The 72,089-nt window shown below is 42.1% G+C and overlaps 1 protein-coding gene and 1 non-coding gene across 7 annotated transcripts; both read right to left on the bottom strand.

The window, feature by feature from the left end:
- Nucleotides 1-10,174: 10,174 nt before the first annotated feature.
- On the bottom strand, nucleotides 10,175-10,330 carry LOC133363516 (U1 spliceosomal RNA). The gene has a single exon (XR_009757690.1). It is a non-coding gene; the product is annotated as a U1 spliceosomal RNA (small nuclear RNA).
- Nucleotides 10,331-15,845: 5,515 nt separating this feature from the next.
- Nucleotides 15,846-64,160, bottom strand: POC1B (POC1 centriolar protein B). 6 transcript variants are annotated; one of them, XM_061639596.1, is made up of 12 exons: nucleotides 64,038-64,160; nucleotides 60,645-60,729; nucleotides 59,256-59,427; nucleotides 56,763-56,942; nucleotides 55,377-55,484; nucleotides 45,852-45,967; nucleotides 42,061-42,194; nucleotides 39,218-39,286; nucleotides 38,776-38,928; nucleotides 33,858-33,941; nucleotides 18,493-18,738; nucleotides 15,846-16,141 (listed from the first exon to the last, which is right to left on the bottom strand). In XM_061639596.1, exons 3-12 carry the CDS (start codon nucleotides 59,399-59,401, stop codon nucleotides 16,043-16,045), a joined length of 1,335 nt encoding a protein of 444 aa, XP_061495580.1. In that variant the 5' UTR covers nucleotides 59,402-59,427; nucleotides 60,645-60,729; nucleotides 64,038-64,160; the 3' UTR covers nucleotides 15,846-16,042. The 6 variants fall into 6 exon arrangements, with proteins under 6 accessions (XP_061495580.1, XP_061495581.1, XP_061495576.1 ...); XM_061639597.1 differs by lacking the exon at nucleotides 64,038-64,160 and adding an exon at nucleotides 63,864-64,030 and having other exon boundaries at nucleotides 60,645-60,756; XM_061639592.1 differs by lacking the exon at nucleotides 64,038-64,160 and adding an exon at nucleotides 63,864-64,030.
- Nucleotides 64,161-72,089: the final 7,929 nt, after the last annotated feature.

Raw genomic sequence — 72,089 nt, 5'->3', positions numbered from 1 at the left:
TCTGCCTGTTGGACAGAAGTCGTGGGTGTGCTCTCGGTGCAATGAGCTCCTGGCTCTCCAGGAACGACTTCATTTCCTTGAGGCCAAGGTGGCAGACCTGGAAAAGCTGAGAGAGGCAGAGAGGTGTGTGGAGGAGGCCTTCAGGGACGTTATAGCTGTGTCCCACTCCAACGATAATAGCTCTCCTGCTATCATGGAGAACGATGGTCTCGGGGAAGGAGAGCATCCAGCTGAGGAAGAGGGAAATGATCCCTTAGAAGGGACCCATTCCTTGGGGGATGAGCAGCTATCCTCTCGTGCCGAGGATATATCTCCAGGGGCTGGAGGGATCCTTGTAGTGGGTGATTCGATCATTAGGAACATAGACAGTGGGGTGTGTGATGGGCGTGTAGACTGCAAGGTGTTTTGCCTGCCTGGTGCGAAGGTTGCGGATATCGCCCGTCGTTTAGATAGTTTGGTAGACAGTGCTGGGAAGGAGTCAGTGGTCGTGGTGCACGTTGGCACCAACGACACGGGGAAATGCAGCTGTGAGGTCCTGGAAGCAAAATTTAGGTTGCTAGGTAGGATGCTGAAAGCCAGGACCTCCAAGGTGGCTTGCTCTGAAATGCTACCGGTTCCACGCGCAGGACCAGCCAGACAGGCCCAGCTTCGCAGTCTCAATGCGTGGATGAGACGATGGTGTCGGGTGGAAGGGTTTGGATTTGTTAGGCACTGGGGAACATTTTGGGACAAGCCGGGCCTGTACAAAAGGGACGGGCTCCACTTGAACCAGAATGGAACCAGACTGCTGGCACTTAAAATTAAAAAGGTAGCAGAGCAGCTTTTAAACTGACTGGGGGGGAAACCCGACAGGAGCTGAGAAAGGTCCGGTTCAGAATAAACCTCCCCCCTGGGATAAAAACCAAAGAAATGATGAAATTTTAAAAGGGGTAGGCCTAGAAGTAGGCATTGTGAGAGCAGGGGCACAGGATATAAATTCAGAAGAGCAAAATTACCACAGGCCTAACCACAAGTGCCAAAGACACTTGAAGAGAGACACTGCTTACAAGTGCCTGTACGCTAATGCCAGGAGCCTCCGAACCAAGATGGGAGAACTGGAGTGCTTGGTCTTAGAGAAGAGCATTGATATAGTGAGCATAACGGAGACCTGGTGGAATGGAGAAAACCAGTGGGATACGGTTATCCCTGGATATAAACTATATCGGAAGGACAGGGAAGGACATATTGGTGGCGGAGTCGTTCTATACGTGAAAGAAGGCATTGAATCCAGCAAGCTCGAAACCCCCAAAGAGGCAGACTCCTCCAAAGAATCGTTGTGGGTGGTGATACCGTGCCCCAGGAGGGACTTAATACTGGGAACGATCTATCGTCCCCCTGATCAAAATGCTCAGGGAGACCTTGAGATGAGATATGAAATTGAGGAAGCATCCAAACTAGGAAATGTGGTAGTAATGGGTGACTTCAACTACCCGGACATAGACTGGCTGCATATGTGTTCCAGTCATGACAAAGAAGCAAAGTTTCTAGATATTCTAAATGACTATTCCCTAGATCAGTTGGTCATGGAACCGACCAGAGGGACGGCAACCCTGGACTTAATCCTCAGTGGGGACCGGGACCTGGTGCGAGATGTAAGTGTTGTTGAACCGATTGGGAGCAGTGACCACAGTGCTATTAAATTAAACATACATGTAACTGGCCAATTGCCAAGAAAATCCAACACGGTCACATTTGACTTCAAAAGAGGAAACTTCACAAAAATGAGGGGATTGGTAAAAAGAAAGCTGAAAAACAAAGTCCAGAGGGTCACATCACTCAAAAATGCTTGGAAGTTGTTTAAAAACACTATATTAGAAGCTCAACTGGAGTGCATACCGCAGATCAGAAAAGGTACCGCCAGGGCCAAGAAGATGCCAGCATGGTTAACGAGCAAAGTCAAGGAAGCTCTCAGAGGCAAAAAGTCTTCCTTCAGAAAATGGAAGTCTTGTCCGAATGAAGAAAATAAAAAAGAACACAAACTCTGGCAAAAGAAATGCAAGAAGACAATAAGGGATGCTAAAAAAGAATTAGAGGAGCACATTGCTAAGAACATAAAAACCAACAACAAAAAATTCTATAAATACATTCAAAGCAGGAGACCATCTAGGGAGACAATTGGACCCTTGGATGATAAGGGAGTCAAAGGTGTACTAAAGAACGATAAGGAGATTACAGAGAAGCTAAATGAATTCTTTGCATCTGTCTTCACAGTGGAAGATATAGGGCAGATCCCTGAACCTGAACTAACATTTGCAGGAAGGGATTCTGAGGAACTAAGACAAATAGTGGTAACGAGAGAGGAAGTTCTAAGCTTAATGGACAATATAAAAACTGACAAATCACCGGGCCCGGATGGCATCCACCCGAGAGTTCTCAAAGAACTCAAAGGTGAAATTGCTGATCTGCTAACTAAAATATGTAAAAAATTTTGTCCCTCGGGTCCTCCTCCGTGCCTGAGGACTGGAAAGTGGCAAATGTAACACCAATATTCAAAAAGGGATCCAGAGGGGATCCCGGAAATTACAGGCCACTTAGCTTAACTTCTGTCCCTGGAAAACTGGTAGAAAGTATTAAAGCTAGATTAACCAAGCACATAGAAGAACAAGCCTTGCTGAAGCAGAGCCAGCATGGCTTCTGCAAGGGAAAGTCCTGTCTCAGTAACCTATTAGAATTCTTTGAGAGTGTCAACCAGCATATAGATAGAGGTGATCCAGTGGACATAGTGTACTTAGACTTTCAAAAAGCGTTTGACAAGGTACCTCACCAAAGGCTTCTGAGGAAGCTTAGCAGTCATGGAATAAGAGGAGAGGTCCTCTTGTGGATAAGGAATTGGTTAAGAAGCAGAAAGCAGAGAGTAGGAATAAATGGACAGTTCTCCCAATGGAGGCCTGTAGAAAGTGGAGTCCCTCAAGGATCGGTATTGGGACCTGTACTTTTCAACTTGTTCATTAATGACCTAGAATTAGGAGTGAGCAGTGAAGTGGCCAAGTTTGCTGATGACACTAAATTGTTCAGGGTTGTTAAAACAAAAAGGGATTGCGAAGAGCTCCAAAAAGACCTCTCCAAACTGAGTGAATGGGCGGAAAAATGGCAAATGCAATTCAATATAAACAAGTGTAAAATTATGCATATTGGAGCAAAAAATCTTAATTTCACATATACGCTCATGGGGTCTGAACTGGCGGTGACCGACCAGGAGAGAGACCTCGGGGTTGTAGTGGACAGCACGATGAAAATGTCAACCCAGTGTGCGGCAGCTGTGAAAAAGGCAAATTCCATGCTAGCGATAATTAGGAAAGGTATTGAAAATAAAACAGCCGATATCATCATGCTGTTGTATAAATCTATGGTGCGGCCGCATTTGGAATACTGTGTACAGTTCTGGTCGCCTCATCTCAAAAAGGATATTATAGAGTTGGAAAAGGTTCAGAAGAGGGCAACCAGAATGATCAAGGGGATGGAGCGACTCCTTTACGAGGAAAGGTTGCAGCATTTGGGGCTTTTTAGTTTAGAGAAAAGGCGGGTCAGAGGAGACACAATAGAAGTGTATAAAATTATGCATGGCATTGAGAAAGTGGATAGAGAAAAGTTCTTCTCCCTCTCTCATAATACTAGAACTCGTGGACATTCAAAGAAGCTGAACGTTGGAAGATTCAGGACAGACAAAAGGAAGTACTTCTTTACTCAGCGCATAGTTATGGAATTTGCTCCCACAAGATGCAGTAATGGCCACCAGCTTGGATGGCTTTAAAAGAAGATTAGACAAATTCATGGAGGACAGGGCTATCAATGGCTACTAGCCATGATGGCTGTGCTCTGCCACCCTAGTCAGAGGCAGCATGCTTTTGAAAACCAGTTGCCGGAAGCCTCAGGAGGGGAGAGTGTTCTTGCACTCGGGTCCTGCTTGCGGGCTTCCCCCAGGCACCTGGTTGGCCACTGTGAGAACAGGATGCTGGACTAGATGGGCCACTGGCCTGATCCAGCAGGCTCTTCTTATGTTCTTATACTTTGGACACATCATGAGAAGACATGATTCACTAGAAAAGGACTAGATTCACTAGAAAAGACAATAATGCTGGGAAAAACAGGAGTAGAAAAAGAGGAAGGACAAACAAGAGATGCATTGATTCTATAAAGGAAGCCACAGAACTTACATGATCTGAACAGGGTGGTTCATGACAGATGCTCTTGGAGTTCACTGATTCATAGGGTCGCCATAAGTTGTGATCGACTTGAAGACACATAACAAAAAATACATATTAATGCAAGTAATAATAGTATTAATGATTCTAGTGCTTCTGTGGTAGTTTTAAAAGTTTGTTTTGTTTTTATGCTTTTTGGAATTTTCTCTTCAAAATTCTTTTCTTGCCTCATTAAATTACATTTGTTCTGCCAGAGTTGGTGCTTTTTTAAAGTTTTCTTCATTTGGACAAGTCATCCACTTTTCAAAAGAAGCCATCCTTTTTGCAAACACCACTGCTTAACCATGCTGATATCCTCTTCAGCTTGTCCATACTCTTTCTTATCTATTGTCTACATTTGTAGCTGAATCTCTATTACAGTGGTTTTCCTCCTTTCACCTACTTTTTAAACAAAGCGCCTCATTTTTTAGGTTTTTCTCAGTTCCCTCATCTGAAATTAGATGTGACTGTGTTGGACTTTTTAGGCAATTTTTCACTCATGTATATATTGAAACTGTTATTGCTATGATTAGTGTTCCCAATCAGTTTCATAACTTGGCCACGTTAAAAAAAATAACAAATAACTTTGCCGCAGGATTTGAGCATTCACATTTTGCATTGTGCCTTGATGTATGTATTAGCTTTTCAAACTTCCTTTCAGGCATGTATAGTGTTAAATTTTGCCAAACTTCTGGCTAGCTATTCTCAGGTAATCACCAAGCTTGCCCAATGCCACCACTTTCCCATTTTTGTCTGTCAGGTTTTCTTCTCCTGTCACTGCGTTTGTATGGACATAGGCCCAGTCTTTTAAGGACACCTGGTGGAAACATCATCTGTTTAATTCTACAGTTTTTTCAACTGCGCTCTGACTCAAGAAGGATTGTATCTTCACAGTAGGAAAGTGATAGAGTTCTACCTCCATTGTCAGAGGCAGTTGCTGGGAATCGTAAGTGGGGAGAGTACTCTTGCACTCAAGTCATGCTTGCAAGCTTCCCATAGGCATCTGGTTGGCCACTGTGTGAACATGATGCTGAACTAGATGGGCCTTTGATTTGATCTAGCAGGGCTCCTCTTATTTGCTTACAGCGTTCTCTGGAGATAGAATTTGGAAAAAAAGAAAGCACAAGACACAAAAAAGTAGGACTTCACTTCTCAAGACCCCTTCTACGTTTTAACAAGCATTCAGATTACAAACATTTGGGAGACATATCTTTCAGGGGAAGAAAGCAGATGTCTCTGAATTAACAAATGGCTTGTTAAACTGATGTTCCCCAGGGTCAGATTTACCTCTCATTCTGTGCCTTGTAGTCACTGTGTCTGGGGCAACAGACACTTAACAATAGTTAATGTTTGAAAGGTACAATATGTTCTGTGTAACTAGGCTGCTCATTTCCTCTTCCTAATAGCTTGATTGCTGTTGCAGGACCCTGAAGATTTTTATTTACCTCATTAGACCACAAGAAACAATGTCATTAGTATTTAAGCTCTGACACGTTTTTTAAAGTAGAGACAAAAAAACCCTAAGCCTTAGTAACCCATTAACTATTCTTTTTTTAAAGGTCAATGTATGTGACTGGAGTGTGAAACAAAGTATGTTGGAAGCATTTCATCCTTGATCACAACTAGATACTGAAACAGAACCTGCAACAAAATGTTTCAGGGTGGAGTGCTCCTGTTCAGGGTCCTAGCCAAGCAGCCTTCCAGGATACTCCTTTCTGTTCCCCTTCCCTGTAATTTCCCCATTTCCTCCCTCCAAAGTCATATTCTGTATTCCATGCCCACTCAATGTACTCATTCTTCATTGGATTGTTTTGGGGGTTCACTCCCTTTAGTTTCCCCCCCCTTAAAGTTTCTGCAAACAATTGGGGTCTCCCGAGTATGCTGCTATCTCCTTCTTCCATATAGAAGGTACCATTTTGGCTGCAAAAGGAGCAGCCCTCAGAGAGCTGAAAACGTTATTAGTATATAAGAAGTCAATTGGCCTTACATGTTTATTCTTGCTTATGGTCTGCTGCCCCATCTTCAATAGGATGAGCATCAAAAACATTGTAGGCCTCTGAATGCCAGTTGCTGGGAATCACTAGGGAAGAGTGCTGTTGTGCTCAGATCCTGCTTTTGGGCTTCTCATATGCATCCAGTTGGCCACTGTGAGAACAGGCTGCTGGACTACAGGGGCCTTTGGCCTGATCCAACAGGGCTCTTTGTGTGTTCTTACTGCTTTCTAATTTACAGAGGGGCAGCTATGTGTGGTACAGCAAATTCAACAAAAAAGACTTGTGGCTAAGATGGCCAGATTCAAAAGAGGACAGCGATCCTACACTTTTCACAGTTAAGTAGAAGGAATTTCAGCAGGTGAAGGTCGTCATGCTACACCTGCTGAAATTCCCTCTTCTACACTAGTATTAAATGTGCAGGAGCCCCCACCTCCCCCCCCATCCACCTTACTTATGATAGGGTAAACACTAACAAATTTATGATGGCATTATGGGTTGGACTCAGGTCACAAAACAAATACATGCATGATCATATGTGGACTCAATTCCACAACAGATTAAACAAAAAACAAATACAAGACGTTTGATCAAATTTTAGGTAAAATCTAGGGCTGTAACCAGTGGTGGCTCCATGTCAGTGGGGCAGTGAAATCTGCTCTGGGTTTTAGACCAAACTTTCAAGGATCTGTCCAAGGTGCTTCAGTTCAGACTAAAACCCAGAGCAGATTCCACTGCTCGGCTGACATGGAGTCACTAGCTGCCACTGGCGCTAACCTTAAGAAAGTGGGTGGGTGCACTCCGAAAAGAAACATTCCCCTCTGGTGAATGAGAAGGGGGAATGGGTAGGAGGTCTGGAAAAGATCTCTTCCAAAACCATGAAGAGCTGCTGCCAGTCAGAGTAGGCAATACTGGGTTTGATGGGTCAATGGTCTGTATAAGGCAACTTCATATGTTCATAACAGCAATTCAACAATACTATAACTAATACAACAGTTACAAAACAATGTACTGATGATGATAACAGCCTATTATATGAAATAATCAAATTTTATTATTGTCATGAAGGATTTAATGATTTTGAAAGTAATTATTCTTTCAAAGGGCTTTGTGCCAATAACAGCTTATTTGCACAGTATACTTGGCAAAGGCTCAAAATAAAATTACAGGAGTTACAGTAACTCAGCTTCTAATTCCATGCTCTTTTTGTTTTAAGTTAACATAAGAACATAAGAAAAGCCTGCTGGATCAAATCAAAGTCCTGTCGAATCCGGCACTCTGTTCTCACAGCACACAAACAGAAACTTAGCATATCTGCACTCTCCCCACCTGTGATTCCCAGCAACTGGTATTCAGAGGCATACTGCCTCCAACAGTTGACACAGAACAGAGCCATCATGGCTTGTGGCCATTGATAGCTTTATCCTCCATGAATTTGTCTAATCCTCTTTTAAAGCCATCCAACTTTGTTACCATCACTACCTCTTGTTCCTTAGCTTAACTGTGCGCTGTCTGAAGAAGTGCTTGCTTTTGTCTGTGGTTCTTGCAAAATTCAGCTCAGTTACTGCCACTTACCCTACCTGGAAATGGGCTTGGTGAAACACCGGACTTGCTTCCACATAAGACCGCTTCTTATACAATCTACACTGGAAAACGTATTGCATATGTGGTAAGTGAGCCATGATGCTGACACATGACAGGAAGGCAAAAAGGGTATTTTTCTCTCATCCTTCCAAGAATGCCAATCTCAGTAGGCCAGTTATGCCGGAGGCTCTCAGGGAAGCTGCTATCACAGTTCTTGGGATTCTCTTTATCCCCAGATGGAAGTGATTTCTGAGAATCCAAGACAGTGGCAAGCAAAGCAAGCCCTAGCCAGCTGGGGAGGACTAGCCTCAGAGGGAGGCAATGGAAAAACCCCTCTGAATACCACTTACCATGAAAACCCTATTCATAGGGTCGCCGTAAGTCGGGACCGACTTGAAGGCAGTCCATTTCTATTTTTTCCAAGACAAATACTTATGAGGGGAGACAGAGAAAACATTGAGCCTACCCAGCCCTTCCCAGAACCCAGAAACCAGCTTGCTTTTCTTTGTCAAACACCACTTAGCATACTTCCAGATCACCACTTTATTTAATACTGTCCATGATCTATTTACAGGTGATTACTTTGGACACATAATGAGAAGACATGATTCACTAGAAAAGACAACAATGCTGGGAAAAACAGAAGGGAGTAGAAAAAGAGGAAGGCCAAACAAGAGATGGATTGATCCCATAAAGGAAGCCACAGACCTGAACTTTCAAGATCTGAACAGGGTGGTTCATGACAGATGCTCTTGGAGGTCACTGATTCATAGGGTCGCCATAAGTCGTAATTGACTTGAAGGCACATGACAACTATTTAATTAGCATTCATTCTGATTTGTTTGTGGAGAGTTTAGATGATGTTGCATCAAAGCAAGTGCTATCCCACATATTCCAGTGCATTTTTCCATCACTTTCCTTATTGCACACAGTCCATTATTTAGGGGAAATAGGTTTGTTGTGCAAGATTTCCCAATCAATTATCATTGTGTGACAATGGGCAATCTTAAAGTTACAGGTGAGCATAAGGCAGGCCTGCATTTCAAGTCACAAGTCTACTTATCATGCTATACCCTAATAGTGACTTCCTCATGTACAAAGTTGTATGAATCATCATTTAATCTCATTGACATTTATGGGGTAGGGTGGAATTGAAATTCTAGTAATTTATTTATTTATTTATTTATTTTATTCGATTTATTAGTCGCCCATCTGGCTGGAAACCAGTGATTGTGGATTCAGCTACTCAAAATTTAGAGAAGACTCCCATTTGTATCCTGAAAGATTCTTACTAATTAAAATATATTCTGCTAATTAATACCACCATAAAAGCATCATAATTGCACTAAACTTAATAGGCCTGTACTGGTTACATTTGATGACTGAGCCCATTCTGATGTACCTTAAAAACAATTCTCTTGTTAAAAGCACTGCCTAAGGCAAGAAAACTGCTCATGGGAGAGCACTAGAAAATATTCTGTTGCCATATGTTTACTAATATGAAGCTTAACAAACATTTATTTTAGTTACATTAGAGAATCCCATCTCAAATAATTGCCTGTGCACATCCATGGAGACAACCTAAATGGTTGGTTAAAGCAGGAGGGCACAACAGATACAGCAGGTTATGAAAGGATTATTTCTTGTTAACCAAACCCAACAGCAGCACAGTTGGGGGAAATGGCCTCTAAATAGCTTTTAATAATTGTACAATAGCAAAAAGAGGTTTGTTGTTTTCTTCTACTTCTATATGCCGAAAATAGCTGAAGCCAGACCAGAGTTCCAGACCCCAAGTATGGGAGTGAGTTAGGTAGAGACATATAGAACTAATTGCGACCCATCAAGAACAATACAGTCCACCTGCCATATATTGTGGTCTGCTATGTACTTGATTCCTCCCCTTCCCCCACACATTACTGCAATGACAGGCAGCAAAACCAAGGGATTTGTTTAGTCCCTGGATGGACCTAATTTAGAGCAAATGTGCAAGTGAGCCTGATGTGTAGAATCTCAGACATACCAAATGTCTGCTAGATATTAAGGTAATATACAGGGACCATGCCAGACTTCAGTGCCCCCTCAATATGGTAAGGCCAATCCCCCCCCCAAACACACACTCTACCCGCCCCCCATGCAACCACACTTTTTTTCTTCTGCTACTGCCCCATAGATCTAGATGGTGGTAGGGGACCACTGTGGATGGAAGCTAAAACAGCCATCCAGGAGCCTGTTAAGGAGGGTGATCAATGGCAGCAGAACTGGGTTGGGCCAGTTAGGTGGCCTTTCTGAGTCACTGAGACCTTCAGCCAGCGCTTGACCTGGCCAACTGCTGACACCTGACAAGTTGTTCCACCTGAGCAGAATCATACCTCTGTTTTGATTATCCCATGGTTACCCATGGTAATAGAATTATGCAGTTGAGTTTCCCATATTTGGGGAAATCGCAGGGGTCAGCACATCCAGAGTGCAATGGATGAGCTTCACCCTGGGAAAACTACCTTTATGATAATGGTATCTCCTCTGCCAGGTAATCATGCCTCTGTTTTGATTATCCCATGGTAATAGAATCTCCAGTTTCTTGTTTGTACAGTATATAGGTGCATCACAGTAAGATGCCTGCAGACTTTAAGTTAGGAAGCTGAAAGCAATACTCCTTCCCCTCTCCATGGCTTGCTTACTTCTATTTGAAGTCAATAAATCCCTTTAAGGTTGGGGGGGGGAGTCAGGCTATTCTTTGCAATCTCATCTCTAACGGCCTCCTCCCACCTCCATCCACAGCAAGCCTGACAGTTGTAGAATTTTGTAAATGAAACATGCAATGGATCATTCACCTGTACAAAAAGTTGCTCTGTTAGCAATGGGGCATTTATACCCTTCCTTAAATAATTATTTGAAAGAGACCATGGATTAATACCCCTCTGGGATATATTATAATGCACTGTAGCTTGGTTTATATTGGTTAACCCATGGGTGATGGAGTTTAATGTCTGGTATGAAAAATATATATAAAGAATCCCACTTTATGGCAAGAGACTGATGATGACTTTTCAATCCTTCTAGCTCTACAGTTCTGCTTACAACAATCACAGCATAACCAAATCTGCCCCTGAAAAAATGGCAAGAGCCGTTTCTCCTGTTTTGCACTCCCGTGAGCAAATGGTTTTTGACAACCAAATGCAGAATGTGTAGTTCACTGAGCAGATTGTTTGCAAGGATGAAAACAGGCACTGCAGGCAGATGTTCTAAATACTCTCCAACTTTCATTCATACCTACTTCTAAAAACAGACTCTCATTTCCTTCCATCATGTCTCAATGTATAAAGGGATAAAAACACAAAAACAAATTCGAACTACAGTCATTCTAACGTAAGATGGCAAAACAGATACTCTGCCGGTCCAGCAAAAAACAGAGGCCTAGTTCACTTGCTGTCCTAAAATACCTCATTCTATAGGTGTAATGGGGATGTGTGAATGCCCATGAGCTCCAAGCTCACCTACAGTGCAACATAACCATGCGTTTGAGTGATTCATGCAGTTTTTAACCTTAAGAGGGAACAAAAAAGGGAAAATTGGTGTGGCTGTATGTGTAATTTGCACAGATGTAGATGTAGTAGTGCATTAATGATTTTCCACATGGCTACAGACAGTATTGAACTAAGCCTTAGTACAGAGATTGCCATTTTTTAAATAAATGGCATTTGTCATTGCACTCCAGTGAGAAAATGGTTTTTTACAAGAAGATGCAGAATGTGCAGTACATTGAGCAAATTGTTTGCAAGGAGGAAAATAGCCATTTTGTGACTGGCGCCCCCTGGTCCAAAAAGGTTGGTGACTGCTGCCATAGTATTACAGAGATGGGATGGAAACAAATCTAATTTTGTACAATGGCAGAATTAACTTGACCTCAATACCATCTCTTCATAAACATTCCCAATGAAGGACACTACCAGAAACAAACACCCACTCTCAAACCCAACCATGCTTGTTATAATAGGGTCAAATTGTTATATTCCAAATGCATGAATCAAAAGCATGAGCCATGAAGGGTGTGGCCTGGGAAAAGGACATAGACTTGGAAGAGTCTTGAGGGCCAAATAGAGAGGCCCGGAGCAGAGCTGGTGCCAGAGGGTGGCCAGGTTGGGCCCTGGCTGTGGGCCTCTGCAGCCTAGAGGGGCCTCTGAAGGGTCCCTATTTAGGGTGGGAGGGTGACATTCCCGTTCTGTGATCCGCGGCAGAGTTGGGTCCTGAAATCCAACCCTGCCAAGAATCATGAAGAGGGAGCTCCCAGGCACCCCTCCAATACAGATAGCGCAGGCTTCAATAAGCCCACCCACTGCATCTACCTTTCCTGTCAATGTGAATGCCATGTGCTCTGTGTGCTCATACCTGCCCTCACCCAAGATGGTGGTGGGGCTTCCCTAAGGGGCTGATACCCCCACTACCATCTTGGGTGATGGCTGGCCTGCATGCTGTGCACACATCTTTCATATAACACAAGAGGTAAGTGGGGCAATTGGACAGGCATATTAGCCTCACACTGCATGTATGGGGGGGGAGTGTTGGGCTACAGCGCCGTGGGACCGGGGCAGGCTGGTGCCCAAGGGCCCAGTCATGCCAGAGCCAGCCCTGGTCCGGAGGGCCACATTTTACCCCTTGGCCTGATATTCTCTATTCCTCATTGAAGAGTATTTAATTATGAAAAGTGAAAGTATTTCAACAGTACGAAGACCCTCAGTCTGCCCATTGCACACAATTGCAAATCCAAGCACACTCTAAATTGTCAGTTTACTCCATGGACATAACTAAACTAACATTTGGCAATTAGAAATTACTTTTTAAATCTGCATCTCTCTCTCTCTCTGTGTGTCTTTTTATAATGCTGTCCTACCCAAGCCTGAGGATCTGCCCAGTCACAATATATGCCCCCAAATATCTTTAAAATTCAAAACAAAACATCTAGCCTGACAGATGCTTTCATCAAGAAAGAAATGCTACCTGCTGCAGTCTGTCCTGTTTCCTGCCTGGAAGGGGCCGGCAGCTTTAATGTTTTGTTGACAGAGATGTGAGAGGAGGGAACAGAACATGAAGCAGCAGGCCTGATGCATGTGGGCTCTACAGGAGTTTACCTACTTTTAAAAATATCCCCACCTTACAGATGCTTTAACACCTTTTGAACTTCATGGAACTTTTTCCTGACACAATTGCTCCCAGAAATAATCATCTGGTACAAACATGCTCCACTGTGCTTTCGAAATGATTCATCTTGCCACAGACCTTGATATTCAGTACAGGTGAAGCAACAAATGCAGTAAAGCTTTTAAGCTGGAAAAGCTTCAGTAGATATGATACAGCATCAAGGTGGTTTCTGAGCCTTTCCCCTTTATCTCTCTCTCAAAAAAGGGGGATTTACTCAGGGGAGTTGGGAAACAACCTTTGCTGGAGGTACCTTTCCTTTGCAAGATAAAACACTAACGCCATAAAAAGATGACTCAGCTCTTTCTCCTCTCCCGGCATTTGTTTCCGCTTTCTTAAAGCTGCATTATGTAGTTTGTTGGATTCATTTTTTTTATCTTATTAGAAAATTCTCAACGGCACTCTTTACTGAAGTTAATTCAAGGAAACTGTCTGCAAACTAAAATGGGTGTCATAAGAGGTTGAAAAAGAGAGCTGAACTACAAATTACACTCAGATACATGTGAGAAAATGGCAATGGTGGCTGCATCTAGGCAAAGCAGCCCTGCAAGAGGCAACCACAGCAGAAGAGGGGAAAGAGAAGAGGTGCTTAATGCCACAGTGATCCCTGCATTGGCAGCTTTACAACTGGATTAGTACAATGCACTTTACATGGGGCTGCCTTTGGGCTTGGTTCTACAGCTGCTGCTGGCACAGAACAGAACTGCACTGGCTGCCAGGAATGGTTAGTGGGGAGATGTGCCACCCCAGACCTGGTGGGTTTGGGTGCACCAGTGGGAGAATTGGATTGACTCCACCAGTGTGCTCCTGCTGTCTCGACCTCACCACTGCCCTGACCCATTCCAGTATGTAGCAGTGCTGCTGCCAGAGGCCAGGTCCACAGTGCTGCCCTTTTCTGCTGGCTGCCAGTTAGCTACTGAGCCGCTTGTGCTGACATAGAAATCTCTACATGGCATAGGACTCAGGTATTTGCTGGACCATCTACTCCCCTGTGCAGTAGCCTGGTCTTTGAGATCAAACGGGGACCACCTTCTCAACAGTGCCAAATGTGTTGATGATGCAATACGTGGTGATATACGAGAGGGCACTCTCTATAGCGGGACCCCAACAGGAAGGAATGTCCTCTCACATATTCAGGTGTCTCTAACTCTGATGGGCTTCAGACATCTTGCAACTACTGGTCCCTCACTGCCTCCTCCTCTGTGGCAGATTGCCTTGTGTGGCTGCAGCAATGATGGAGATGGCCTCATCTTCCAGACTCTCGCAAGAGTTCCGGATGGGGAAGGATGGCTGTGTGCTTAAAAGTGCTAGCCATCCTTTTCTCTGTGGGATCTTTCCCACCATCCTCCCTCAGTTAGAGTCTTACTGTGGACTTCACCAGTTATTGGTTGACAGGGCCAGAAAGGAATTTTACTCCCAACCACAAATCAGTTCTTGGTCTTTTCACCTTTCCTTCAGTAATAGGAACATATATTCATTGTTACTTTTTTGTGTGTCTCATGTATGGTGGAAAATGACATTGGGCAGGATCAGCTATTTCAGGAAAGAACCCCATACAGTCTTGGGGGTGGAGCAATAGCCCATTGTCTTGAAGGGTCTGGCCTGATGTCACTCATCTCAGGTTGCCAGCCAGTTCCCAGATGCTTGGCTTGCACTACAATGGGGACTTTCACTTTGACGACTCCCAAGGGGCTGGGCGTGGTTTCAAACAGTAAGCAGGTTACTTGAAGATGGATCCCTGCTCTGTGCCATGCCAATCCCATTCATTTGTCTGTAATCAATAAAGTTGTGGCTGAGTTCAACTTATCCACTGGACTGGTTGGTCTCATTTTTTGCTGTACTTTGGGGGCCTCACCCTTTCTCATACCACACAAAGACATTTAGGCATTGGGTTAAGTTACTGGAAGATATTTTTGTTACTCTTGTGGTGCTGCAATGCAACTGATATATTGTTGTGGTGATTTGATCTTTCAGATTTTATTATATAACATATATTTTTATGTTTTATCCTGCTTTATGATTGACTTTAATGAAGAGTGGTTTCTAAATTCCCTAAACAAACCCTTCAGTGCTACTGCTTTTCCATTATCACTTCCCTCTGCCAAGCTGCTCCACCCCTCTAGAGTTGTAGGTGCAAAACTCTGAAATAAAACCTTTATGGCTGCTGCTTCTACAGGTGATGGTGGAGTTACAGAAGAAAACTGGTGTAGGTGGTGATGAGCTAAGCAACACTCCACACTGAAAATTATTCCTACTGAGGTCACTCATCCTACAAGGAGCAGCAACTGGCATTTTATTATACACATGTAATGGTTTGGTTCCAACTTCATTGTATTCAGGTGGAAGGCCAACATACTCTTTTGCTTTCCACAATTTCTTCTCTTGCCTTTTCTGACGGAAAACCCGAAGCCCATAGGAACACAAGAATTTGCACAGATGTGATATGGAGAATCGGGTGGTCTATGTAAAGGACTTCCGATTTCTAAAGCAAAAAAAGGAAGTTTGTAGCCCTTAAGGCTAGAGATAAATCAGTTGATGAGAAGGATTTGAGTTTCTAGTAGTCAGGGAGCATGATTTCATAGATCTATGCTCTGGGCAAACTCTGCTCAATCTTTTCCATTGACCCTCTACACTAATTATCTTTGAATTCAAGATGATTTATCTGCTTCCTCTTGAATACTTCAGTCATCTCATGTGGAAATTTGGGGAAGTAAGAAATCACACCATGGTCCATGAGCAAGGAATGGAGTAGCTGCTGTGCAAAAACCAAACTATGCAAGCACACTTGAGAATCTCAGAACTTTGGACTGTGTTCTCAAATGCTTAAGGATGGGTAAATATCAGAAAGTAGGCTGTATAAAAAACCCCAAACCAAATATATATATATTTAAGAAATGCACAAAAATATTACATGTTCAAAATATTATCAATGATCTTTAGAAAAATCTCTTACAAACAAGAGGCACATTTTGTTTGGTTCATGCCCAGGTTGTCACTTATGGCCTTCTGGAGAATGTATGAAAATGTGTTCACCAGCACTGGTATTGTTTGTTTTCAATGTCTGACAGAAAGTAACATTTTCTCTTGGTTCTCTAAGCACTCTTTTAGTTTATCTTCAGTCAAAGTCAGGCGTTGCTCCAAGATTGAGACAGTCTGTTAGGAGGACAGGACAGGACAACAAATGCTTATTATTGATTGTAACATCTTGTTTGCAAAGTAATTGCTCTTAACACAGAGAGATGCTAAGTCTTTGAAGACTTTTTTTGCTCTTTGGATATTTAGTTGTGCTTTTGACATACAATATTCATACATCTAACACATTGTGTCCTCAAAATAAAAAATAAAATAAAAATAGTATTGGAGAAGAACTCTAAAGTCTGGTACTCCAATCCTAATTATTTTCTCTGGCAGAGTATCCCTGCATGGTAGCATGAATTGTGACACGTATTCACATGCAGGCTGGAGCACTTGCTGCTATGGGGAATAAATCCTCCAGGATCTACCTTCTTTTAAGATCACACTGGTAATGAAAGCGTTGAAAGTTCCCCTTTAAAAATGGATGTCCAAAGATCCGTGTATGATTATCTGCACATGTGCTAGGGGTTTTCCAAATCTCTCCCCCCTCTTCCCCCAAACAGCTGCAGGAAAGGCATGTGATGTGGAGAGTGCAGCTGGGGAGGGACAGGTGACACTTGAAAGTGCTTTCTGCTCATGCATGGGGGTCTTTAGATCTCAGCACATAAGTACTCTTAGCTGTGAAACGACTTCAAAAGTGTTTCGGGTGGACATCACAAATGTCTGAAATATGGGGTTGTATCAGAATCCAACATTTCAACAATATCTGCTTGAAATATTCTCCGCTGTAGTGTGGAGCAATGTAAATTGACAAAAATTCTCAGACGTTTTGAGCAAGGTTTGTGGATCTGAATACACTGTGTAAGACATTCTGTGTTTCACAGATACAGTTAGAAATGGGGTAATGCTCTGATATACCTTAATAACAATGATAACAACAAACAAGATAAAAAGATGGACTTTTTCTGGGTGCTCCAAGTACATAGGAAGCTGCCTTATACTGAGTCAGACCAGTGGTCTGTCTAGCTCAGTATTGCCTACACTGACTGGCAGCGGCTCTCCAGGATTTCAGTTGGAGTCTCTCCCAGCCCTACCTGGAAAACCCAGGGTTTGAACCTGGGACCTTCTGCGTGCAAGGCAGTTGCTCTACCACTGAGCTACAGCCCTTCCCCAGTGCTTCATGTGTAAAGCTGTTTACTTTAAATCAGCAGATCAATCAACTAAGGCTTTGTTAATCAGTAGCAAATTGGGAAGAGAAGTTTTTTTTAAAAGACTATTTTAGCTCAGATATGTTTATAATGCTGGCTGTTTTTATTAAATTCTAAGTTCTTACACTTCCTTTGATATTCCAAAAAGACATTTCTACTGACATATGACATGCTCTGTTTAATATTGACTGATTAAAAGCCCTACTTCACAGACATTATCTTGGCAATTATTACAACTTTGTAGATAGCATTATTATCCATTTATTACAGATGAAGGGTGAGAAAAAGTGAGAAGCTTGCCTCAGGTCAATGAGTTCATGAACGGATTGAATTTTGTGAAGGCCACCCTAAGAAAGTTTTTGAAGGATGGAATATAAATCCTTACAATAATAAAATGGATTTTGAATGTGGGTTTTTTAAAGTGTTAAGAACATAGGAAGAGCCCTGCTGGACAGACCAAAGGCCCAACTAGTCCAACATTCTGTTCCCACATTGGCCAGCCAGATCCTATGTGAAGCCCACAAATAGTACATGCAGACAATAGCCCTCTCCTGCTCATGTTCCCCAGCAAATGATATTCAGAAGCATACTGCCTCCAATACTGGATATAGCCATCATTACTAGTAGTTACTGTAGCCTCATTCTCCATGGATTTGTCTTAATCCCCTTTTAAAGCTGTCATTACGATATTCTGTGCGAGGGGAATTCCATAGGTGAACTATGTGTTGTGTGAAGTACTATTTCCTTCTGTCTGTTCGGAATCTCCCAACATTCAGCTTCATAGGATGACCCTGAGTTCTAATATTATGAGAGGGAGAAAAATTTACCCAGGCTGGTAGATAAACCCAGTGTTTGGGCACCCCCTTCCCACACAGATAGCTTCCTTGTACACCCACTCAACCTTCTGCTCCATTTGTTAGAAATTAATATACAAAGAAATGAAAACTGTTTAAATAAAGGGTCAGGATTATTTAAGCATTCACCCGGTAGCCATAGATGACAAAGAATAGCATGGAGGAGAGTCCATGGAATTCCATACAAGCCAATGAGTGAGTGAGTAGGCTGACAGAGGCAAGAAGCATTTTCTTCCACACCTAGCATATTAAACAATGTGCTGCTGAAAGAGGGTCAGGACTCTCTGGTCCTTTCTTGCTAGGCCCAGCAGGTTAGTCTCCCCCCCCCCAGGCAATGCAGTAGATATGGTGTTGAGAATTCACTCACAAGAGTCAGAACATCTAGTTGCTCCACAATGTGCTCCAAGGCATTAGTCAGAACTGGTGAAACGCTGACAGGCTCATCCATGGTGTGCACAATATATTTACTTTCATCTTCCATTTTTTTTCTTGACGTTCTTGGCGAGGATAAAACAGAATGCTGCTGCAAGTCTTTATTGTTCATACCATCTTGCTGCATGTTCATTCCTTCTTGGTATTTGGAAGGATGGACTAAAGGTGGGCTTGACTTTGTCTTCATTTAAATAAAAAAAACAAAGATTGTGTTTATGGTAAGCTTAAAAATCTTGAACTTTGTTAGCTGTGAATATCTATTTTTCCCTTTTGAGAAGCTATACCTGTTCTCACAAACAACAGAGAAGGTTTATTCTGATCCTCCACCTTTTTTCACACACATTTCCCCAAAAGATCTTACTCCTTTAATAATTTATATAAATTTTTCTTTCATTTTTCACTTTGCAGTCTCCCAGTAGTATCCAATAGTATTTTACTTGTAGCCTTTTGCTGTCACAAACAGGTTTAAGAAATGAATCTCCCAGGTGGCCACTAATATGAAGACTTGGCATGTGACTGAATTAGCACATTGGGATACAAACAACTAGTTTTGCATGCCCTTGAACATTAGTCCCCAAGACCATAAAGCAAGCTACTTACGAATCTGAGGGGCCCACTAGGCATGTCCAAGCTGTTGGGTGCATGTAAAGTTGCTCTTCAAGTCCCAGCCATAGCTAGTGTTACAGCCCCTAGGCAGATTTCTGTTACATGGAAGCAGTTTGGGCAGATTCAGCTTGATTATGGCAACTTTTGAACTGGTCTGACTCAACACAACCAATTAGGTTGAGGTTTATTGCCACTTTCAATGCAAATAAAAAAAATAGGAATACTATTAAACAAGCAGGCAGGAGGGGGTAGGGATAGGTATTCAGGACAGAGGTTGAAACATGCAGGAAAATGAAGCAAGTCTTCAAATTCCATTGGCCAGGAATGATACAGCAGCCCTGCAAGAATGGTATTATAACTAGTGCCTCTGCAGCTTGACAGATAAAACAAGCAAGCCTAGTCAAAGTGACCAGATGTTGCTCTTTTTATGTAGTCTATAAATTCTAGGAAGTTCATCCATGCAGATCTGCCAGACATGTAATGACATCAAAAACTTTCAGAATTCAATAATAAAAGCACCTCTTTAATCTATTTAACTCTAAAGTTTACCACTCGTATGAATTTTGCCTCCAAATAAACTAACATTACTGTGTTCTGGAGAAAGTTCATGCTGTGTTATCCAACTCAAAAACCCTCTGCTTTAATCTTTGGCCAGGCTTAACACACACAGCTTCTTGTGGAATACTAGGAATGATCTCATGACAAACAAGGATTTGAAGCTAGGTTTTCTAATGAATCATGACGCTGATGAGGCATGCACTTTAAAAATATGACAGTTGGTTCCTAGTTTTTCTTCTTATGTTGAACTTTTTTGTATCACTCTGTTGCATGGAAAGCAGAAAAAACAAAATGCAACCTCTTATTTAATAATAAACTGCACATGTAATAGGAGTTAATTAAGAGCTAGATTTTTGCAGAAACAAATATTTAAGTAGAACATATTGGATAACAAATATTAATACATTTGATTGTATTGTTTGTGCGGAAACTTTAGAGTTGACTGAAAAAGAGGGATCAACAGGTTTTGTAGTTTACTCAATAGTCAAATCTTTTATTAAATCATATAACTGGATGACAAGAATTATACAGTAGGGCCCCGCTTCTCGGCATTCCGCTAATACAGCGCTAGCAGGGCGATCAGCTGGAGCGTGCTGCAGCTGATTTTCTCCTATTCTGGTGCGATCAGACTCCCCTGCTCAAGCTGATCGCGCCGGAGGAGGGGAAATCAGCTGTAGCACGCTACAGCTGATGGTCTCCTCCTTGGGGGCGGTCAGACTCCCACACTCCAGCTGATCGTGCCGGAGGAGGGGAAGATCAGCTGTAGCGTGCTACAGCTGATCTCCTCTTATGGCGTGATCAGACTCCAGATGAGCTGATTGCGCCCGAGGAAGGGAAGATCTGATCTTCTCCTCCTCTGACGCGATCAGCGGGTTAGGTTCCAGACCCCCCACGCTACAGCTGATCCGCTTTCCATCGGTTTTTGCTTTCCGGCGGGGGTCTGGAACCTAACCTGCCGTATGAGTGGGGCCCTAATGTATTTAATTTATTTAAGCAATATAAAGATAAATGGTCAATTTGTAGCCATTTGTTATTACTTCTATTTATATTACTTATTTACATTGTTGAAGAGTCAAAAGCAAACATATTATTGTTTATCATAGTGCCGGATATGTACCTGGGACTTCACAAAGAATGAAAGGACAGGTTCACCTCCAAGGGGCACGTATACCCTGAACTTATCAGCTTAAACTCTCCAAAGGTGGTTGTGGAAGATAGCAATTGCTGTCTACATTTTATTTATTTCATCACAGAAAAATTATCAAAATTATGGGAATCTGCACAGCAGCAACACTTTGTGAGCTCCACCCTACACAGCTTAGGTTGCACAGATGCTCAGTTGGCATTTGACTTTTGAGCAATGTTATTATGGGGATGGGACACTTATGTTTCTATGTTGTACTTCAGGGTTTTCAAACAGAGTTCCTATTCACTTGATTGTTACAGAGTTCAGAAACACACCTTAATATAAAGAATATATAAAAAATTAATAAAATAAAACTGATAACTGCAACTTAGGAAATGATGAAAAAACTGATTTCAAGATTAAGCATCTTAACATGCTCAGTTTCTTGTACAACAACCTGATCCTACAGTTTAGCAAAAGACTGGGCCTAAGGATCTCTCTGCTAGCACTGAACGTCCCAAATGGAGGTTGGCTATTATCAAAGGTGCTATGGACTTCAAAGAAGCACTAATACAGGGCAAAAAGGGACAAATGAGCTAAGCGGAAGGCACGTCAAACAAATCCTCATCGTGACCATCTTCCATCTGCAAACCTATGTCCTCACTGTGGGAGCCTGTGTGGATCCAGAACTGGCCTCCACAGTTACTTACGGACCCACTGTTAAAGACCTTATCTTGGAAGACAATCTTACTTGGCCACAAGTGATCGCCAATAATAATAATGAATGAATGACATCGATTGTGGAGTGCAGGGCAACAGAGGAATCAAGAGTCCTTGACATCACAACAGATATACACAGGAACATTTGTACTGGTTTGGAAAGAGGAGAGAACAGGACCAGCTTTTACATCTTGCATTGCTTTCTATACACCTTAATAATCCACAGGAGCTGCAAGGCTGGCACAAAGGCACCCTGGCTATATCTATAAAACAGGGAAGAGATACATAATCCAGGGAAGCTTTCCAGGGAGACAGATGTGCTTCAGATACAGTGGAAGTCACTTCATATGGTCTTGCGGCTTAAACCCTAGGAATGGGCTGTAAATCTGTGGCAATGCAAGGACCCCCATACCATAAGCAGCTAGACGAAGAGGATCACTAGTTCCCTTAATAAAACTGATATTTTCATAGCTCACTTTGTTATTCTTCCTAATCTAACCTAAAACTGTTCAAGCTCTTAAGAGGGCACTAGGTCATTTCAGAACAAGAAAAAATAATAAAAAATCCTACTGCCTAGATTTTATTTTAACATATGCAATGGAAATAAACCCAGCTCCCCAGTTGCTGCCTTTGCAGCTGTGCTTGGGCAAGCCAGTTTTATTTATTTATTTATTTGCTATGGATGACGGTTGTGTTAAATTTAGCACAACTTCAATGGCATTACATAGCAGCTGCTTCTCAGCCGTACTAGGAACAGTAAGTGGGTCTATGGTCTTTTAAAGAGATTAAGGTTCTAAGTACAAAATACAGAAAGCCCCATAAGTATTGTGCTTGGAATTCTAAATGGACTTTAAGAGAACTTCCTGTATGTTCATTAAGCTATAGTTATTGTTGCTTTGCATTTTTAACACAGAAAAAAAAAGATCCCACCTAATACAGATGTGCACAAGGGATGCTGATGTGTAAGCAGAAAAAGATTCATCCTACTACAGATATATACAGGGAATGCTGATACTCATAATGAGTTCTGTGACCTTGATTAACCTGTCCCATCCTCTTCAATGTCAGGATATGCTCCAGATATGAGACAGTAGGGCATTTCTTACTTCAGTGAAGAAATATGCTTTTGTTAGAGCAACATGGTGGAACTATTAATTGCAGCTGAACTATATCATTACTCTTAAGTAAATTACATTTCTGTGTAAACACGGATTTAAAAACCTGCTGTTTTTTTTATTAGGCCAGTATTTTCCATGACCTTTTCATATGCTATATTTAATTTACATTTAAGCATGCCAGCCGAATATGGTTCAATTTTCAACTATCAGCAAAACAAGTCTGGTTTAAAAAAAAGTACACCACCAGAGATTAAAATCATCAGGCTCTGGGCTCCCAAAGGTGAGAAATTCCCTGACAGGAAGTCAATTCTAAATATAAATGCTTCAGGAAGGAGAATATACAAGTGCTTTCATAAACTACAAATATTCTTATGGAGACCACAGGTGCCAAAAATAACAATATAAGCTCTACAGAGAGAGGTAAAGAAATGTCATAAAGGCTGGTTTTCAGTGTCTCTGTAAACAGCTGTTGCAGGAAGCTCTTAAAATGAGAAGGGCAAATAACTTGAAACAGCTGAAACATTCCCACTATTTGCAATCAAAATAAAACTGAGCCACCTTTAAGTTGCAGCAAGTTTCTTCAGACCATAAGTGCACACATCACAGGGAATACTTCATTGCTAGACCTTATAGTAAAGCCTCTTGACAACGATGCAGTTATCCATCTCTTTGTTGGTGTTGAGTTCTAGCAAATTCTCCAAAAACAGCTTTCTAACCTTCCCAGCCCACTAACTTCCTGGCTTCCCTACCTTGTATTTGAAGCACAGGAGGAGGAAGCAGCTGATTTTCCTAACCCCCACCCACCTTTCGCCTCCAGACTATCCTTCACACACATGAATATACCATCTTTGTAGCTTAGATTTTCAACCTGAAATGGTGCAGAACTGATATATACAACCTACTCCAAGCGAAAGAATTCACTGGTGCTGCTTGAAAATTTCTTTTCCTTGCAGAAGGGATTAATTGTGGTCTTCTTTTGCTTGATTTCCAAAATACGCTGAATACTAAGGAGCTATCCCACACTCTCTTAACAGCAAACTATATTCTTCATAGCAGTGTTTTCAAGGCAATGGCTGGGATTCCAAGAGCAAATGACACAACTGTTTCCACACAGTCCAAGGGAGATTTTGGTCTTGTTTCCTCTAAACAGCAGCTTCCTATCCATTGCCTATCCTGACCAAGACTTCATCTATTTGACAGAAGCAGCCATCTTATGAGTAGACTGATGTTCCCAGGGATAGAGCAGCACAGAAATGTGCCAAGCTGTCTGGGATCAGGAAGATAACGAAGATGCTTCCCATAACAGATACTGATCACAAGCCTATCCAAACTTTAAACATGTGAAAACTTCATTGGGAGTAAGATTAGTTCACTACTGCTGCTTCTGGGGCAGAACAAATGGCTCAAAGGGCAGTGATCTCCCCTCCTCCAGTGAAACGGATAAATATAAATAGTTAAGCTAGAAGAGCTTTGTATTCAACTCAATATTTGAAGATGCAGTGAGAGTCAAAAATACCTTCAGAAGGGCTCATGACGGGCTTTGCCCAGTGAGAAAGACTCCTGGAAGACTCAACCAGCTGTATTGGTATTAAACTTTGTAAACTCTCTCAGATATCAGCTTTATAACCGTACAAACTGTGCCTGCAGTTGGGTAATTTTACTATTTTCCTTCATCTCATCCACTAACAACTTGTCAAAACACTTTTGAAATGGAGGAGACTTTCAAAGGTAGATTGTGATACGGCAGGGGCCATCTTCTGTTCAAAGGTGGTGGCAGGGGAGTAAATCAAGAACACTGACTAAACCCAAGCGGTTGGGCATGCCTAAAGTAGGAATGGAGGAGAATATTGTTCAGTCTGCATTTTGAAGACATTGATTAAATATTCATTTCCTGGACTAATACATGGATCAGTACACAATTATCCTTTGGACTTTGCAGTTGCAGAGATACAACAGATACCTGCCAAGGAAGTGTTAGATCAGTTTTCACTCAGGCACTCCCAGGCACTGATGTTTAGTATTGAATTTAGTGAACTCTCAATATTGTGCTTTATGTTTTATTGTGCTGGAAAACTGCCTTGCCAGGGTCTCTCCAAAGACAGAAAGATTGGCCTGCATCAATCAGTACACTAAACTTTGGTTTTAAGTAAACTTTAGGCATAGTTTACATATGGTTTAGTAACAGAGCAATGTCAAAATGCTATTAAAAGATGCCAATTTAACTTTCTTTGCACAACTGCTGTAATTAAAAGTACAACAAAAGCAATAAAATGACAAACTACAGAGTGCTATATCAAGAACAATATGCTACTTAGTTGGAGGAGGGGGGCATCAACCCTGCAGCTGCTACTGCATAATCAGCCTTTCCCAACTAGTGGGCCACCAGGTGTTGTTGGACCACAACTCCCATCAGCCTCAGCCAGCATTGCCAATGGTCAGGAAAGATGGGAATTGTGGTCCAACAACATCTGGTGGCCCACTAGTTGGGAAAGGCTGGCATATGTCATTCGACCAAAAAAAAAGAAAGAAATTCCTGTAATAGTGAATTCAGTGATTACCTGACAGAAATAAGAGGCTGGTGCATGCTCTGATTTGCAGAAGTACATTTTTTTAAAATAAAAAAGGAGGCACTCCCCTCCCCCAAGCTAGCCCAATAAGGACTAAGTAAGCTCAGTGATCCCCAGAAGCCAAGAAATGTTGAGTGCCAATTGAAGGAAAAAAATGGAAAGAGTGGAGGGAAAAAGAGCATTAAATTGTTTGCTTGATCTCTATCAACAGTTTACAGTAACCTGAAGAAAAGCGCCCTGAACAGTACACTCCCATATTTTGTTGTAAGTCCAGCCTGAAATAACAATATTTTGCATTTATATACATTTTGAATGTTCAAGTTATTTCACATCTATCATATTGGTAAATCTTAAAATAACTCTGTATGGTATGTTAGTATTATTACTCCCTTATTGCAAAGGGATAGGGGCAAGATGGATATAGGCAAGCCAGTAAGGTAGAGTCTGCATTTTAAAAATGCAGTGACTCATTATTTTGGAAAGGGCCATAGCTTAGTGGTAGAGTACATACTTTGCACACAGAAGAGCCCAGGCTTAATACCTCACATTGCCAGGTAGGACTGGCTCCTGCCTGAACCCTAGAGACCTGCTGCCAATCAGTGTAGAAGAGATGATACTAAGCAAGATGGGCCAATGATCTAATTCACTATAAGGCAGCTTCACATGTTCCTTTGGAAGTACACTCATATTGTTGTCATATGTGGGACTGAGCGCAGGAGGAATAAGCTGCTAGTTTAAAGGAAACAGGCTGTGCACAGCACTGACCATCACAGGGCCTGTGACATCACAGCTAAAATGCCAACCTTTCCCTTGTTCCAAGTTTAAAAAACAAAACTAACAGAAAATGTGTCTGTTTAAAGGCATAAATGGGCAAATAGTAGCCAATTTGTCAGAGGCATGGGGAAGGACAAAACTGTTGAGGAAATCAGCATCTGTCGCAGAGGCAAGTATGCATGCCATTTGGACAGTGAAGGAATAGGGAAGCTGGACTCACCCTTCAGGGGCAAAATAACTTGCTAGCTTCTGCTTATATAGGTCTGTATGCCCCTGGGGACTTTGAGGCAGAGGCAAGATTTGAATCAAGCACCTCCTGATCCACAGGCTTACCTCGGTTTCTAACCCATTATGCAATAAAAAGTACAGTTTGTCTGAACTCTAGTATTCAATATTAATTATGGCCCTAGTTTAGGATCATGAACTTTATGAGCCTTAACTTTATCATGACCCCAAATACTATAACTCCCATCCGTATCCATCACGTAACACTAAGAACCTTTTGGCATAATTGCCTTTTGTTCAAATAATTACATTTCTCTCATTTACTGTATGCAAGACTGCATGTCTTCCCTTGAGGCTGCATTTATAGCATAATGAACACAATCCAGCAGAACAGTTCAAAACCTCGTATTAATCTCAATGATTCAAGCACATGATTAAGCAATAATAAAAATGAATGAGACTTAGGATGCAATCCTGTGAACATTTTCCTGTGAGTAAACCTCATTAAAAACAGCGGGTAAACATGGAGAGAGTTGTTCTGTTAAAGAACTTAGCTTTAGCTAAGGGGCAAGGGGACAAAATAAAGTCTCTCATCTTGCGGGTCCAGACGGAACATGATGATTTTACATATATCAGGGGATGAGTGTTTGTGTGACATAATTAGTAAAGAGTGAAGAACGTTCACAATGAACATAACGTTAACGTAAGAACAGCCTGCCAGATGAGGCTTGTGGCCCGTCTGGTTCAGCATCCTGTTCTCACAGTGGCCAACCAGATAACCCTTGGGAAGCCCACAAGTAGGACCTGAGTACAACAGCACTCTCCCTTCCTGTAGTTTCCAGCAATTGGTATTCAGATGCATACTACCTCTGACCATGGAGGCACAGTATAGCCATCATGGCTAGTATCCATTGATAACTTTGTCCTCCAGGAATTTGTTTAATCCTCCTTTAAAGCCATCCAACTTGGTGGCCATTATTACCTCTTGTGGGAGCAAATTCTATAGTCTAACTATACACCATGTTAAGAAGTATTTTCTTTGTTTGTCCTGAATCTTACAACATTCAGCTTCATTTGAAGACCTCGAGTTCTCGAGTTATAGGACATGGAGAAAAAAAAATTCTGTCTGCTTTCTCCATGCCATGCATAATTTTATACACTTCTATCGTGTCTCCTCTTACTCACCTTTTCTCTAAATGGTTATGTGCCTTCAAGTCGATCACGACTTAGGGCGACCCTATGAATCAGTGACCTCCGAGAGCATCTGTCGTGAACCACCCTGCCCAGACCTTGTAAGTTCAGGTCTGTGGCTTCCTTTATGGAATCAACGCATTCCTTGTTTGGTCTTCCTCTTTATCTACTCCCTTCTGTTTTCCCCAGCATTATGGTCTATTCTAGTGAATCATGTCTTCTCATTACGTGTCCAAAGTATGCTAACCTCAGTTTCATCATTTTAGCTTCTAGTGATAGTTCTGGTTTAATTTGTTCTAATACCCAATTATTTGTCTTTTTTGCAGTCCATGGTATGCGCAAAGCTCTCCTCTAACACCACATTTCAAATGAGTTGATTTTCTCTTATCCACTTTTTTCACTGTCCATCTTTCACACCCATACATAGAGATCCGGAATACCATGGTCTGAATGATCCTGACTTTAGTGTTCAGTGATACATGTTTGCATTTGAGGACCTTTTCTAGTTCTCTCATAGCTGCCCTCCCCAGTCCTAGCCTCCTTCTTATTTCTTGACTAATGTCTCCATTTTGGTTAATGACTATGCAGAGGTATTGAACCTTGACAAGTTCAATGTCCTCATTGTCAGCTTTAAAGTTACATAAATCTTCTGTTGTCATTACTTTAGTCTTCTTGACGATCAGCTATAGTCCTGCTTTTGTGCTTTCCTCTTTAACTTTTAGCAGCATTCGTTTCAAATCATTACTGGTTTCTGCTAGTAGTATGGTATCTCTAAACTAAAAAGCCCCAAATGCTTGGTCCATTCCCTTGATCATTGTTGTTGCCCTTTTCTGGCCTTTTCCAACTCTACAATATCCTTTTTGAGATGAGGCAAGCAGAAATGTACACAGTCTTCCAAGTGTAGTTGCACTATAGATTTGTATAACAGCATTATGATGTCAGCAGTTTTATTTTCAATTCCTTTCCTAGTGATCCCTATAATGGAATTCATCTTTTGCACAGCTGCTGTACAGTGGGTCGAAATCTTCATCAAGCTATTCACTATCTCATTCCTGGTCAGTCACTGGAACTTCAGACCCCATGACTGTATATGTAAAATTAAGATCTTTTGCTCCAACATGTGTCACTTTTCACTTAACATTGAACTGCATTTGCCATTTTATAATACCCATTTACTTAGTTTGGAGAGTCCTTTTGAAGCTCTTCGCAATCCGTTTTTGAACAATTTTAGTATTTTCAGCAAACCTGGCTGTTCACCCTTAATTCTAGATTGTTTATGGACAAGTGAAAAAGCACAGATCCCGATTCTTGGGGGACTCTACGTTCTTCCGCCCATCAGGAGAAGTGACAATTTGTTCCTATTCTCTGCTTCCTGTTATGCAACCAGTTCTTAAACCACTCCCCATTATAATTCTGAATTTTTTACTTGGCTCAGCTTTATACTATTTATTTATTTTCATTATTTGAAGGCTGTGCAGTCTCATATCCTGCAGGTAACTTCAAATGTATTTAGGATTTTAAAAAGAGGGATGGACAGACACAGGGTTATCTTGTGACTGCAAGGTTACTTACCTCATGACCACTCTGCTATATTATGTGTGGATAGGGTACTATTCTATGGTCACTGAAAAAGGAAAATTGGACTATTATGTGGAGGCTCAGACATGCTTTGACTGATCCAACAAAATGACTCTTACAGATTCCTAACACAGTTAGTTATAAAAAAAGTCAAGGGCAATGCTCCAGCTTCAGGTCACAATATATCAAGCGCTACTTCCCTGTTACCTCCATTCATATTAATAGGGCATGTCTGAAGATGGTTGACTGAAGCCATCAGCATTCTGTTTCAGCTATCTGTGCTATAGGCAGAGCTTGGAAAAGTTACTTTTTTTTTTTTAACTACAACTCCCATCGGCCCCAGCCAGCATGGCCACTGGATTGGACTGATGGGAGTTGTAGTTCAAAAAAGTAACTTTTCCAAGCTCTGGCTATAGGCATTAAGTACTAAAAAGAAAAATCATTTACATTACAAAAATCCACTAAACAGTAAAATTGTTTTTAAATAGTTCAGTGATTTGCAACAATATTTTCCATTTTGTAAATCAGACACAGTTTGCTATCCAACCATACCTGATGGAATATGAACAAGTTCAGCCAAAGATATGTGCACCTACCACATTCAAGTTTAAAGCAGAGCAGTTACAGATTTACAGAACTGCTGATTGTCAGCTTCATTAGTGCCGTTACGCTTACAGGCTGGCCAAGGCATTTAGATCAGTAGTAAATCATCTTGTAGGTCAGCAGGAAGCTTATTATGAGTAGACAGTCCAAGTGACAGAAGCACTTTCTGAGAATGCTAGAGTAGTCACTTCCTGTGTGAAAGGCTTGCCCGTTTCTGCATTCCTCAGGGTATAGCTCTTAGAGAATGTTGCTTTTTCACGGGAAGAGGAAGGAACCAGTTGTTAGTGGCTGTGTAGGCTGATGGCTGTGAGGAGTTTTATGTATGCTTCAGAATCAGCTGTGAGAATGAGAGTCACAGTTTAGATTTCCAGAAATATATACGGGAAATGGAAAGGGATCGAGGAGACATTGGTGATGGAGACATGAGGTCACAGTTCATAAGTTCCAGTCCCACAGATATGCTGAGGTGTTAATGCAATGATAAAGTAACTCCTCTCTCATGCAAAGCACTTGGCAAAGACTATTAATAAATACAGTGGCACATATTATAACTTCATTTCAGAGCACAGTTTCTAGATCTCTGTTTGCATACAGAGACTGCAAAACTAGTTAAGCGATGCTAGGATAAGCTGTTGCTATAATATGTGTTGAACTATTCTTTGCCTTTTCAAAGTGACAGATATGGTCAAGAAAATACAGTTGCAGTACACAGCTAGGAGTATCACCCAGAAAAGTAGAGCAGATTTTTACTTGTAATTAATTTAACCAAAATGGCCATCAATAGCTCTTCTCCCTACTTCTTTGGTAGTAGACTCACGGGGCTTAATTAAAAATCTTAACATACAGTATTTATCAGTGAATGATTGCATGTCTACAAAGATCACATAATAAGAATTCTGAAAACAATATACCCACAGTTTGAAATGTCATAGAGTATAGTTGCTGATCTAGAGAGGCACGAATATCAGAAGGCAAAGTACTATTTAGGAAGATGGCCTAGCTCACAGCTGTACCTAAATGCATAATTAGTAGCTGTGGTAAGGGCAGTTAAGATGGAAGGCAACATATTCCCTATATTGCTATGCCCCCAAGAGATTTCAGGTCAACCAAGTCCCAGACAGAAAGTTTCCTGGCGGGAAGGAAATCTATCCTGTATGAGGTGCAGGAGCTCTCTAAGGGCATTTATATGATATGACAAGGGTTGAAGTCCTGTCCTAGAATTCTTTTCAAATTACATTTTAGCTTAAGGCACCCCACTTGCACTTCTCTTATTCAAAAGGTGAGTATTATCTATGCCCCAAAATTCAGGCTTGATGTATTTCTGCATTACCCACAAAGCTGGAATGTGGAATACATACAGACTCCTTGATTATTCGAAAGATCTGAAAATTGGACACTAAATGTTCTGTGGCTTCATCCCATGCAGCTGTGGTAATGTCGAAAAGCCCAGCGCTGGTGAGGTCTTTCTTGGGAAGAGCCTTCATAATGAACTTCACCCACATGGTGCCAGGCTTTCATTTGTTACCTCAGTGGGATGTAATAAAGCCACAAGGAAGTAGCTCAGGAACTGCTACAGTAACATATGAAAAGGCCCTAACCTTACCTCATAACAGACTCCAACACCAAGGAAGCAAAGCAACATACCAAGCAGAAAGTTATGCTATATAAGTCCAAGATATATATTATATATATGAATGCAAGTGGAATTTACTGGTATCTTTATATAAATTCTTGGAACTGACTTCACTCAAGTTTATACCCTAACCCTTCTAACCAAGAAAGATATAATCTGGTGTACATGTAGTAAAGCAGCACATGTAAATACTACTCCACTTGAAAAGTTATTTCTTATTTATTTATTTATTTATTTATATCCTGCCCTTCCTCCTAGAAGCAGCCCGGGACAGCAAACAAAAACACTAAAAAAACCCTCTAAAACACCTTAAAAGCAAAAGACTTTACAACATTAAAACAAAACATCTTTAAAAACACATTTAAAAAAATAATTCCAACACAGACTGGGTTAAGGTCTCAACTTAAAAGGCTTGTTGAAAGAGGAAGGTCTTCAGTAGCCACTGAAAAGATATCCAGAGATGGTACCTGTCTAATATTTAAGGGGAGAGAATTCCAAAGGGTAAGTGCTACAGAACTAAACGTCCGCTTCCTATGTTGCGCAGAATGGACCTCCTGATCAGATGGTACCTGCAGGAGGCCCTCACCTGCAGAGCGCAGTGATCGACTGGGTATATAAGAGGTAAGACGATCTTTCAGGTATCCTGGTCCCAAGCTGTATAAGGCTTTGCACTCCAAAACCAGAACCTTGAACCTGGCCCGGTAGTTAATGGGGAGCCAGTACAATTCTTTCAGCAGCTGGGTAATATGTTGGTGATACCCTGCATCAGTGAGCAGTTGCACTGTCGCATTTTGTACCAACTGCAGCTTCTGGACCAACTTCAAGGACAGGACCACATACAGCGCATTACAGAAATCCAACTTGGAGGTTACTAGTGCATGGACAACAGCGGTCAGGCTATCCTGGTCCAGAAACAGTCACAGCTGTCTAACCAGCTAAAGCTGGTAAAAGGCACTCCTAGCTACTGAGGTCACCTGGGCCTCCAGCAACAAAGATGGATCCAGGAGCATCCCCAGACTACGGACCTGCTCTTTCAGAAGGAGTATGACCCCATCCAAAGCAGGCAACTGACCAATTATCCAAACTAAGGAACCACCAATCCACAGTGTCTCTGTCATGCTAGTATTCAGACTCAGTTTATTGGCCGTCATCCAGCCCACAATCTAATCCAGGCACTGGTCCAGGGCTTGCACAGCCTCTCTCGATACAGATGTTATGAAGAAACAGAGCTGGGTATCATTAGCATACAGCTGACACCTCGCCCCAAATCTCCTGAGGACCGCTCCCAAGGGCTTCATATATATATTAAACAGCACTGGGGACAAGATGGTACCCTGCAGCACCCCACAGCACAATTGGCAGGGAGCTGAAAGACAATCACTCAATGCAATTCTCTGGAAACGACCCTGGAGATAGGATCAAAACTACTGTAAAACAGTGCCTCCAATACCCATCTCACCAAGATGGCTCAGAAAGATACCATGGTGGATGGTATCAAAAGCCGCTGAGAGATCAGGTAAGAATAACAGGGTCACACTCCCCCTGTCCTTCTCCCAATAAAGGTCATCCATCAGGGTGACCAAGGCTGATTCAGTCCCATAACCAGGTGTGAACCCAGATTGGAATGGGTCAAGATAATGTTTCTTCCAAGAGTACTTGCAATTGCTGCACCACAACCCTTTCAATCACCTTTCCTAAAAAGGGTTTTTTTGTGACTGAGTAGTAGTCAGAAACCAATGGATGCAGGATGGGTTTTTTCAGAAGTAGTTGGATCACCATCTCTTTCAGGGCAGCTGGAACCACACCCTCCCTCAAGTTGACCACACCCTGGATCCACTCAGTCATACCCCCTCAACAAGCTTTAATAAGTCAAGAAGGGCAAGGGTCGAGAGAACACATTGCTGGCTGCATTGTCGCAAGCACCCTTGTCCACGTCATCACGCTTCATCAACTGAAACTGATCACATGAAGCTGCAGCAGATGTTGCACTGGGGATTACAGTAGGTGTGGATGGGGCATCTAGACTGCTACAGAGGCAAGTAACTTTACCCTCAAAATACCTTGCAAGCAATTCACAGTGGGCCTCCAAAGGGTCTAAAACTCCAGTTCCTGGAGTTAATATCAACAGACCCCTGACAACATGAAAAAATTCCACTGGATCGCTACTTGAAGATGTGATGGAGGCAGAGAAGTGGGCCTTCTTCGCTGCCCTCACTGCTACTCAGGAGGCATCGTTATGATGTTTTACTCGTGCCTGATCAGCCTCACAGCACATCTTTCGTCAACATGTGGTACATTCATAGTCCATGACATTATTTCTATACAGTCTCAAAATGGGACATTTCTACCTCTGTGGGGGACTGGGAAGAAAAATCTGTGTCAAAATAATGGGGAAAGAAGATCACCCAGAAAACATATGAAGAACTTTTGAACACAAGGTAATCCATAATTGTACACACAAGATTTTCTTCTAATTTGGTTGCAGTTAAAGAAATAAGCTGTGATGCACAGACATTGTGCATGCAGGGCAAGCCAACCCTGGGTAAAAACAAATATTTGAACCAATACTTGGTATATAATATAGTTTGTTATTACCCTTACCAGAGACCCAGAAGATGAAGGGCTTATATCTACAACAGGGGGGTCAAATGTTTGCATATCGGTGACATCATAGCTGGGATTTATCTGTTGAAAATTAGAATTGAAGATATTATTTCACTTAGAGACAATGGACACAGGATGGAACCCTCAATATCTACACGGGGTAATATCCCTCTTAGTGAGCAATTAAATGCACATTAAAATTCACCAGCAGCCATTTACATAAGCACTTTACATACAGTTTATTCCCCAGTGTGTCCACACGGTTTGGATTATGCCAAGGTAACTGGGTTTCTCCTCAAGATTTATGAGCAATCATTATTTATAGGTCATATGCTTAACCTTTAGCCAAACTGGTGCCTTTTAAAGCAATAAATAAATAAATAAATGTTTGAAGCATTATCCACAAATGCAGAGTACTAACAGCAGAACTTTCACTATGGCAATGCAATATCCAGACAATCCTTGTGGTTCAGATGACGCCCAGAAAAAGAATATATGGATCCTGCATTGAAAACATTTAGTGATGTTTGCGGGAATGGGAGATTTCGTGCTACATCTAGAGCAGAAACAAACCTCTGTGAAGCATGCCTAAATTATTAATTTAAGAAAATGTTAGGCTACCTTCTGCGTCAAAATACCATAAAAATATAACAAAAAACCTACAAATACATAACATTCACTAAAATGCATCTAGAAGGCCACAATCAATGCCTTAATGTTAAAATATATCTCAATCACCTTGAAAAATGAAAATGGACTGCCTTCAAGTCAATTCCAATTTATGGTGACCCTATGAATAGGGTTTTCATGGCAAGCGGTATTCAGAGGGGGTTTACCATTGCCTTCCTCTGAGGCTGAGAGGCAGTGAGTGGCCCATGGTCACCCAGTGAGCTTCATGGCTATGTGGGGATTCTACCCCAGTCTCCCAGGTTGTAGTCCAGCACCTTAACCACTATACCACACAAAAGCTTGCTGGAATAAATGTTTGAAATCAACAACTATGTGCAGGTGCACACCTCCTTAGGAAATAAATTCCGTAACACTGAGGCAATTTCCTAGAAGGGGCAAATGCCTAGAAGGCCCCATTGCATCTTACCGCTGCTCTTCCATGGATGCAACTTTAAGCCAGGCCTCACAAGTAGATCCAAGTAGGTAGGAGAACAGGTAATGGGGTTCCATGAACATTTTAAATAATACAATAACTTGAAATGGATCCAAATCTAAGTGGAAGCTACTACAGAAGCTTCTTAATAACTGCCAAACAGGGTCATTGTGCTCCTGTCTTTGCCTAGCCCAAGGATAACCAATGTCGTGCCCTCTAGATGTTGTTGAACTACAACTCCCATCAGCCTCAAGAAGCACAACCAATAGCCAGGGATAATAGAAGTTGTAGTCCAGCAGCATCTGGAGGGCACCATGTATTGGTCTAATCCAGCCTTTCCCAACCAGTGTGCCTCCAGATGTTGTTGGACCACAATTCCCATCTTTCCTGACCATTGGCAATGCTGCTGAGGCTGATGTGAGTTCTGGTCCAACAACACCTGGAGGCACACTGGTTGGGAAAAGCTAATCTCTCAGGAGAGAGGCTGAGGCATTTTGTACCAGCCACAGCTTCCAAACTTTATGTCTCCTTAGCAACTCCTGAACTAAAGTGTAAAATATTTCAACTCTCTATTGACCATATTTAAAACAGTTTTACAATTTTAGTTTTTTTGAGGGAGGGGTGAGGGGAAGATGTGAAATTAAAGGATAATAGAAGAAAACTGAATTGCTAGGGAAGTGAAGTACAGAGATTTGGGGGAATTTTCTCAGACAATCCTTGCTCATGGCTGTAAAATTACTCCATATCCTGGTCCTTCATCACATTTATTGTCCTGATGGGATTGAGACTACAGTATAGTGTGACACTTCCAATGTACTCATTCTGAAAATACTGTTTCATACTGGGCTGCTTTTCTGCTGTACCAAGTATTCTTAAATTATAGTGCCATCTAGTGTACGTTAGAAATCTATTCACCTAAGAAGATTAAAATTGTTGATTTAAAATGTCTATGAAAAGCATATGAGCTATATTTGAATATTTGAGTACAGCATCATGCATAATGATACAAGGTTAATGTGACATGCACTGCTACCAACATTATTACTGGTCATCAGTATCTTCCAAATATTTCCCGACATGATAGCATGTAAAAATTATCTTCAGTAGGATAGTAACTATTGTTAGAAATGAACATTTGCAGCAGCCAACTAAGGATACAGTAAATAAAGAAATGAATTATATGCCCACCCACAAGCACATAGCTTTCTTCACAAAAAGGTTCAGCTATATCAGATAACCTTCTCAGCTCTTATGAATGCAAATACTCATCTATGCACTTCAGCCCTGCTGGCTTGCCAGTACTTTCGTATCTTGGGAGTATGTGTTTGATAATGGCTTTCCTATCCTAACACCAGTTTATACTTTGGGAGAGGGAGAAGGAGAGAGAGAGGCATTCCCCCCACAATTTTCTTTCAGCCCCCAAATTTCTAGCATTGCAGTAACTTAAAACTTCAGTTGAGCTTTTAGAAATACAGTTTAGGCATTCAAAGAGACGGCAGAGCAAAGTTACGAAGGAAATACGAACACAGCAAATATGAGTTGAAAGTGTGAATGAAGTGAACACAAATCTTGATAGATGGTGGAGGGAGTTGGCAAACCTAGGAGGAAGGAAAGGCGGGAAGGACAGTATTGTTATGTATGGCAGAGCACCTCCTCCTCCCCTGCAGTGTTCAGTCAGCCTCTGAATGTGGGGGTGTTACTAGTGCATCTGGTGGGTGTGCCTAGGCTTTTAGGCCTAGACTGTACAGCAGCCTAGCCTAGTCTAGGACAAAACCTGAGAAGCAGTGAGGTGAGTGATCTTGCTCTCCAAGGCCCAGGAAGTCTAACAAGACTTTACTTAGCCCAGGCAAAGAGAAGCTGGAATATTGTGTGTGCACGTGTGTCGGGGGGGGCATTTCTTCCCTAGTTTGTTAAAAAAGTTGAAAAATATCTTTTCAACTCTTTCAAGCTGGTTCCATTTCAAAATGGGTTTGAAGAGTATAATGTGGGCACAGCCTTAATTGCAACAGTTTTAGACCTTCACTCAGCTGTGCCAATCATCATTATAACTAACTCACCTTATTTAACCTTTCTTATGTGAACTTATGTACTACCAAAACAGGGTGTGTGAGATTTGCTGGTAGAGCCACCAGAAGCAGTGTTAGCTAGATGGCCCAAGGCCTTTCTGTAGAACAGAGATTGTGTGCTTGTACAATTAATTCTAGCACCTATAGTTCAGAGAGACGTATAGTTCCTATATGACATGATGTCAATCATTTCCTTATAAAAGTGGTGTTTATATGTATTAATTTAATTTTTAAAGTGAAACTTCTCTTAATTGCTTTCCTGGCATGGCAAAGGAGACCAGGGTAGTTAGTTCCAGGAAGCAGCTGCCTCAGGAGAACTGAGCTCCCAGTTCATGAGCTTACTAAAACATTTTACCTGTACAAGGAAGCCTTTCCACGCATGTACACTTTGTATGCTGTAGGACTCACATTTGGTGCATCTACAGCTGTGTGTGAAAATTCATTGTCAACCTTGACACGTGTTGACACCATACAGGTGTTCAGTGCTTCATCAGAGAAAAGTAAACTTAAACTTAGTAATCTTAGCTTTTGAACAAAACATATTTGAAGGAATTTCAACTGAATGATTCCTCTGCAAGTTTGCAGAAAAATCATGGTGCATTAGACTTTATTAACAGTTCAGATCATTATGGTAGGATGACTTGCACAATATACATTTACTTCCTAGTCACTGTTATTTATTTACATATTTTGCATGTGAAAAATAATTGTATTTTAAGTTGACTTGCTTTTTGTAAACGTCACAAGTCATAGTTCCTAATTAAAATGCATAATTTGGGGCTTATTTTTGTCATTACCTATGAACACTTTTCCCCCTAGAAACCTCTTTTACAGTGATTGATGTCCCAACCCTTATGCCCCCCATTTTGTCTCTGCCCACCCATTGAAAATTGTCTCACTACACTCCTGAGATAATGCATGGGTTAGGCAACTGTTGATGGTCCCCCACTGCAAGTTTCATTTAAAATATGTCTTCCCTTCATGTTTTGTGGTGTGCAATGGGACATTCATGTACGGAGCAAGCCAATCTGACATGAAAAATGTTTGAAAGGTTGCCTGTTGTTGTAACAGTAGCATTCGTGAAGAATTTCATTGCAGGATCTCATGCTAGGAAGCTAGTAATCTTAAGTAGGAGCATAACTGAAGACTTAAAGTAGCTGAACCATCTACAGATGGTAAGTGTAAAAAAGCCGTATTAAATATATATTATTTTTCATTCATGGGAATGCTGACTAAACCCCACAATTATGGCAACTGACTCTCACTGTGTGACACTTTCAACTACTTTTAGCATGTCTTTCTGTTCTTCTCTGTCTATACCTGTGCGTGAGTATTTATTTAGTTGATAAAGACTTGTATTCATAGTAGATTTCTGAATCAAGGGGAGGGATGAATATTGGGATCTGTGCTGGAACAAATCCACTGACTATAGTCCCCAGAGCAAACGAACCACATTTGAGTTAACTGAGTGTTTCCTTCATAGCAAATCCAACAAATTCTTCACTGAATTGATAACAATCTAGTTTTTATTGTGGTTATTTAGGAGCCTGGGGAAATGGACCATAAAAAACCACAAGGTCCACAGAAGAACAAAAACTGGAAGAGGGGATTGAGGGGAACTGAAATATCCTGGAAGAGAGCATGGCTGGCTGGCACTCCACACTGTAATATTTTGTTGCAGGCCCCATTTGTAGACAGCTATTGGGTAACTTTAAATAGTTAAATATTAGAAGTCAAAATAGTTTACCTCAACTGATTGTGATTTTGCATCATGGCGATGAGGTGATCGAGGGTAAATATCAAGAAGGTGAGGGGGCTCATCAGCACATATTCTTCGCATATGCTTTCTAAGAACTTTCTTATATTCAAATATGTCAAAATTTGTCTTCCATAGCAACACCTGTAAAAAGTCATAAATATATATATTTGCTGATGTTTAACTCACATTTTTTTCTTTTGCTCGCAATCCCTATATGAGACACTACAAACTACCTTGTTTCTCTTAGGCAAGAAGACCTCCTAAGGCAAGAACTCATAGATTGGGGGGGGGGGAAGAGGGCCCCGCTCAAATTATAATAATTTTAACAAGACTGTTGAGAAATTATTAACAAAACAGAGAGAAGTCTTTGCTGTTTAGAACATCTAATGAGAACTGAGTTTTATGGTAAGAATTCACTCTTTTAACAAACCTGTGCATCCATACCACCAGAGGCAAATGTTTCCCCACTTTTTGAAAAGGCTACCGAAAGGACAGGCCCCTAGTAAAAGAAGAAAAGGAGTCAGTTTTCGTTTTGAACAAAAAAAGGCTTAGTACTTTTTTTTTTTGTACATTCTCCTCCTGCTCCCCCATCATTTTCTTGCCTGTCACCTTTTCTAATCATTTTAAAAACAATGTTGTATTTCAACTATTTACTGAGGTTTAACTTACATTTTTTCTTAAAAATAAAATATTTTTCTTAAATAAAAATTAATCCTGTCACAAGCAGAAATTTCAGCTTTATCATTTAAGCCTTCTCCCGTTATACCAGGCAGTTTATATTGAGACAATAAAATTGTTAATAATATTAAAGCTTTTGTAAACATGGTGTTTTGTTCCGTTTTAAACAGAAATTATCAAATATAGGTGGTGTGCATTATCCTCCTCTCTGTGAAGTCCTGCTAAGTTTCATCTAGCTCTAGGCCTGTTTCAAAGCACATGTAGAACAGAGGAAGACTGCATGGAGATTAGGGGCTTATCCAAACGGAGCGGTATAATCCACGGTATCCATATTCGGTTTGTCATCTGATAGTCCTCACTTTGCCTTTTAGTTCGCTCTTTCCCAATAAAAAAAATGCACTTTTTTGCACCCGCACATGAAACAGTAAGACCCCTACATTCTTTTCGCTTTTTCCAAGCTCCGCCTCTAAAACTTCCCTCTATCAACCAATTGGTCAGCAAAAAAATGACGTATGCTCCTCTCCCCATTTGCAACGAAGCACAATATGGCTGTAAAGGAGTTCTCGCCTCGGAAGGAAAGGGAGAACGAGGGGGGTGGTCGGTTTCAGCCTGCCTCCCTAAAGCTTTGTCAATTTCATTCTACTTGCTGGGGTTTTTGCTTCAAATCATTTCGCTGCAGGAAGGAAAGGGAGAAGGAGGGGGGTGACACGTTTCTTGCTTTTTTGGAGAAATAAGTGCAATTGCCAGCATGTGTATCTCCTTAAATATCCATAAAGGCAGAAAAGCATACATTTGTTTAAGCGTAATATCACAAAAACAAACAAGAAAGGGGCTGCTGGTCGGTTTCACGCCTGCCTCTGGAAAGCTTTGTCAATTTCATTCTACTTGCTGGGGTTTTTGTTTCAAATCATTTCGCCTTGGGAAGGAAAGGGAGAAGGAGGGGGGGGTGACACGTTTCTTGCTCTATGGTTCCGGGTGGCAGGGACGCTGTAGCAAACCACTCATATACAGGGCAGGGAATGCCCATTACTTTCAACGGGTAGAACTGGGGGCAGAAAAGCCCATGAGTCTCAATGGGTAGACCTGGCGTCACAACAGCCAATGCATTTCAATGAGTAGATCTGGCATTTCAGCAGGTAGACCTGGCATCCAGAAAGTCTATGCATTTCAATGGGTAGACCAGGCCACCAGGTCTACCCATTTGAAGCCTGCTTGCATTCTTGTTTGTATTTGCAATATTACACTTATGTATGCTTTTCTGCCTTTATGGAATGTATGCTTTTCTGCCTTTATGGATATTTAAGGAAATACACACGCTGGCAATTGCACTTATTTCTCCAAAAAAGCAAGAAACGTGTCACACACTCCTCCTTCTCCCTTTCCTTCCCGCTGCGAAATGATTTGAAACAAAAATCCCAGCTAGTAGAATGAAATTGACAAAGCTTTCCGGAGGCAGGCATGAAACTGACCAGCAGCCCCTTTCTCGCTTGCTGTACACTGCAGATCTCACCCAGAGCGGCCGCCCAGTTTGCAGGCTGGCAAAAAATAAAATGCATCTGCACAGTAGTTGCAGACCCCCAACACCCCACCATTGCGATGATTGGTTCAATTTTCCCGGGCTTATTCTCACACATGCGCAAAAGTGCAGATACGTGATTGGCTGGAATGAGGAGAAGGGGCAAGGGGAAACGCCCAAGAACCACCCATCAGCTGTAAAATCTGCGGTATTGCATCCTACCTCCTGAAGGCACAGCGGATGATTCCCGATTTTAAACAGCAAGTCGCATTTTTGCTGGTATTGCAAGGAGCGGATTTTACCCACGAAAATGCGTAACAGCGCGAGACGTCATTTGGACGACCGAAAAATAATGAACACACATAGCGGGCGTGTCACACATTTTGCAGTCGTCTGGATGAGCCCTAGGACTCTGATAAATACAGTACGTTGATATCCAGCTCCACTTTTTCTATACGTCCAACCAAGCAATTGCAGGACTGTTTTAGCTTAGCAGATACCACTCAAAATTGTACAGTGGCTCCATCCCTATGACAGCTGGTTATCCATCGAGTCCTGTATAGACTAGTACAGCTGGGGTTGATGGGAGCAGTGATCCAAAACATCTGGAAAGCACCAGGTTGGTGAAGGCTGTGCTAATAAGCGGTACAGAAATTTAATAAAGAGGTCCAGGTGTGGATGACATGACAAGACAGATTATGGCTTATTTCCCAGCAAAAAGAAAGTGCCCACAATTTCAGCAAGCTGCACCAGCATGCTGTTCATTCACATTAAATGACAGTTTATCTTTACTATGGCTTCATGTAATGTATGAACCAGATCAGTGTAGTTCAGTTCAGTTCTCTTAACCTTAATCTAGTGTAGGAAATTATTAATTTTATCATAATGTGTGAAGTAAAACAGGAATGCCAAAATACAGCAATTGGGCCTTTTATGTTTGCAGCATTTGCTGAACCAGTGTATTCACAGCACACATACTTTGCAATGCCTTTCACATTCTATTAGCTTTGCTATTTTTCTACAAGAGATAAACTTTTTGAGGGGAAATACAATGTATGAAGTGGTCCTTAAAATACTACCTCATGTCCATGAAGCGTGTACAAGAGTCTTCCTCCTAAAAGATCCATAATCTTAACGGTACCATCATTAGAAGCTGTGATGAGATAATTCCCAGAAGGATGGAAAGATGTGTAGTTAACACCAGCTCTGTGAACTGATTTTAGTAAGAAGACTTCAGATTTGATGCAAAACACAGATGAAAATATCCACATTAACTAACATTACTATCCTTAGAAGTTTCATTGTTTTCAATAGAGCTTACACTTAGCTAAGAGTTCATAAGACTGTAGATGAAGACTGATTAGCCTAACATTATCAAATTAGCTCATAAATGAAGTCAATTCTCTAACGAACAGCACTTTTTGTTGTAGTTCTGCAGCAACCACTAAATGCTTTTCTACCTATCCCTGTCTCTAACCATTCTGACTCACTGCCACTCTCTTATCCCTAAACTGTGACAATAGCTCCTTTTCATCTGCTTCCCATTTTTTATTGCATTGTGATTAGGAACTGTTTCAGCCTGTTGAATAACACTCAGCGACCATATATTCTGTTACAGAATTGCACACAAGAGTGTTAAACAACTGTACTGGTTCTACAGTATGAAAAACACAGCCAACTAATATTTTAAAATACTAAACTGAGGTGGTCATGTGATGGTGTCACTTAAGATGGAGGCATATATCCTGAGCACTGTGTCTCACAATGGTGAATCCAATCTGCATGCAACAGCTGTTAAGCCATCCACAGTTTCAGGTGACCAGATCAGGTGCTCGTAAGTCCAAAGTATCTAGGGGCAGGCTGGGAACATTCACAAATGATTTTAAAAGCTCTTCAAGAAGGCACAGAGCTAAATAGCCCTTGGACACACAATATGTTCTCCAGAGAAGATGGTGCCTTGCCCACTACACCTCAGGTTAGGGATAACCAATGTGATGCTCCCCAGATGTTGTTGGACTACAACTCCCATCATCGCTAACCGCTGGCTATGCTGACTAAGGCGAATGGTAACTGAAGTCTATCAACATCTAGAGCAGAAAATGCTGCCCCAGGGTAGATTTCCAGATGTTGCTGTTGAACATATGAATCAGCTATAAGCAGTAAGGAAGGATACTAAGAGAAAATGTACAGCCTAATTAACTCCCATTAAGGGAGAAAATCACAGAATGTATGGGAGGCATGGAGAAAACCGCCGATGAACTCCTAGAAACAATTTTAAAGGAGAAAGAACTGCTTACTATGTGGGTGATTTGGAAAACTGTAGCTGCAAGACAAACATCCATTTTCAAGAATTTCCAAACCATGTGAAAGGATCCAACACATATTTCTGCAAGAATAGCTATATTTTCAGATATTCCTCCTTAAACGTTAAAAATGGAAAGAAACAGCAGACCGGCTAAGGAATCTTTTTGGCTCTGTGGGACAGATCCTTATTAGATCTAGCCTCGCAGTCCAAATTGGATAGGTGGGCCAGTCACTTAACATCAAAATGACTTCAAAGTACTATACAGGACTTGCAAAGTACCTGAGGCTTCTCCATTAGTGCTTTGCACTCCAGCAAAACAGTTTTAAAGCACCTGATACTTCAGCTTTCTGCCATCCTCACCTGTGTGAGTGAATTCCCCATGGGAAACGCACCACCTTAGCTAATCCAGCAGGCTTTGGCTCTACCAGCCATCAGCTGATGGGCAGTAGAGCTGAAGCCTGCCTTCTGCAAGCATTGGCTGTGCAAGTCAATCCAGCAGGCTTTGGTTCTACTGCAGAGAAAAAACAATGGAACATTTCACAGAACATCAGTGAACAAGAGCTTTTGGCTTCTGAAAGAAACCTGTTTCCCCACATTGAAAGAGAAGGATTACTGGGTCAAGAGAAGTTGTCTTTGGGTACAGAGAACAAGGCCATAGTCTCAACTCTGTAACAGCCAAAAGCAAGAAAAACAGAGCACAGAAACAATATCTTACAAACTGATTGTATGTTTTTTCTCTGAGGCAGATGTCAAAATATCTATACTATTGTATTGCCTACTTGTGGCTTAAAATAGCAACAACGCTTAATTTTCATGAGGTGCACCTTAAGGGGATGAATTATTTTAAAGCCTCAGTCAAGACTGAAGCTTCAAAACACCTCCTTCAAAAAGGAACAGTTCACTGAAATCATGAACAGCAATATCCAGATTAGGCACCACCTCAAACTATGATGAGAATATACAAAAATGGCTCTGTTACTAATTTTACAAAGGTGTGCTAGTATTTGGCTACGTGTTTTGTTTCCTTATAATTAGAAAGAGCATGTAGTCTGTACAGCCCTCACCAAGTTTAATAAAAGCCTTTTTGTGAAATAAGATATATAGTTCCAAGCTAGCAATGTATTTGCAATGCTGCCAGTGAATAGAAAGAACAAGAGACTGAGAAGCTCCATCTAGGTATGAAGTTAACGAGCATAACAGAGGGTCACAGAATATGCTGTGCAGAATGTTAATCAGATAAACCTGGACAGCAGAACAGAGACAGCTTGCAAACAAAAGATCTTGGGAAAGAAATAAAATGTTCCTGACTCATCATTGATGGTGGCCTTGGGATGGGTGACAATGAAGGGCCATTTCAGAGAAATGGAGTGCAATGGCTAATTTCAGCGTATATATCTTGCCATTCCTTAAACTAGGAGTCCACAAATTCACTCAACATGGTGAGCAGCCCTCCCTGCTCTGGCAAGTTTGGTAAGCTCCTGTCGTCCTCCTGGGCTTGAATCTAGGGAGGAGGATGAGAAGTTGTCCCTACGACTGTACTATGAAGAGTGCTTTGGAGGCACTCCAAGGTTAAAATTCAGCGCATCACAGACAAGCCCCCAGATTCCTCCTGATTTTATAGTTAGGGGGGAGGTGTTCCTGCAGTTTGCACTTCTCTAAAGCTCAGTGTAGCATCAGAGGGAGATGGAGGAGTGGCGACCATAAGCTTTGGCTAGCAACCAAGACCAACCAAAAATCTGTGGAGGACTGACAGTCAAGTAACACATACACAGGGTTATCCTATTTTATCTTCAAAACATCTCTATGAAGTAAAACAAAAAAGCTGAGAGGTTGCAATTTGCACATGGCCACAAAATGAGCTTAAGGAGTGAGCAGGGATGTGAATTGTGGTGGAGAGCAGACATCTTTTCAGATCCACACACACAGCTTTAAGGATCTTCATTGAATAGGGCCCTAAAATGGAAGTAGCACCAGCATTTTGACTTTGCTAAAATGACCTTGCACTAAAATGGTACATTGGGCAGTTTACAGATTGAATTAATGTGTTTCTTAAGAAGATTTAGCAGGCAATAAAAAGCCCACATTGACTCAAGGACAGCTTTTACTACCAATAAAATAATTTATATTACCACTTAGATTTGAAGCAACAACATAAATAGAAGATAAGGGAACTTCCTTTAAAAATGTCCAATGCAATTTATTTAATTATCCATTGCTGTATTTGTCATACATTTGTCAAACAGATCACTTTTAAAATACTCAAGTTTGGCATTTATGTAGTGCTTTCAAACACTCAGAATGTCCAACTTAAATTCCTTCCACAGTGGTTAGGCTAAGTCTTTAAATATAAGCCTGTTTTATTATCCCCATGTTAAAGACAGGGAATAAAGGCTGAGAAAATAATGTCTTGCTTAATACTGCCTAGTGAAGTGTGTGGCAGAGACAAGCTTGTAACTGGAGACTTCCCAGTACACAACTCATACTCTTATCTACTATGACCAATATTAGCTTTTAGAGAAATTACAAAAGGAAGGTTTAGTAACCTTGAGAATCATAAGCATTTACCTTTGTGTTGCTGCAATAATTTGTTTATTCTAATATCCCAGATCTTCACTGTGTGATCGGAACCTGCACAAGCTACACATGTACCATCAGGACTGAAGTCCACATAGTTTGCAAATCTAAAAGGAAACATCAGAAATAATGATTTGTCATTTGTTAAAGATTTTGACAAAAATCTGTCAAGAAATATGGAAAGCTAAACAATGGCCCACAGACTGGAAGCATTCCATATACATCCCAATTCGAAAGAAAGGGGATCCCAGGGAATGCAGTAATCATCGAACTATTGCTTTAATATCCCATGCAAGTAAAGTAATGCTCAAGATTCTACAACAAAGGCTCTTACCATATATGGAGCGAGAAATGCCAGACGTCCAAGCTGGATTTAGAAAGGGAAGAGGCACCAGAGATCAGAGCTTGGAAGATTACTTTTAAAAAGTAATAAATTACAGTTACATGGCCCAAAAAGTAGTAATTACTGTTACAATTACAACTGCTCTGAAAGTAATTGATTACTTTACTTTTTCTCAAAAGTAATCACTACAGTTACATTTCAGTTACTTTTTAAAAAACAAACACCTACAAGGTGCTGGCCTTGTCTGCTGCACCTCAAAGTAGCCTAAAACAATATTAAAAGTGAACACACACATCAAGAGGTAGTAGAATAATTATTTTTATCCATGATAACAATGGTAGTCTCTCCGCTGGTAAGGGAGGTGGGGAGGGAGGCAGAAGCCACTACTCAGATCTTTGCATGTCAAACCATTTGCAACACACACACCCGCACTCAGCCAGCAAGCATAATCTTTCTCATTTAATCACCTCCCGGACCCTGCCCTGCCACCAGCTAAGGGACACTCACCCAAGCAAACATTTTCCCTTGAAATGCAAAAAAGTTAAAATACTGCAAATGCAGCACAGTAGCCAGAGAGGGTGGTGGAGACCACTTTGTGTGCCAAGTGCAAACACACAAATGTCATATTTCACTTCCACAGTCCTTTATCTCCATCCTGCTGCTGCCTCCTTCTCCTTTATCCATGTTCTTGCCCTCCGGCTCCTTTTTTCCTCCACTCCATTTTTTTTAAACAATTGTTTTTCCCACTCCACCATGTCTCACTCTCCACCTCCTCCCTTGTCACCTCCTACCCCCCCACAGACCATGATGATAATGAAAGTTAAAGAGGAAACCACAAAAGCAGGACTACAGCTGAATGTCAAGAAGACTAAAATAATGACAACAGAAGATTTATGTAACTTTACAGTTGACAATGAGGACATTGAACTTGTCAAGGATTATCAATACTTTGGCACAGTCATTAACCAAAATGGAGACAATAGTCAAGAAATCAGAAGAAGGCCAGGACTGGGGAGGGCCGCTATGAGAGAACTAGAAAAGGTCCTCAAATGCAAAGATGTATCACTGAACACTAAAGTCAGGATCATTCAGACCATGGTATTCCGGATCTCTATGTATGGATGTGAAAGTTGGACAGAGAAAAAAGCAGATAACAGAAAAATCAACTCATTTGAAATGTGGTGCTGGAGGAGAGCTTTGCACATACCATGGACTGCAAAAAAGACAAATAATTGGGTATTAGAACAAATTAAACCAGAACTATCACTAGAAGCTAAAATGATGAAACTGAGGTTATCATACTTTGGACACATCCCGAGAAGACTGGATTCACTAGAAAAGACAATAATGCTGGGAAAAACAGCAGGGAGTAGAAAAAGAGGAAGGCCAAACAAGAGATGGATTGATTCCATAAGGAAGTCATAGACCTGAACTTACAAGATCTGAACAGGATGGTTCATGACAGATGCTCTTGGAGGTCGCTGATTCATAGGGTCACCATAAGTCATAATCGATTTGAAGGCACATAACAACAACAACAATTAATATGCCCTGGAGAGAGAGGGCTACTAACCAGCACCAGGTGGCTCCCTGACCCAACAAAAGCCACCCAAGCATGGCGCTTAAGAATCTAGGCAAATGCTGCTCCTCTGCTAGGAGGCCACATTTGAAGTAATACTTTCTATTTAAAAATGCTGTGCTTCAAGAGTGACCAGATGAGCATGGCACGGAGCATAGTGGCCGCTTCAACTCATGGCACCATGTCAGATGTGCATGGTCTCTCAAAGATTCTAGATTCCTGCACACTTGTCACCTTTGCACTAAAACAACACCCTCCTCTCCTCTCCTCTGCTGGGAAGACAGAAGACTGGCTGCATCAGCAAAAGAGCAAGATTTTGCTTCTGGTCAGAATTTCCTACCCACAAAGCCCCCACCCCCCCAATTACACAGAGTACTTGCCAGTCTGATGCAGCTACAGTGCAGCGATACTTTAGTGCAGCTTCGGCTACGTTATTTTGTGGATTTACTAGACAAAACATATTCAATTTGAAAGGTGCTGCCAGGAAGCGCCTGGTTTTAACACAAACCTCTAAGGAATGGGCTGGTAAGGTTGCCATTTTCCAATTGAGGAAGAAATGAGGGTAACTTTGTTCCTCAGGGAAAGAAAGCCGGATGGGAGTTGCAAGTGCAGCTTCTGACTATGAGCAAAGAGGGCCTGTGCTTGCCCTGGTGCCTCCTGGCAGGCTGTTGCTAGTCAGGCTGGAAGGGAATTCTTAAGAAGTTTACAGGTTGAGTTCTCTCACTCCTTTTGCCTGCAGATCAGGCCAAACATCAAGGATGTTGGGAGGGGCACAATTTAAAGCAACACTATTTGGACCTAAAGCTTGTGCCTGCCATATACAAGGCATGGACAACTCCTGGAGGGTACCAGATGGGGGGGAGGAGCTGTTTTTACAATACTTTGGTGTTATGGCAAAAGGAAGTTACTCTGCACACGCTCAGGGGCTTTCTCTCCTATATTGCTATATTGGAATTCAGACTCCGGAGAAAGTCGATTGAGAGGGAAGGGAGGCTCTGGTCAACCGATGGGGTCGGGCTGCTGCAGGGAGGGCTAAGATGGACATCGCAGCGGACAAGGATGCCCCCCTCCCAGTCAAAATCCCTGCTTCTCAGCTGCAGCCGCCCCGGCTTCGTGGCCTCTGGTCCTGCAGGGCCACCGCAATCAAGGCAGGCTCCCTGCCATCGGGGGCGAGGGAAGGGCTCCGTAACCTGCTTCGGAGTAAGCCAGGCTCACTGAAGGTCTGTGCAAGTGGGTTTCAGTGCGGGCTGCACCTTGGCCAGGCGGGAACAACCCAAGGGCTGGATGGGGGGGCTGCGCTCTCTGTCTCTCTCTCTCTTACATACACACACACACCGCCCACGCAGGATCTCTCTTTGAAGCAAGAAGCACCCCCCAGCCGCCGCCCCTTCGGAGCTCAGAAGGAGGGGTAAGCGGGATTTGGGATCGTGCGGAGACCTTTCCGCACAAGCTGTCCCCCCCACATACCCCCTCATGGTGCCCCAGGTTTCCCCGTCTGGCCTGTAAGAACAAACAGCCGTTTGAAAATTCTTTTTCAGGTTTGGGGGCGCATGCTCTGACACCCACCCACCTCATTGGGCAATGCACTCCCCTTATTGCCTACACCGGGGGGCCCCGCCTGCCAGCCACTGCACACATATACCGTCACTCACTTCCACAGCTACTCACCCCCATTCTGCTCCTGCTGCCTTCTCCTTCATCCTTGCCATTCTGCGCGGTTTGGCTCTCCACTTCCTCCCTCGTGCCTCCTAACACAGAGCACGAGGGAAGAGCTACACCGCTCAGAAGCCCAGTTTGAAGCACATGTCTTTCCTCCACCATTCCACCAATCACAGCAGCAGAAGACTTCCTCTGCTTCCCCCCCCCCAGTAACGTCCAAATGTAACGCAGGAAAGATACAGTTGAAGCTGAAAAGTAATGAAATTACCACTCGTTCTGTTACAAGCAAAATGTAACGAAGTTACCCTCTCGTTTTGCAAAAAAGAAATAAATTACAAGTAACTCGTTATTTCTAACGTTACTTCCAACCTCTGCCAGAGATCATATCGCAAGCATACATTGGATAATGGAACGGACCAAGGAATTTCAGAAGAAAATCACCCTGTGCTTTATAGATTACAGCAAAGCCTTTGACTGTGTAGATCATGAAAAACTATGGAATGCTTTAAAAGAAATGGGGGTACCTCAGTACCTGATTGTCCTGATGCACAACCTATACTCTGGACAAGAGGCTACTGTAAGGACAGAATATGGAGAAACCTATTGGTTTCCAATTGGAAAGGGTGTGAGACAGGAGTGTATTTTGGATTGGACCAAGATGAAGGAGATGTGAAAATTGGAGGAAGAAATCTCAATAATTTAAGATATGCAGACGATACTAGACTACTAGTAGAAACCAGTAATGATTTGAAATGAACGCTGATGAAAGTTAAAGGGGAAAGCACAAAAGCAGGACTACAGCTCAACGTTAAAAAGACTAAAGTAGTGACAACAGAAGATTTATGTAACTTTACAGTTGACAATGAGGACATTGAACTTGTAAAGGATTATCAATACCTTGGCACAGTCATTAACCAAAATGGAAACAATAGTGAAGAAATCAGAAGAAGGCTAGGACTAGGGAGGATAGCTATGAGGGAACTAGAAAAGGTCCTCAAATGCAAAGATGTATCACTGAACACTAAAGTCAGGATCATCCAGACCATGCTATTTCCGATCTCTATGTATGGGTGTGAAAGTTGGACAGTGAAAAAAGCGGGTAAGAGAAAAATCAACTCATTTGAAATGTGGTGCTGGAGGAAACCTTTGCAGATACCATGGATTGCAAAAAAGACAAATAATTGGGTGTTAGAACAAACTAAACCAGAACTATCACTAGAAGCTAAAATGATGAAACTGAGGTTATCATACTTTGGACACATCATGAAAAGACATGATTCATTAGAAAAGATGATAATGCTGGGGAAAACAGCAGGGAGTAGAAAAAGAGGAAGGCCACACAAGAGATGGATTGATTCCATAAAGGAAGCCACAGACCTGAACTTACAAGTTCGGAACACGGTGGTTCATGACAGATGCTCTTGGAGGTCGCTGATTCATAGGGTCACCATAAGTCGTAATCGACTTGGAGGCATATAACAACAAAAGAACAATGCCATCTACATTGTCTTAATGAGTTTTCCATCACATCTAAGGACTCAAAGCCAGTTACAATCTCATTCTGTCTGTTCTCGCTATTTCCCTGTAAGGGAGGCCACACTGAGTTATAGAAGCAACTGTCTTACTGAGCAGGACTTGAATCCAGATAATCCTTACTTTTTTAAAAAAATATGTATTTGCAAATTTATCCCTTGCTAAGACACCACACTCTCTCTGCTTAACCATGCTGGGGTCACCTGTACGCCAGAAAGCCTGGGAGGCAATATCACATGACTGCTATCAAAAGAGGGAGGCTATCCCCCTCCACCCAGTGAATTTCAGACCTGTACATGCTGGCTTAATGAAAGAAATCGGACGTGCAATCTTTGCTAACCTATTTCTAAGGGATAAATACTATTTTTGAACTTCCATTTTCTCCCTTCTCCAAGATTGTCCAAATGATATTATTCAGCTGTTGTGCTAACCTTTCACCCTCACCAAAGACTTGTGCTTTTGTTGTGGAGATAGTTCCCAGTAACTGAGGCTGCTTTCACATTGCACTTTATTCCTTTATTCTGATTTCTTACACAATAATTTGTGCATTGTATTTGATCTTTCACACAATGTACAAGCTAGTTGCTGCCCTGGGCTTCTACTTGGAGGAACGACGGGATATAAATTCAATTAATTAATTAATTAAATTCTAGAGTAATATAGTGGAAGTTTAGTGCTAATTTTCATAATAAAATACCAGAGATAATCTATTTGCAAGCTTGGGGTCACAGAAAATCACAGGAGTTTATCGCTAGCTGCAGCCACTCATGTGACAGGCATCCCAGCATGCAGTGTGTTCCCAGCCTTGAGATGCACAGGGTTTTTTTTTGCCTGACAAAAATTGTACCGGTGTTTCAGCATAGGTGCAGGTAGCAGCAGCATTTCACACACACACACCTATATTTATACAACTAAAAAAATTCAGATGCTAAAGTGAGAGGGGTTGCATGTTGATGGGACGAGATCTTAAGACTTCCTACACAGGAAAACTACACTGTAGTTCTCCACTGTAGAGGAACTACTGTGTGCACATGTATAATGGGTAAGGGACAAAAACAAGGCATTCAGCCATGTGAGTTGAGCAAAATGTTGGCATATTGGCTGAAAAAGCTACTGTTCCTTCATGCAACAGGTACTACAGTGTGATTGGAATTTTGGGAATAGGGACAGAAGCATTACCATTTTAATCTGTTAAACTAATGCAATAAGCTCCATGTCTGAAAGTAGCCAGAATTACAAAGAGTTATGACTAGAAATACAATTTATACCAAGTACTAAAGTGAATCTCAATTAGAATCCAGCTAAATGTGTGCCACATGGGCATCTACTGGCTAATATTTGTTTTAGGGAGAAGTGACAACTTTCCTTTACCATATACATGCCATTTTGTGACCATTCTGTGAATCTACTTTTTATTTCACAGAGTTTCTGCACACTGCTGAAGTGCAAATAGCCCATGAATGATTTTATTTTAAAAAGTGAACACAATACCTCTACAATGAGGCTATGCACACCAATCCATTACTTGTAGAAGAGATACAATTCTACTTCCTTTTTAAATTATTTTTATTTTTAGTCTTGAGGGAGTTTTGCCAAGGCTAAAATGTGGCAGTGGTTGGCTTCTTAGATTATGTAGAAAAGCTCTAAGAAAAAGAGTCTGATTTTCCTTGAATTTATCTCACTGGAAGAAAACTAATCCTAACTGGAGTTATGCCAACTGGGGATAAGATTTTGCAGAAGCTTCTCTATGCCAAGGAAGGGTGCAAAAGTGGGATGGGTGCTGCTGCCAGGGTACATCAGGCAGTCAGTTGCTTGGGGGTGAGACAGAAGAAGAAAGATAACCTGGTAAAGGTAAAGAAGGCCTGCTGGGATGCAACTTAGCAGGGCTGGCCTACTAGGCAAAGTAGTAATAGTAATGGATTGATCACATGAGAAGGGAAGGGGTGGGCCCAGAAGAACTGGTTGGCCTGTGCAGCGCTCCTTCCAATTGGTTCAGCCGTGACTGTTATACGCTGAACTGACACTGAGAACTCCCGACTGTAAAATGTAAGCAGTTCCACTCAGATAGGGGTCCTCTTGCAGCCCCTGTGCTTCTAGAATCTATGACTATGTATAGCTGGGATCAGGGGTTGGACAAATGCTCCATGATGTGTCTGTTTTCTTTCTATTGTTGGGGCTGAATGGTTAAGGAATTGCTCTGTGTTAATTGCAGTGTGGCTTCTGTTAATGCAGCCTAAAATAGCATTTGCCTTTTTTGCAGCCACATCACACTGTTGGCCCATATTCAGCTTGTGATTAGCAACGACCCCAAGATCCTTTTTGCATGTAGTATTGCTGAGCCAAGTATCCCCCATCTTATAACTGTGCACTTGGTTTCTTTTTCCTAGATGTAGAACTTTGCACTTATTCAAGTTAAATTTCATCCTGCTGTTTTTAGCCCAATGTTCCAGCCTATCAAGATCCCTTTGAATTTTGTTTCTGTCTTCCAAGGTATTAGCTATCTCTCCCAATTTTGTATCATCTGCAGATTTGATAAGCAATCCCTTGACCTCCTCATCCAAGTCATAAATCCACATTGAGCTAGCTTGCTAATCAGAATATCATGGGGCACTTTGTCAAAAGCTTTGCTGAAGTCAAGATATATTATGTCCACAGCATTCCCACAGTCTATAAGGGAGGTTACCCAATAAAAAAATGAGATAAGATGTTTTCAAACTGTAGTAATCAAAATGGGGGTCTGTACGCTCCAGTTAGGTGGTTTACAAAACATTCTAGTTTATTTAACAGGGATGAAGTGCAAAGTTCTACACCTAGGAAAAAGAAACCAAGTGCACAGTTACAAGATCGGGGATACTTGGCTCAGCAACAGTACATGCAAGAAGGGTCTTGGGTTTGTTGTTGATCACAAGCTGAATATGAACCAACAGTGTGATGTGGCTGCAAAAAAGGGAAATAGTATTTTAGGCTGCATTAATAGAAATATAGTTTCCAAATTGCGTGACATATTGGTTCCCCTCTATTCAGCACTGATTAGGCCTCAGCTTGAGTAATGCATCCAGTTTGGGACACTACACTTTAAGAAGGATGCAGACAAACTGGTACAGGTTCAGAGAAGGGCAACAAGGCCAGGGTACTGGAAACAAAGCCCTATGAGGAGAGACTGAAAGAACTGGGCACATTTAGCCTTGAGAAGAAAAGATTGAGGGGAGATATGATAACACTCTTCAAGTACTTGAAATGTTGCCACACAGAAGAGGGCCAGGATTTCTTCTCGACTGTCCCAGACTGCAGGACAAATAATGGGCTCAGTTGCAGGAAGCCAGATTTTGGCTGAACACCAGGAAACATTTCCTAACTGTTAGAGTGGTATGACAGTGGAACCAATTATCTAGGGAGGTGGTGGGCTCTCCAACACTGGAGGCCTTCAAGAGGCAGCTGGACAGCCACCTGTCGGGTATGCTTTAATTTGGATTCCTGCACTGAGCAGAGGGTTGGACTCGATGGCCTTGTAGGCCCCTTCCAACTCTATGATTCTATGCCCTAAGAAGCATCTCCATGATCCAAGTCATTGCGCTTTTATGCTTTAAGCTACATGTATTGCTTTAATGAGGCTGTTTCCTCATTTTGTAAAGAAGCCCCAGGAGCAGTATGTCTTCTCTGCACTTGCCTGGCCAGGGAGTAAAAGCTGAGTAGTGGCATAATTTAAAGATTGTTGACTGCATGGCAGACTGCCTGTCTTAGCAAGGATAATGAACACAAAGGCTCTGTGACAGTGGTCGTTATTGATGTTTCCAGGAATGATGGGAGGACATTTCCCATTTTGGAATTTATTGAGCTATAAGTTTTCCCATCCCCTCCTGGGTTGAGTAGGTCTAGGATATAGCAACAGTTCCAGAGATGTAGAGGTGGCACATCACTCCCCCGCTCCTGCTGCCCAGCATCATTAAGTGTGTAGGATTGCTCTATTAAAGTCATTGGCAATAACCCAAACTATTATGTGTTATATGCATACAAAGAAGCTGAGATACTAAACACCTAAATGCCTTCTGGGAAAGAGAAGCAGTAGAGGGAAGGCAGGCAGCTAAACACAGCAGACTGGATTCATTATAGCTGAAATATAGCCAAGAAGCAGAAGGAAAAACTAAAGCACAAGGCAAGACATACTGCATCTAATAGCCCCATATATTACTTTGAATAGCCTAAACATATAAGTTCACGAACATGGTTACAAACTTCCTTTGGACTTTGCCTCTGAATGTCACATGCTTGGCAATGGAGTCAATGTGCACGACCCTGCACCAATAGCATGTTTTGCCTTTGATAACACTTGAAGAGGCCTATAGTAGCTCTGCCATTGTCACTACAAGATTTCCACATTTTTAAAAAAATGAATAGTGCCTACCCTTCATGGTCTATTATATTATCAATGCATGTTTTGTTTCTTATATCCCAGATTTTAACAGTTTTATCTTCACTGCAAGAAACTATTAATCTTCCATCTGGTGAGTATCTACAAAGGAAAGAAATATATTTTAGCGTCTAAATGAATTTCAGCTTCTGAACTTAGTGACAATTTTGTCCTGAATTGAACACTTGAACACTAACCGACTTCATGACATAGCAAAGGATCACAGCATCACCAGAAAAAGTCTTAACAACCACCATGAATATGAAAATGTAGGCACTAACATTGTTAACAGGCCAAGATTAAAGAGTTTGGTGCTGCTAAGCTTTGTTGTATGTCTCCAGATCAAAGACCTTTTAACCATCATTATTTTGGACTTTGGGAATTCTTTAGTCAAGTAGTGCATCTGTATCAAGGCACTAAATACACCCAGACACAATGTACTTTCCAAGGCTACAGGACACAGTGGATAACACCCAAGTGGCCTTTTGCCAGCTTGCTACAGGCTTGTTAGTTTTAAGATTCGTTATTATTATAATAATATAAGGGAGAAACCCTAGTCTCACTATTTTTTGAAAGCAGAAGATAGAGTTGAGTGTTAGCAGCATAAACACAGAGTTAGGGTTATCAAGGGCTGTGGTTACCTGATGCTCAAGTAAATATAATTAAACAGCTGATTTTTAAAAAAACAATGAAACAAAAAATAATCCTGCAGGAGGAAAGAAATCAAATCAATCAAGCCAGAAGGGCTTCCTAAAAACACAGGTTTTAACCTGGTATTTGAAACTAATGGGGCTTGGTGGGCCTTGTTAGGGAGGATAGTCCATAAGGTTAGAACCATGACCAAGAAGGCCCTGTTCCTAGTCGATATGCCACTGAACCTTAAATGGTGGAGTCAAGCTAGAGGTTTAATAACTGTGCTGAACACATGTAATTTTTAATGGTAAAGTACATGGCAAGTTTATCAAAGTGGGCAGAAATTAAACAGTACCATATGGACAGTGTCCCAAACAGGTCTTTGGTCAATCTTCTATTAACAAGTGAAAATGAGAATGTTAACTGAACTCTATACCCCCATTCAAATAGGCATAATTACAGGTCTTTTTATAGATCTTTCTCCATGGGCAGATCATTTTCTTTCTGTGCTGTGTGGTAAAAATTGGGCTCAATTTCCCGCAATGCAGCACAGAAATGCTGCAGTCAGTCCATGGATCTGCAGTCTTTTTCCATGCTTTCTTTCTGTGCCATGTGGAGAGAAAGGATAGCCCAGCAACACTGTTCATGCCATGGTATTAACATATGAAGCAACTTTAAAAAAACCTGCTAGTTGTGAGGACAAAGAAAGCTGCTTTTCAAAATTCAGAAAGTAAAGCATACACTCACTTGGCACAGCGCACCCAGTGTGTATGCTGGGATAAGGTAAACAAAAGGCGTTGGCTGTAAACACTCCACACTTTTACTGACTTGTCATTGGATGCAGTAGCTAGAAACTGACTGTCAAACGAGAAGTTCACGCTGCGGACTGCAGCAGTATGGCCTTTTAATGGTGTGGATTCACCATGACTGTAAATAAAAAAAATCACATGCTTTAGCCCCACAATAACATAAAAGATTAATTCAGTTTTCTTTCAACTTGCTTAGTTTAAACTTAGTTGAGAACAAAAGAGAAAGTTTCCATTTCTTCTTGGCCCCAGCATGCTTGAGTGTGAAATCCAAGATCTTTTGCACAAAGAACAGAAGACTAGAGCAGGGGCAGGGAATCTCAGGCCCGGGGCCAAATGTGGTCCTCCAGATCTCTATGTCTAGCCTTCACCCACCCCCCTGGGCAAGGGGATAACACCCACTTGGGCAAGGGTGCTATCCCCTGGTACACATCTGATTGCTGATTGGGTTGATTCCTGTGCGAGAGCCAGGAACCACCAGGAGGCTGGGTATGTGTCTAACCCAGACCTTTGGTGACAGAAAGAGTACTGGGGACCGTTGACCTTGTGAAAGCATGGAAACCATTCATGAGCACACACATAGGATGCTTGGTGGGTGGTAAATTTATTTTATTTATTTATTAAATTTATATCCCGCCCTTCTTCCTTCTAGAAGGATGCGATACTGAGCTCTTCTGTTTAGGAGCTGAGCAACTGCCTTGGGACAGAGGGGAAAATCAGTAACAGCGTAAGGTGCCTGAGTCAGAAGGAGCAGATGGGGGAGGTTCAGGGGGCTGCTATTACCAGAGTCCTGGGGGTGGGGAGGTATGGAATGTGGGGGTAGGCAATATAACATTTGATACCTGTTGCCCCTGCTCAGCATCCCCACCATCAGTGACTTGGGTTGCAATGTTGATGTGCCCTGCCACCTAATGGCGCTGTTAATTAATGCTAGATGAATCCACAACAAAACAACTTTCATCCACAATTTGCTCATGGATGAGGTGGCTGATCTGATGTGTATTACGGAGACCTGGGTGGATGAGCTGAGGGGCCCTGACCTTACCTAGCATGCTCACCCAGGTATTCAGTGCAGTATCAGTCAAGGTCAGAGGGATAGGGAGGAAATACAGCAGTGATGTATAAAAAATCCATCATTCTCACCAGGAGGCCAAACCATCTGGGAGCTGATTGTGAGGTGCTAGGAGGCAGAGACAGACCAGGAGGATCTTGTTGATATTCCATCTACCCTGCTGCTCAACCACCTCTGATTGAGCTGGGAGAGGCAGTCTCTGGTGTGGTGTTTGAGAATCCCAGGACATTAATTCTGAGGGACTTCAATATCCATGTTGATGCTGCCTTGTCTGGGCCAACTCAGGACATTCCATGGCAACCATGGGTCTGTCACAATTCATTGTGCACCTAACATATATGGCAGGTCACACTCTAGAGCTGGTTTTTGCTACAGAGGGCACTGGGAAGGATCCAGTGATCAGGGGGGCGAATATTGCTCCATTCTCATGGAGGGATCATGCCCTGGTAAGGTTTGGTTTGGCTGTGATTAACCCCCCCCCTTAAAGAGGTGTAGGACCACTTAGATAGGTCTACCCCCGGAGACTGATGAAATTTGAGGAATTTCTGAATATTCTGGGGGATTTTCCAGTTATCACAGCTGGTGCTCTTGCCAAGGCCTTAGTTTCACTGAGGAACAGTGAGGTAGAAAAGGCCATCACTCCTATGTGCCCTCTCTGGCCATGACAGGGTCTTTTCCATGATGGCTCCCTGTTTGTGGAATATCCTCCCCATTGAGGTATGTCTGTCTCCATCACTGTTGACTTTTAGAAAGAATGTGAAAACATTTCTGTTTATCCAGGCATTTCATGACTGAAGGAGACTGTTCCTGGCAACTTGGAGATCTCTGGATGAAATAATTTTTTTAACTATGACTTCTAAAACATGTTTTAAATTGTTTTTAGAATGCTTTTCTTTTTGTTGTTAAATTGTTTTGTTGATGCGTTTGCCACCCTGGGCTCCTTCAATTGGAAAGGTGGGATATAAATTGAATAAATCATCTTGCCCCTTCATCAACCTGCTTCGCAACCTCTTGAACCATTTTTACATGGCTTGAATATGTCATAATGCCTCTGCTGGAGAAATAATCTGTGCGTATCGATATGCAGAAGCCTCTGACTTTTGTGCAGGTGGAGCATAGCCTACCGTAAAAAAATAAGAACAACATCTATTGATTCACCCATGTCTGCCTTTGGCAAACCCAGAATTTGCATGCAGCCCCCGGAAGGTTTCCCATTAGGGAATGTGGAATGTGATCCGCAGACTATAAAAGAGTTGTCCCTGAACTAGAGAAAGCAGTACTATGCCTGAGCCTACTTTCAATGTTGGCATCAACGCAGCAGAAACAAAAAAATGGAAATATTTAATTTTCAGTAATACTTACATACAAGGAATCCACAGCCTGGCTGTTCTATCCTGAGAAGCAGAAGCCAGCAAGTGTCCATCTGGTGAAAACTGTACACTGGTTACACCTTCCAAGTGACCCACAAATCTGAAGGCCTTGGAATTGGGCTTTAAATTCCATATCATAAGAAACCTATCCAAAGAAGCGGTAGCTGGCAAGAAATAATTATAAAGCTATTGACTGTAACACAGATCAAATATTGTATCCATACTTATCAATCACTTTTTCATTCCATCATAAAAGTCTGTTACTTTTACCACCAATTTTATGAGCTATCCTAAAAAATCAGATGCAGAACAAAAAGTTAAATCATTTTAGTTTGATATCTGGGACTATAATTCCACAGCAAATTCAGCCAGATAGCAAAGCATTTTTATTTATAATTTGGATGAAGAATGGAAATTGACATGCAAGTAGGTTTCTCACTACCTATTTGTACATTTAACAATGGCATGACCATAAGATAACCATTGTTAAATACAGAATATGTTTCTCTTGTCAAGGAACTGTCATGGTGTGTGCTTGTCCTGGGTTAGGACCACATGCGGATCACATTCCACATTTCCTAATGGGAAACCTTCCGGGGCTGCATGCAACATTAAAATGGTATTAAGAGTGTGGGGCAGAGAAACGGACAGATGTTTAAAGGAATTTTCATTAAGTTGGTAGAGAAGGTGGAGGCCATTAAACCAAAACCAGTACATATGAAAGGTTGCAATCCTGTGTGCATTTCCTTGGGAGAATTCTCCTTGTTCTCAGCAGGGCTTATTTCTGAATAAACAGGGTGTGGCACACACTGCAATTCTATGAATGCCTATTTGGCAATAAGTCTGCTTGAAATAACTGACTTGCTCTCAAATAAAATCTGCATAGCCTAGCAGCCTAAGGGTGAATGGTCACGGTCACCCCTACTCATATCTACCAGCAGTCAGTCCTACTCATATCTACCAGCAGTCAGTCCTACTGAGTTCAGTGGGACTTAGTGTCAGGTAAGCGTGTATACAGTTACAGCCTTAAAAGACTAGCTGTCCCACAATACTTACACCATCCTACCAAACTCACAATCAAGGCAAATAGAGGTCCCCCAATGAATGCAGAGACTGGGTTCACATTTGGATCCCTAGTGTTGTCCTTGGGGAATATCTTTTACCTTGACATGACTATACTAAGATAATCTTCAACTCCAAAGTGTTGGAGAAAGGAATGTATCATTCTAAGCCCTCCTGCTTTGGATTTGCAGCCGGTTCTATAGGCAAACTTCAATAAATAACTTGTGGAAAAGAGCTGGTTGACTATTTTATTTATGGAAATATCAAAGAGAGACTGCACAAATCATTTGTTCATATATGCTTCAACAAATAAACTTACCAAGTCCTCTAGTAGTTGGATTGAAGGCAACACAGGTGACTGCATCTTTGTGGCCTTTAAAATGACGGATCAAGATAGGATCCTCCTAGTAGAGAACAGCATGTGGAAAACCCTATATATATATTTTAATGTTTATTCTAGATAGTCACATAACCAGATCAGCAAATAATTTGCTGAAGCAGTAAATAAAATGTTACAATAAATCTGTTGGTCTTTAAGACGCCACAAGAGTCTAAGACCCAGTTCACACATAACACTAAGCCAAACAATGGCTTAACATAAATGCGAGGGATCTTGGAGATGAGACTGTGGTTACTTTGGTTCTCCTTCAGTCCTGCTGCTGCTGTGAACTAAGCCATGGTTTGGCTCAGCATATTGTCCAAACCCAGGCTCATGATTTGTCTTTCTCCAAATTACTAGTTGTAGCCAAGGTTTGTTCTGTGGCTTACCACTCTGGAATTTTTAGACAAGCAAATTATACAATTAAAATAAAGAAACCTTGTGACTTAACACATTAAATGTGTTACACTTGCAGAGCATGTGTTCTATTCTACCAAAGTTAAATAAAAGTATTAAAAGTTAATAATAATAATAAAATTTTATTTGTGAGTCGCCTATCTGGCCGAATTAACGGCTACTCTAGTCGACGTACAACTTCACAGTAAAATACAATAAAAGCCAATGAGGACCACAACAATAATAATATTACCATATTAAAAACTAACCCACCCCAGAGGTCCCATAGGCCTGCCTGAACAGCCAGGTCTTTAAGGCCCGGCGGAAACCTATCAAGGAAGGGGCATCGCGGAGGTCAAAAGGAAGGGAGTTCCAGAGGGTGGGGGCCACAATTGAAAATGCCCTCTCTCTGGTCCGCACCAGCCTCACTATCTTAACTGGTGGGACCGAGAGAAGGTCTTGTGTGGCGGCATAATTGGTGATGCTGCAGGCTCTCCTTCAGATAAACTGGGCTGAAACCGTATAGGGCTTTAAAGGTCAACACCAACACCTTGAATTGGGCCCGGTAAACAACTGGTAGCCGGTGTAGATCTATTAACACCGGAGTGATATGATCACGGCGACGGCTATTCTTAATCAAACGTGCCGCCACATTCTGTATCAGTTGTAATTTCCGGACCGTTTTCAAGGGTAACCCCATGTAGAGCGCATTACAGTAGTCTAAGCGGGAGAAGACCAGGGCATGTATCACCCGTGGGAGCAGATGGACAGGAAGATAGGGTTGCAGCCTCCTTATCAGATGTAATTGATACCAAGCTGCCCGGCTCACTGCCAAAACCTGAGCCTCCATGGACAGCTGGGAGTCAAGAATGACCCCAAGGCTGCGGACCTGGTCCTTTAAGGGCAATCTTACCCCATTAAACACCAGGTCTATATCCCCCAACCTGCCCCTATCTCCCACGAGCAGCACCTCGGTCTTGTCGGGATTTAGTTTCAGCCTATTCCTTCCCATCCATTCACTTACAGATTCCAGGCACTTGGACATGGTATCCACAGCCAACTCTGGTGAGGACTTAAACGAGAGATAGAGCTGAGTGTCATCCGCATATTGGTTGCACCACAGCCCAAATCTCCTGATGATGGCCCCCAGCGGCTTTACATAGATGTTGAATAGCATGGGGGAGAGGATAGAACCCTGTGGCACTCCACAATTGAGAGGCCAAGGGTCTGAGACCTCATCCCCCAATGCCACCCGTTGGCATCTGTCTGAGAGATAGGAATGGAGCCACCGTAAAACAGTACCCCCTATTCCTAATCCCTCCAGGCGATCTAAGAGGATACCGTGGTCGACGGTATCGAAGGCCGCTGAGAGATCCAGGAGGATGAGGAAGGTATATTCTCCCCTATCCAACGCCCTCCTCATATCATCCGCCAGGGCGACCAAGGCTGTTTCAGTTCCATGTCCAGTCCTGAAGCCCGATTTGAATGGATCTAGATAATCCGCTTCATCCAAGTGTGTCTGTAACTGTTTGGCCACCACTCGCTCAATCACCTTGCCCAGAAATGGTAAATTAGAGACTGGGTGGAAGTTATTCAACTCTTGGGGATCCAAGGAGGACTTTTTCAAGATGGGCTTTATAACTGCCTCCTTGAGGGCTAATGGCATTACACCCTCTTCCAAGGATGCATTTACTATTGCCTTGATCCCTTCGCTCAGTCTCTCTTTGCAGCTCATAATGAGCCACGAGGGGCAAGGATCCAGCAGACAGGTGGTTGGCTTCACAGTAGAGAGCACCTTGTCCACTTCCTCAGAGGGAAAAGGCTGAAACCTATCCCACCGGCGTGCACGTTGAAGTCCCCCAAAACTTTGTCTTCCTTTTCTTACTGTTATGTAATTAGTAAGTCTTCACTATACAATTTTTTTCTCCAGATAAGAGTGCAGTCCAAACTAGAGAATAATGGCTGAATAAACAAGCATGGGATTACACTTTCAGGCATCTGCCATCAGTTCAATTATCTAACTGGTCAGGTATAAGTCTCTGCCCAGCAACACTTCCCAGTTAGTCACGTGGAGCAAGAATTGAGGTGTGTGCAGAGGGTATGGGATGAAAGAGTGCAGTTCCAGGATTCTCCTTCTCTAAAGCAGGAGTGATTAAACAAGCTACCGGATCACCATGGTAACAATCAGTTTCTTGCTCTGGCTAGCCAATGAGGGGAAGACGGGGCTTTTAAATTTGTTTGCGACAGATTAGCATAGAGGAAGTCAGGCAATGGGGACAATAATCCAGCAGATACTTCTTTTCTTTGATGCAGGTGCTACCTCCTGGAAGAAGATGAAGTGGTATCACTTCTTCGCAAGACTGTTTGCATTTCTAATCAAAAGCTGAAGGTTGCATTTCGGCTGGCCAAAGCTCTTCTGATGACGCTCAGTGCTATATCTTACCAGTCAGTAAGTTTTGTTTAAGTACCATGGAATTACCATCCAGGTAATTATGCATAGGACTACAGCCATGCCACACAGCTGGTGAGGACATGAGCCCAGGTCTCCCCAATCACGAGGAGCTCCTGCATGTCAGAGTTTACCACTTCACCCACTAGGAAACCCCCCCCCCCGTGTTAGCTAGGCGCTCGGAAAACCCCTAACAACAAAGGGAAAGAGGAAGGGATGAGAGAGCTACCATTGCTACCCAGCCTTCCTCCTCCCCACCTCCCGCTCCTCCTCCCCACTTCTCGTCGGTCCCTAGGGACTCGCTCTGCTCCTACCAGCGCCGTCGCCATCAGAATCCCAGGCTAAGGAAGCGGGATCTCTCTCCGCTCCAGCCGCTTTCCACGGCCGTCAAAACCCCCGCGCTCCAGACCATATCAGTCGAGTCCCGAGCTCGCCGCCACACGGCGGGAGACGGTACCAAGGTCGGGGTGAGCCTAGCCCAGCCTCACCAGCAGAGAGGCGGAGGCGCTTGCGTTGAGGGAAGGAGAGAAGAGCTCCGCTCACTCTCCTTGTCAAAGTCGGGCTCGGACATCCATGTCATCGACGTTCGATTCGCCCTTAAAGGGGCCGGCTCTCCGAGGTGACAAGGAAGCTGGACTTGTTGCCTAGCGCCCGCGCGCGTCCCGGATGTTGCACCAGGCCTTGCCGGGAAGAGCGCAAGGAGGAAAAGGGGAAGAGAAACGCCGCCTTTTTCTCTCCTTAGAACTACAGTGGTGTGGGAAAATAGAGTAAGAGACCCGCCTCGAGGGGGTTCTTGGAGAGTGCGCTTTGGCGTGAAAAAGAGTGAGAAATGGTAAGCTCACAGAAGAGAGGTGAAGTTATGTCTTACTACACATGCAACCCACAATTATCTCTACATTAAATAGGAGAAGTTGGGCGGGTTCAGTCTTTTCTGACAGTGTGATTCCCTTCCACACTTGCAGTAAAAAAAAAACACCAACCCTCAAGGATTAAAATTAAATATATATATATATTGAAGAAAATTAGTTCTCATATATTACCAGAACAAATAAATAATAACAATCTTAATACTCTTAACAGTCTGGCTGCTATTGCTTTATAGCAGTGAAGAAGTTACAATTTCTCTTTTTGTTTCCAACAATTAACAGGATAGAAAGAAAAATAACCCCAAAACAGAACAATGCGTTCACAGTCCTTTCGTTTTGCTGCTAGTTCCTTGTGCAGGAAACAAAATCTCTCATTACTGCTTGGCTCCTAAAAACAATCAAAGCAGGGCTGTGAATAACACAGAGTTTGCTGGCCTTCCCATCCCACAGAGCTTGGAAAAGTTACTTTTTTGAACTACAACTCCCATCAGCCCAATCCAGTGGCCATGCTGGCTGGGGCTGATGGGAGTTGTAGTCCAAAAAAGTAACTTTTCCAAGCTCTGCCTCTGGAGCAGCTCCTTCTTGAGTTGGGCTGGTCTGCTACAATCTTCTCAGAGAAGCCAGCCCATCCTGAAGGTTACTTTACTGAGCATGCTCCTATAGCTGGTTCTAGAAAGAGAGGGGGAGGGTAATAGCCACACCCAATGCCAGCAAACACAGGCATGCTGCATTTATCTTTTTTTTTTAACAATACTGGAAACAATAACTGAAGCATGGGTTACACACAGTCAGCCTTAGCAAATGCAAAGCAGGTGCTCTGCTACTGAGCTATGGCCTTCACCCAACCCCACTCAGCAAAAATGGGTATTCTATCCATAATGATAAGTTACACAGAAATCCAACAGGACCTGTTTGCCCAGTAAAGCACAACAGCTTTAGTTTCTGCACAAAAGAAATGGATAGCACTCTTCTCTTTGAAATCCTACCTCCATTAAATAACAAGTCAATTCAAATTAATATTTTCCATAATAGGTTTGTAGAGTTGACTGCAGCGGACACATTATCTGAAGGAACAAGAACTTTGAAACTGTGAAAAAGGTTATAGCTACTTACTGCTGCTTGCTTAAGCCACGATGGTGACAGGGTCGAGATTATTTAAATTGTGTTATTTCCAGCTCATCATTTTTTAACTAAAAATTGTAGCGTTAGCATTCCTGAGTGTTTTGCCAGCTAGATCTAAGTAGGTGTTCCTATTCAGAGACTCAATATATCAAGAATAGTCAAACTAGGAACATACAGACAACCTGCTTATCTGAAATTGCAATGAAAAGGGCTTGCTTGCACCAATCCTGCAAGGTGGGGCAGGCTGTGAGGCACTCTTTCAGGTATTTGTGCCTGGATAGGACAGCCACAAACTTTCCCTTTTATCCTACTTAGATAGCCAGATATACAGCAGTTAGAGTAATTGAGCTGATACATTCCCAAACTCCCACTTTGTTCCAGGTAGCCAGAGTCCAATCTGCAATTCCCAACACTGCTCCTTGAAAGCTTGGAGCACGGGCAAGCAAACTGGTTGGGTAAGGTAAATATCACCAGCTCCTGCAGCTGGGCAAAAACTTGAGCAACTCCGGAGTTCAAATAAAAAAGAATACATTTATTCAAAATAGTAGAAGAGTGGATGAAATAGGGACCTGCGGCTATGGAACAAACTACACAAGACCAATTTTTAATAATATGGCAGGACTTTATTTCTGATACAAATGATGATACATGCAGGTACCCAGTACCCTCGGTCTATGTAGAAATATGGTGAAGATGAATAGAATTTATGGTTGGGGAAAGGGAAAAACAGAAATGAGGTCAGCTTATCAGTTGTAAAGTTCAAATCCCGGAATATATGGAACAAATTGGTAAGGCAATTTAGCACACCTGTAATGTTCTAAATGAATAAAGCAAAAAAAATATCTTTTGATTATGTACATGGAATTATGTTTTTTCCATTCCTGATAAGGCAACTAAGGCAAATTAATTTACCTTAGTTCTTTTTTTAAAAAAAATCCTTTAAAAAAAAATTAATTTGTTCTAGCTGGATCTGAATTGTAATGGTGAAATAATGAAATAAAATAAAATTTGAAATTACAAAAATTGGGTCCTGCTTTAGAAGAAAACACATTCATTGAAGGCGTCTAAGGTATTTACAAAAATATCTTCATGCAAAAGCAGCATGGGTTATCTCAAGCAAGCAGAGATACAGTTGTCCAGGGTCATGGGGGGGTCATAGAACCCTTATGTTTTTGGGAGCAGGACCCCAGACAGGTGTCTATGTATGAGGGGAGCATGTTAGCCACTGAGAAGAGTCCTTATCCTTTTGGCTGATTGCAGACAGAGTGAAAGGAGGTGAGTCAGCCACTGAGAAGACTCTTCTTAGTAGCTAACACACAGCCTCCCTTTCATGGTGATTGGCTCCTAGGGACATCTTTTGTAGTGCAGAAACAGCAAGGGAGATGAGGGAAAGTAGAGAAGTGGTGTGGTGTGGTGTGAGTATCATAAGAAGACCCTGCACTTCTGAATTTGCCACTATACTACTGCAAGTCATCTAAGGCAGTCTTATTCAGCCTTGGGGCCCCCAATGATGCTGGAAGACAACTTCCTTCATTGGCTAAGCTAGCTGGGAATTATGGGAGTTGTAGTATAGCAACATCGGGAGACCCAAAGTTGAAGAACTCTGATCTAAGGTATTCAAGGGAGAGACAAAGAACATTGAAATCTGCCTTGAATCTTTGGAGAGAGCCAGTTCTACTTGGTATCCCAACAATCTATCATGTACACAGAGGACAGTTTGATCATTAGTACTTACAAACAGCCCAGATAGATGGGTCAAGAGAGAGAGAGAGATGTGAGTGAAATCATTCTCTTGATTTTTCCTGTCAAAGAAAAGTGGTGAGGTGGGGAAAGATATTCACCTGTGGATATGAGGGAATTACTTTGAATATGACTTGCTCTTCTTAGTTTATGTTGTGGGGATTTCTGGTACAGATTCTCTTGAAGAGACAGAAAGGGGAGATCATAGTTTGGACCCAAATCTCATTCATTCTTTCATTCATTGGCAATCACTCATGGCCAAGTAAGATTGTCTTCCAAGATAAGGTCTTTAACTGTGGGTCTGTAAGTGACTGTGGAGGCCAATTATAGATCCACACAGCCTCCCACAGTGAAGACATAGGTTTCCAGATGGAAGACAGTCACAATGAGGATTTGTTTGACATGCCTTCCACTTAGCTCATTTGTCCCTTGCGCCCTGTACTCGTGTTTCTTCAAAGTCCATAGCACCTTTGATAATGGCCGACCTCCAATTGGGATGCTCATGGGCCAAAGCTTCCCAGGTCTCGATGCTCATGTTACATTTTTGTAGATTAGCTTTGAGAACATCTTTAAACCTCTTTTGCTGTCCACCGATATTCCGTTTTCCATCCTTAAATTGGGAATAAAGTAGCTGCTTTGGAAGACGGTGATCAGGCATTTGAACAACATGGCCAGTCCAGTGAGGTTGATGTTGAAGGATCATTGTTGCAACACTGGTAGTCTTTGCTTCTTCCAAAACACTAACATTAGTCCATCTTCCCAAGTAATTTGCAGAATTTTCTGGAGGCAGCGTTGGTGGAATCTTTCAAGAGGTTGGGAGTGGCGTTTATAAATGGTCACTGTTTCACAGGCATACAGTAAGGTCGGTAGTCCAATGGCTTTATAAATAAGCATTTTGGTCTTCCTGCGAATATCCCGATCCTTGAACACTCTATGCTTCATTCGGGAGAATGCAGCACTCGCAGTGCTCAGACAATGTTGAATTTCAGCATCAATGTCAGCTTTTCTAGTGAGATGGCTGCCAAGATAGGAAAAGTGATCAACGTTCTCCAGCGTTGCACCATTAAGCTGGATTAATGGTCCTACAGAGGGACTAGTTTGCTCCTGTTGATGAAGCACTTTGGGGTTTTTTTATATTAAACGAGAACCCAAACTTTCCATATGCTTCTGCAAAGACATTTAGGATAGTTTGAAGATCTTTCTCTGAATGTGTGGAGACCACATTATCATCGGCATACTGAAGTTCTATGACAGAGGTTGTAATTACCTTACTTTTTTGCTTTCAGCCTACTGAGATTCAAAAGCTTTCCATCTGTTTGATATATGATTTCCACAAGAGTAGGAAGTTTCCCCTCAATAAGGTGTAGCGTCATAGCAATGAAGATAGCAAGTAAGGTTGGAGCAACGACGCATCCCTGTTTTATGCCTGATCTGACTCTGAATGGATTGCTCTGAAAGCCACTGTTGTCCAAAATTGTCACTGTCATATTGTCATGAAGAGTCGCAAAATATTCACAAATTGATCAGGGCATCCAGTTTTCAGAAGGATGGTCCAGAGAGCGGTTCCATTCACAGTATCAAAGGCCTTAGTCAGATCAATAAACGCCATATATAAAGGTTGATTTTGCTCCCAGCATTTTTCTTGAAGCTGTTGTGCAGTGAAGATCATGTCCATTGTCCCCTTGGAAGGGCGGAAACCATTTTGAGATTCGGGGAGGATATCTTCTGAGTTCAGTAGGAAGCAATTTGCGAGGATCCTTGCAAGAATTTTAACTGTGGTAGCTAGAAGAGAGAAGCCTCTTTAGTTCCGACAATCTGTTCTATCACCCTTCTGAAAAAGAGTGATAATTATGGCATCCCTAAAGTCATCCGTTATCTCCTCCCTCTTCCAGATTTTTTCGATGAACTTAAGACGTTGTTGTGTAAATTCAGGCCCACCTTCTTTAAAGACTTTGGCAAGAATCCCATCAGATCCACTAGCTTTGTTATTCTTCATTTGATTAATAGCTTTACTGACTTCATCCAAATTAGGGGATACTGCAAGCTCATCTCTAGTTTGTTGTTGTGGAATTTGCGAGAAGACCTCACCAGCCACAATAGAGTTACGATTGAGGTCGCGGTAATGCTCTTTCCAACGCAGTGCAATAGATTCTTATCCTTAAGACGTTTGGCACCATCCATTGAATGTAAGGGATTTGTACCATAATTTGTTGGTCAATAGATGGCTGTTGTGGCATTAAAAAATTTCTGTGCATCATGAGCATCTGCAAAATGCTGGATTTCTTGAGCTTTCTTTATCCACCAGGTGTTCTTAATTTCTCTCGTTTTTCTTTGGACGTCAGCCTTTGCACTGGCATAGGGTTTTTTCTTAGCAGCACAGTTAATGTCTTTCTGCCATATCTGAAAGGCTTTCCTTTTCTTGTCAATATGTTCAATCTCACTATCATTCTCATCAAACCAATCCTGATGTTTCTTAGTTTGGTATCCAATAGTTTGTTCACATGCTGCAATAATGGAAGTCTTCAATGTTCCTCGATGTTTTCAGGGAGTTCTGTAGGTAGATGTTTCTTGAGAGTTGTTTGAAAGCAAGCTCACTTAATAGGATCTTGAAGGGCATGGATGTTCATTTTATGCCTTGGTTTTCTTCCTTGGAGTCTATGTTGAAGAACAATATTAATGGCCATAGTGGATCAAATTAATCAGTGATCTGTCCAGCAATCATCAGCACTTGTCATGGCCCTAGTGAGGAGTACATCACAACAATCTCTGGCACAGACAATTACATAATTCAGGAGATGCCAGTGTTTTGACTGAGGGTGCTTCCATGATGTTTTAAATTTATTTTTCTGGTGAAAGATTGTGTTTGTAATAACAAGATTATGCTCTGCACATTTAGTCAGAAGTAGAATTGCATTCAGGTTGCTATTGCTAACTCCTTCTTTCCAAATGTTTTCTGGCCATAAATCGAAATCATGCCCAACTCTTGCATTGAAATTGCCCAGGAGGATAATTTTGTCCTCCTTAGGTAATCTCTGATAAGATGGTATCCAGCTGGGTATAAAAAGTTTCCTTGATGTCTTTATCAGCATCTAATGTTAGTGCGTAAGCACTTAGTATAGTTGCTTGCTGGTTTTTGGCGAGTATTAACCGGAGAGTTGTTCATTAATGCCAGTAGGAACTTCTGACAAGTGCTTTACAAGATTATTTTTAATAGCAAAGCCTACTCCATGTATTCCTTGTTCAGGCAGTCCTTTCCAGAAGAAGGTGTAACCTCCTTTTTCTTCCTTCAGTTCTCCTTCTCCTGCTCCTCGAGTTTCTTGGAGTGCTGCTATGTCAATATTAAAAAGTCTGAACTCTCTTGCGATGATGGTAGTTCTGCATTCAGGACATTCACTATCTGTTTTGTCTAGCAATGTCTGTATATTTCATATTCCAAAACTCAATTGTCTTTTGCGACTGCTAAGTGGTGACCCCACTGGACGCAGTAATCCAGTCAGGGAGAGATATGAGGCAGACTATGTTTAGGGCACCTTTTCTAGCCCCCTCCCCATATGGGGTGAGCAGAGTGAATCCTGAATAGGACTGCTCAGTTGTGGATATGGCTGCTGAACTACTCAACTGCCTCAGTCCTTGAGCCAGGACAACTGAGTCTGTATCCACCACCCACGTGCCGGTCCATGACTAGGGGCTTCTGGATTTCACAGTCCTGCCCCCATCACCATTCGCCGATTGCCATGGGATTTTTGTTTTGTTTTGGTTGGAAGATGCCTGTGCATGAATTTGTTTTATATGGGGAGATCAGTGCACAATGATCAACACACAACCTTGACAGAAAAAGGCTTTGATTCACTGGCCTGGATACCATGACGATTGGAAGTCTTTTATCTACTGCAGCCTTCATCCACCTTCACAGCCTTTGTAACATACACATTGTTATACTCCAGCTGTTCTGCCGTTGAGGACATTCTTGGATCATTCTATGTCTGGTTCCTCTCCCTTGACCTTACCGCCATGGGTGACCCTGCTGGGAGTACATGACTCCTGATGGCATTGCTCATAGGGCTCATTGGAACACACAAGCCCACTCACCACTATAAAGTGACGATCCAGCAAGTGAGGGGCCCAGATCTACGCAAAGCCCCATTCACCCTGATGGACCAGCCTTCCCTAGGATCCATTGAAAGGCTCCCATAGTTCCTAAAAATGTAATACTCAGTGTCCAATACCATATTCACAGCTACAAGTCGCATGAAATAGTTGTGCATGAACAGTGCATTTAAAGAGGTTTGTGCGCTTGGCCAAGTTGCACCACCCTGTAAGCTTATGTGGAAGACTCTTGTATTCACTTCTTCCTTCTGCTGCCAACCATTTAGTATGTCTCTTCCATTCTCAGACTGGACCTTCATGGGGTGGACTGTACCCCTTTTGGCATTTCAGTCACATTTAATACAGGAGCAGTACAACTCAAAGCTTAAGTTATCTTCATCATCTTAGCAGGACAAGTTTCTGTCAGTGCTCAGATATTATTTGGCAACATTCATCTCAATACATCATGAAACAGTGTAGAATTGTACACTTCCACTTCCTTTCTTCACCATCTGTTTGGTTAAGATTGTGACAATCTCATGGTGTTACTACTGAACAGGGAATTGTGAAATAGTGGTATGCTATTTTCTGTACGTGTATTACTGCAGTTGAAAACAAATGAACTTAACATTAGGAGATAGACATTTATGCTACTGAAGCAAGACTTCTTCATATAATGATCCCTCCCACAAAACCCGGTCAAGTAAAAAGAATACCTGCTTTACT

The sequence above is a fragment of the Rhineura floridana genome, chromosome 8 (assembly GCF_030035675.1).
Source record: "Rhineura floridana isolate rRhiFlo1 chromosome 8, rRhiFlo1.hap2, whole genome shotgun sequence".
Lineage (NCBI taxonomy): Eukaryota > Metazoa > Chordata > Lepidosauria > Squamata > Rhineuridae > Rhineura > Rhineura floridana.
This window is presented reverse-complemented; position numbering and strand designations above follow the sequence as displayed.

Coding starts and splice junctions, on each gene's coding strand:
- POC1B (XM_061639592.1), bottom strand. Junction 42,195..45,851: donor ATTATTGCAGCAACACAAAG/GTAAATGCTTAT, acceptor TACTAAAATCAG/TTCACAGAGCTGGTGTTAAC. Junction 33,942..38,775: donor CAAAATCACAATCAGTTGAG/GTAAACTATTTT, acceptor AATTTTCAACAG/ATAAATCCCAGCTATGATGT.